The sequence below is a fragment of the Mustela nivalis genome (genome assembly GCF_964662115.1).
Source record: "Mustela nivalis genome assembly, chromosome: 1".
Classification (NCBI taxonomy): Eukaryota; Metazoa; Chordata; class Mammalia; order Carnivora; family Mustelidae; genus Mustela; species Mustela nivalis.
In genome coordinates, this window is record NC_139020.1 from 84,639,935 (window position 1) to 84,700,250 (window position 60,316).

Genomic DNA, 60,316 nt, shown 5'->3' on the forward strand with positions numbered 1-60,316 from the left:
GGTTTATTTTTAAAGTTTAGATTTGACCAATTAATTAAAATCAGAAGTGTGGATTTTATTATTATAAGAAATACAATTCTTATAAGTCTTAGATGAGACTTAATTTCTACCTATATGTTTGCTATACAATGTATCAAATATAAACAGTAGTATAGCAAGAAAATAAGGCATTATAAGTAATTACTTACACAGTAAAAGGAAAAATCAACAAGGTGAAAAGACAACCTATAGAACAGGGTAAAATATTGCAAGCCATACATCTGATAAAGGGTTGATATCCCAAATATATCAAGAACTCATACAAGTCAATAGCAAAAACCCAAATAATCAAAGTAAAAAATGGGTAAAAGATCTGCATAGATATCCTTCCCAAAGAAAATATACAAATGGCCAGTAGGTATATGCAAAGATGCCCAACACCACTCATTATCGGGGAAATGTAAATCAAAACCACAGTGAGATATCACCTCATGCCTGTCATCAAAAAGACAAGAGATAGCAAATGTTGGTTAGGATGTGGAAAAAGGGGAGCCCTTATGAACTATTGGTAGGAATGCAAACTGTACAGCTACTGTGGAGAGCAGCCTGGGGTTTCCTGTAAAAAATTAAAAATAGAACTACCATATGATGCTGTAGTGTGTTGATTTTTTCTTGCTGTGTAGCATTCCATGGTATGATCATCCTACAATTTATTTATCCCTATCACTGTTGATGGATTTTATTTATTTACTTCACAGAGGTCACAAGTAGGCAGAGAGAGAGAGAGAGAGGAGGAAGCAGGCTCCCTGCAGAGCAGAGAGCCCGATGTGGGGCTCGATCCCAGGACCCTGGGATCATGACCTAAGCTGAAGGCAGAGACTTTAACCCACTGAGCCACCCAGGTGCCCTTGATGGATTATTTTTAAATGTTTGTTATTTCACCAGGTTTAAAAGATTTTTGTTGGATGAATGGAAATTGAGTAGGTGATAAGACATAATACTGGAAAAGCTAACTAGGGCCATACTGTGGAAAAATGTAGAAGTCTGGTAAAAAGTTTGCAGTAATTTCTTAGGTGAGAAGGTTTAGGGGTAAAAGGTTAAAAGCATGAAGTATGGTGGGGGCGCCTTGCAAGGCTAAGTCGGTAAAGCATGCCACCCTTGATCTTGGGGTGGTGAGTTCAAGCCCCATATTGGGAGTGGAGTTCACTTTAAAAAAAATAAATAAATAGAAGCATGACCTGTGGAGCCAGACTATTTGGGTTTAATGGCCAGTTCTACCTACTAGCACTCAGTAGCTCTGTAACCTGAAGAACTTACCTCCTATCTCTGCCTTAATTTCTTTATCTAAAACAATCGGTGTTATAGGAGACTATAAATATTAAATGAATTAGAAATCATTTGGACCAGGATCCCGCACATGGTAAATTCTACAGCAGTGACTGGTATGTAGGATGAGGGTCTCCACTGTTGGTTTTTGAACAGGGAAATGGTATTGTTGAATTAAAGTGAGAGGCTGTCAACAAGGCAGGACCAGAGGTCCAGCTGCAGCGACTGTTCTTGTCAGGAGGCTGATGGTCACTGACCCAAGGGGTGTTACCTGTATCAGAAACACTAGCGAGCTACTCAGATACAGAGAAACAGCTTGACAATGGGGGGTGACAAAACTGTAGTTCAAAGATTCCATCCTCTGCCTCAGCAAACAAGCTGTGGACTGGCGGTTTGGAATTATGACCTGTAATTAGAAAACTTTCATCTTTTATAACCGTCAGTTAATGAACAAACTGTAGGTATAGAGGTGGAATTTCAGACCAGCAGAAGAGGAATTTTTTTTTTTTCCATCCCATTGAAATGACACAATGTAAGAGTCTCCCTATGGTCCCTGGTCTCGAGATTTGCAGGAATTTCCACCGGAAGTTTCCTGCCATGAAGTTGTCTGTGTTGTGCTAGGTCATCCTGCTGGAGCCCAACTACAGAACGGTGAATATGTAGGAGTCTGGGAAGAAACAGATGCTACATACACTCCAACGGCATAATTTGAAAAGAGTTTTAAGGAAAGGGCCATTTGACAGAGTTGGGAGATATAACAAATGTAATGCAGAACCGTGACTTGCAAACTTGGGAAGATCTGAGCCCTCCAGACCTGGGGTCGGGGGTAGGGGGGAGCTCACCAGAACCCAGAGAGGGCTGAGGACAGAAGCTGTGGGCTTTGGTACAGGGGACGCCCAACCACTGGGAGAACCAATGGTTTTCCCCTGTGAGAACACATCCTGGACTTTCCTCTTGCCGCACGCTCCCACCTCTAACAGTGTGCCCATTGGCGGAAACTTTCTGGAAGCCAGAAAGCCCAGGAGTACACTGATGCAGTCCATAAAGCTCAGCCTTCCTAAGACACAGAGCAGGTGGGGTCCAGGGAGGCATGGACCTGAAGGGACAAATCATGGATGTCCTGCTGAAACAAAATCATGGCATCCCCCAGGCAGCCCATTTCGCTACTTTCAGAGTCAATGTAATCTTATAAAACAGCATGATTATTATGAATAGTTATAATCGTCATAGTAGAGTCCTGACTTTTATCTGTTGGGCACCCCCTGTGCCGGACACTGTACTCAGCTCTTTGCACGCTTTAGTTCACTCAGTCTTCATAATATTCCCATAGTTAGTGTCACTGCTGCTTTACTGATTAGGAAAACTGAGGGGTTAGAGAATTAATTGACCAGCCTCAGGTACCACAGTGCAAAGGAAACACCTGACTCAAAATGTAGTCCCATGCTTTCTGAGGCCAAAGTCCACGCCCTTGTTAGCCCTTGAGTGAACAACTGATCTCTTTTATTTACACATTCACTTCAAGTGCTTTCTACTCAGTTAGATGAATCTATTTACATATACTTGGCAATAAGACAGAAGTTAAAGAGTCAAAGTTCAATTTACTCCTTCCCATTTCTGTCCCTTAAAATATTTCCCTTCTCAGAAGTTCTCAGAAGTCTGTTAATGATATGGTATTTTTCCTTTTAAATTCTTTTTTTCTACGCATTTACAAATTTACATGTACGTATGCAGTTATTCTATTTTTACATAAATAAGATCATAATTTTCTTGAACTTTAAAAAAAATAACTGATTTTTTTATTGATGTATAATTGACGCACAATGCTCCATTAGTTTCAGGTATACAATAGAGTGGTTTAATATCTCTATACATTATGCTCGGGGTGCCTGGGTGGCTCAGTTGGTTAAGTGTCTGACTCTTGGTTTTGGCTCAGGTCATATCTCAGGGTTGTGAGATCAAGCCCCATGCCGGGCTCCACACTGGGTATGGAGCCTGCTTAAGATTCTTCCTCTGCCCCTCTCCTCTGCTAAAAAAAGAAGAAAAAAATGCTAAGCTCACCAGAGGTGTAGCTGCCCTCTGTCACCATACAACACTATTACAAATACAATTGACTATATATCCTCTGCTGTACATTTCATCCTCGTGATTTATTCATTCCATAACTGGAAGCCTGTACCTCCTATTCACCTTCACCCGTTTTGCCAACTTTTTTTTTTTACCCCGACTTTTTTCTCCTACTTTGACCCCTCCATACCATAGTGACTCAAATATTTTATGTGATAGCTTAAATACATATAGATATATAATTACGTAGAAAACCCCCTTGTGCTTCTAGGTCATATACAACTGTAAAACCCAAACAAATTAAGGACCAACAAAGTAAAGCATTATCAGCATTAATGTAACACAGTTTAATGTAATGGAAATGAAATTATAGATAGTTGTGTTTAACAATAGGATGATGTTTTATTTTTCAGTTGTTGACTTGATCCTTTTGATTTTGAGCATGATGGCCCATTTTTTATGTCATCAACGTCATCATTATTTTTATTTTTCCTTTTGAACAATAAACACTATTTTTGATAGTGGCCAATCTATGTAATAGAGCATACCAAAACATACTGAAAATTTTACAAAGGATCACTGAGCAAAAATATTTTCCATGTATCTCTACAATTATGTGTTTTGACAGTAAACTTTTGCAAACCAGTTGGTACAGAAGGAGATACATACAAAAAATGAGCTTGCTTCCTGAATGGTACTAGCAATCATACCCTTACATCTGAACTATTGTGTCTGATGTGACCGGATTCTCCATCCGTTGTTTAGCTTTTGCATAGAACCCCATGAAGTCATTTGCCCTCCAGTTGAACTTGGTGCCTCATTTCCATTCAAGGTCTGTCTCAATTCTTTCCTCATTAGCTTGGTGCTTTAGAGGATATTACTGCTCGTTCTCATGATGTCATGTCAAAATGCCAATTTATTAAGTAACTTAAGAAACTAAAGCCTTAGTCCATGAAAATGTCTTTCAATTTTGAGTCTGATTGCAAATATCAAGATTTCTTTATAATTGGCTAAAATAAATCATTTAAATATAATAGCAGCCATGTTGTCATTTGGGTATGAAGATAGGGCAACTCAGATCCATCCAGTTATGCCTATTAACACATAAAAGTTAAATGCTGTCCTTTCAGATGATCAGGTGATAGATAATAAGCTGACTATGAACAGCAGTGCAAACATGCAGACACTGGAATTAGTGGCAGTTTGTGGGGATTTAGTGGTCATTCAGATTGACCCAGAATATGCCTGTTATTTTTTCAAGAGTTATCAACCATATGAAAATAAAGAATTGAAATAATCCCGAGTTATTTGTGGGTATACGTTTCTCTTTCTAGTTATGTGTAAGTGAAATCCACAGTTTAAGAACCACTGTGCACCATGTTTTATGTTCCTTCGTGGGGGTATAAAGGCAATCAGGGTTGGGGGCAAGGAAGAAAGAGTTGCTAGAGCCAAGAATTTATAGAGTTTCTGTCTGCTGCTGGCAAGGGAGCTGGTGTTAAGAAAGTTGGTGTTAAGATACTGTGATCTGTGTGAGTTTCTACCTCCCCAATCCCCAACCCAGAAAGATATTTCTCCCTTCTTCAGATAGGCTTAGACTGAATTCTTTCTGTGATGTCTAGACCCTGAAAGATTAATGTCAACTTTCCAAGTTACCAGTGCACCAGTTTTTACTGGGGCTTGAGACCCTGTTTCCTATTCCAAGGTATAATCATTTGCTGTAAAAAGTAGGAGGAAAATCCATAACTGTGGTTGTACGGTAATGGCCTCATGAATGTATTACCCTGCTCTATAACTCACCCAGGTGGTATAAGTGCCAAAAACGTGTTTTGTTTCTAGATCTTTTCTTGTGATTCAATATGGGTATATCCCATTGAATGAAAAGTGTCCCCTTAAAATACTACTTTTTCAGACTAACCAATAGTTAGGAAAAATACAAAGGGTTTATCTTTCCTTTTTCTCTCCTCTCCCCTTCCCTCTTTTATTTCTTTCCTCCTCTCCTCTTCTAGTCCTTCTCTTCTTCCTCCTTCTTTATTTTTCTGAAAGATACCCTTGAGATTATCTCCTTTGATTCGGAAGTATAAAATAGATATTCCCAAGCTGATAGATCTCACTGGGGCAGTGTTACTGCTAGACAAGAATCTCTAAGACCCCCAGAACTATGCTAACCATACTAAGCATCTGCTAAGGAGCATAAATCAATAATATATAAACACACACTGAGCCTTAGAGAATACTTTATACAATTAATAAATACAGAAGGAATGAGGGAAATCTAAAACTGCCATTGGGCAAATCCCTCATAATCACAGTTGCAGGCAAAATCCTCTAATGGATAAATTCCGTGGGTGAAAGCTAGAGTAGAAACAGGTTATTAGCAAAATCTCAAAGTATCTGTTTAAAGGAAAAATAGTAACTTGCAGTGGAGAAACCCAGCAGATGCCACAGTAACCAAGTGGCCAAGGTCAGTGTCACTGGCACTGAGACGTATCAATATTACATACCTCTTCATATGATGCACTGAGGACACATCACTTTTATCGTAATCTTGTCAAAAAAAGCATAAAGCCCCTGTTTAATCATGAGAAAACACCAGATAGATCCAAATTGAGGAACATTTTATAAAACATCTGTTTAGTTCTCATCAAAAAGTCAAGGTCATGAAAGACAAGGATAGACTGAGGATCTGCCATAGGTTGGAAGAAACTAAGGAGCCAACCACATGGGGTCCTGAATCAATTCCAGAACAACAAAAGGTCATTAAAGGGAAAAAGTAAATACATTCAAGTAAGATCTATAGTTCAGTCAATAGCATTGTACCATGATTCATTTCCTGGTTTTGATCACTGTGCTATGGTTGTACAACATATTAACATTAGAAGAAGCTGGGTCAAGGGTATATGGAAATTCTCTGTACTATTTTTGTGACTTTCTGGCAAATCTAAAATTCTATTATGTATTTATTTTTTAAAGATTTATTATCTATTTTAGAGAGAGACAGAGAGAGTGAGAGGAAGAGAGAATGGAGCGAGGGGCAGAGAAAGAGGGAGAGAGAATCTTAAGCAGACTTCACACTGAGAGCTGAGACCAATGTGGCGCTCTTCCTCACAACCCTGAGGTAATGACCCAAGTCAAAACCAAGAGTCAGCCATTCAGCCCACTGCATCATCCAGGTACTTCTAAAATTATTTGGAAATAAAAAGTTAAAAACAAAAAGAAAAAGTACTCAGAACAGAGACTCTCTTTTGAGAAGGGTAGAAAAAATTTCAATCTTTAGGACCATCTTTAGAGTGCCAAGCAAGTTGATGGGATAAAGATCTTTGCCAACATTTGTATCTTGTAGTTTGTGTGATGATGTGTGAGGAATTTACTGATTTTATTTTGTCCTTCCTTTTCCATGTTCTGCCAAAACATCCTGCTTTTCCTTGGTAAGTGTGATTTGAAAATTGTGTTGTATTTGTTATCATTATAAAATTCTGGACACATATTTTTTCCTGCTGGGAACTCATTTCAAACTTTTATAGGGATTTAAAATGAGTTTTGCTTCCCCCCAGTTATCGGTGGTAGTCTGCTTTTAGGGACTACATCTCATTTTTTTAATGAGTCATAGTTGTATCCAAATCTGATAAAATTAATCAGCACATGTCTACCTACCACTTGCTGAAAACTCAGGACAGAGCTATCGTCCTTAGCGAGCTCACATTCTCTTCGGAAAAACAAGTTAACATAGAGAAAGCAGGGCAAACCCCGAAATGAAGCCCTGAATGAGGTTGTGGTGCAGAATTTAAGTGCTGTGGAAGGAGAGGGGGTTAGGGGGTTGGAATGTTCACAATCACTTTCCTGCATGAGAAATCATGTCAATATAAAAAAATTATTTCAATATCAAAACATCAAGTTGTACACATTAAACATATACATTATTTATATGTACAAGGTTCTCTCAGGAGAGCTGTTAATAAAAAGAAATTATTTGATCTCAGTCTTGAATTGCAGGCAGAATCCCATAGATGGGGGAATTGGAAAGGATTTCAGATAGGGAGAGAATAAGCCAGCAAGCCAGCACTCAAGTGACCAGGAGAAGCACAGCCTGCCTGGGGGAGCCAGTGGATGTTGACCTGATGTTTGATCAGTAGCTAGTCAGTAGCAGGGAAGGAGGGAGACTGAATTATGGAGATTCTTGAAAACCAGGTCAAGAATATTAGATTACAAGCCTGTAGCAGATTATAGAGTCTTCACATGTTTGGAAACAGGGAGTCTCTTGTAACGATCTAGATGGGACCCGAGGCCTTGCTAGGTTTGCATGTTGATTGTGGGGATGGAGAATGGACATGACACAGAATATATAGGAAACATTCAAGTTTTGATCAATATAAGGGAAATGGAGAGGAGTCGTAGAGAATGTGAGAATTTTAGGCTCAGGAAAGCAGATGCCAGTACTCCTGACAGCAGGAAATTCAGGAGGCAAACGAATTCAGGGGAAAAAGACATCATTTTGGCATAAAGTTTGAGATATTATAAGAGATCTGAATGAAAATGTTTTAGTAATAGTTTTGTAAACTCATTCATTCATTCATTCATTCATTGAAGAAGCCATCATGTGTTTTGTGCCAGGAATTACGCTAAGTGCCGCATATAGTATCCCAGGGGAGTCTGGTAGAGATAGACATGTATGTTATGATTGTAGAGAGCATGAAAAGGTTCTAGGAGCATCAAGGAAGGGCGAGTTTCTCAAGGTGCTGGGACTATGGGACTACAGGTCAGACAAAATATGGGAGATCCTAAAATGTTGAAGTCATCTGCAAGAAATAATAAGTAGAAGCCAAGACCGGCTAAGTCCAATTTTAATGGAAACGAAAAGGCCGAAGGTCAAGGTGTGAGTCCTGCTGAGACACAGAGAGAATAGGACAAAATCAAGGGTCAGCGACAGGGAGAAAGTACTGGAAAAGTTGTATGAGAATATGCGGTGGTGTCGCAGACACTGAAAAGAGTCTCAAGGAGTTTGCCAGTTGTTTGGATTGGGAAGCAGCTTTGAGGGGATGGTTTCAGTGGAGCCAAAGTAGCAGAGGTGGGAGAGGAGCTACAGAGGAAGTGGAAGTGGTAAGCACCTGTGTGAAAAGTAAGACAAAAGAAACCTGAAAAATAGGAAAGTAACCAGTCAGGGTACCAAGGGAGAGTGAAGTAAAACCTTCTCCATTCATTTACTCCATTAAAAAAAAAAAAAAAAAGTGCTGATTCAGTTGCCAGGTGCCATGATGGCTACTTCATGTATATTTTCCCTTTTGATCCTTACAACTTCTTGAGTGAGAAGCATCTGTTCAGCAAACATTTATTGAGGGCTACTTGGGGCCCCATCTTGTTTCAGGTGATAGGGATCCAGTAGTGGACAAAAATAGACAACCCTTGCCCCCATGGCACTTACTGTCTAAGGGGAGAATTGACATGAAATAAATCATGTCACACATTATGAAAAATTGAAAAGGAACAAGGCATACTGTTATGGCTTGTAATCATTCAAACAAGGCTATACTCCAGGTCACCTTTGTCCTGTGAACACACATTTTGCTAAACAAATTAATAAAGGGAAGGCCACGACATCTTTATGAAAAATGTTCTAATTTGCAGAGAAGTGTGCAAATGAGCACACTGGGTTTGCTGTAACTCTTAAGTCCACTGTGACTGTGGACTGACGTTAGGTGACTTCAAGTGGAAATTTGTTCTGCTGCCCTCCTGAATCTTTTGATCCATATAAGACACCATACCAAAGCCAAGAATTAGACCAAGAGTGTGCTCTGAAAGTAGTGGAGCTGGTGTTTAGCATCCAACCTGGGAAGCTGGCTCACCTTCACCGAATGCTCCCTCCACCCCAGCTCCCAGGGGCAGCCTGGAATTTAGAACCCCAGACAGACATGTCTTACCAGGAGTGGGAATGATGGAGTTTCTAGGCACTATTTCCACTCCAGGCTCTGGAGTTTCCCACTTGGTCTTTTTTTTTTTTTTTTAATAGAGATTTTATTTATTTATTTGACACACACAGAGACAGAGAGGGAAAGAAAGCAAGCACAAACGGCAGAGGGAGAAGCAGGCTGGCTCTCCACTGAACAAGAAGCCCGATTTGGGACGCGATCCCAGGACCCTGGGATCATGACCTGAACTGAAGGCAGACACTTAACCAACCAACTGAGCCCAGACGCCCTCGCACTTGGTCTTGACACCCTATTTCTGTTCTCCTGGTTCCTGCCAATCCAAACAATTGGCGAGGTTATTTATTTATTTATTTTTTTTTGCCCAGATCTTGATCTTCGTTTTTAACTTCTGCCCAATATACTGATATTACCTCTGGTTTTTATTTAGAGATTTATTTATTTATTTGAGAGAGAGAGTAGGAGGAGGAGGAGGAAGAGGGGCAGAGAGAGAGGAAATCCCAGGCAGACTCAATGCTGAGCAGAGAGTCCAATGTGGGGTTTGATCCCAGGATCCTAAGGTGATGACCTGAGCCAAAACTAAAGGTCAGACACTTAACCAACTGTGCCACCCCGGCTTCCCACCTCTGAATGACTTTATTGTTTTTTTAAGATTTTATTTATTTATTTGAAAGAGAGTTAGGGGGGGCACAAGTGTGAAGGGGGAGGGGGTTTATAGAGGGAGAGGAAGAAGCAGACTCCCTGCAGGTCAGCGAGCCCAGTGCAGTACTCAAAACAAAGGAAGACACTTTTTTTTTTTTTTAAAGAAACAGTGAGAGAGGGAACACAGCTGGGGGATTGGGATGGGGAGAAGCAGGTCTCCGGATGAGCAGGAAGCAAGATGCAGGGCTCAATCCCAAGCAGACACTTAACCAACTGAGCCACGCAGGAGCCCTGGCTTTATTGTTTTTTTCTAAGTTGGTTTCTGTCTCTGGAAAAGTCAGGATCCCACCATCTTGATAGATTTCACCATTTTTTCTCCTGCCTCTCATCTGGGAGGCAGGTAACTTTAAGTTTCCAAGATACATGACCGTCTTCAAATCAGATCAACTTTTAAGTCTAGTTTGAGTGTTTCGTTATGGTAATTAATCCAGAGTCAACCCAGGCTTTGAAGAAGTGAGAAGCAACCATGGTCTCCTTGTCATTTCTTCTCTGAGTTTCTCAATGCTTTCAGGTCTTACAAGTAAATTTGTCTTACAAGGCTTGTATCTGCGTGTCCATCAAGTAAAGTCGCTGTCATGGTCAGGTTGAAAGTTATTCATTATTATAATTAATTTGGAAAAATATGGCTGTTAAATGAAAGAGGCATGATTACCGAACCAGAAACTAATAAAAAAATAGGGCTCCAATGAAGTCCCTTTTTATTTTCTTTGATCAGTGGGCTGTCGTCCTGGCCCAACCATCCTTAAAGTAGGGCTCAAGCGTGTCTAAGTGGAACCAGTCTTTATCTGAAACTCACCAAAATCTAGCATCTTCTCCCTTATGTCCTCATGGAGTTACCAGCTCATTACCTTTGATTTATTGGAGAGTCTGAAACTCTTGCCTGAAAGAGGGAACAATTTCCCTCACTTTCTGGTGTCCTGAAATGCTTTCTCCTTTCCTAATCAAGAATTTTATTAAATCTTTCCCTCCCTTTCTAACAATCCAAGAACATCACCTGGAAATGACATTTTAAGCCTTCCATAGGTAAAGCAAGTTACCGCAGTTAGGTCAGGACTGCACTTTATTCTTGCACATATGTTAATGGGTTTTTTTGAGTTTTGGGGAGGGATGGTCAGCTCTGTTTATGAAATAATGTATTTAAAGGGCGGGGGGGGTGGATGACTCAGTCGGTTAAGCATCTGACTTTGGTTCAGGTCATGATCCCAGGGTCCTGGGATGGAGCCCTGTGTCCAGGTCCTTGCTCAATGGGGACAGAGCAGTGTCTCATTTTCTCTCTCCCTCTGCCCTCCCTTCCCCCTGCTCATGCTCTCAATAAATAAATAAAGTCTTAAAGAAAAAAAAGTATGTATTTTGGGGTCCAAGCAATATTACCCACTGGAACGGGAGAATGTTTATATTGGAGGATAAACTGATTTTAAGGTGGCCAATTCCTATTGATTCTTTAATATGTAACTCAGGCATCATCTCAGGTAGAAAGCCTTTGAATTTTCCCACCCCCACCCAAGACACTGGCTGGGCATACCAGGATGGTATGGTCGCCCTCTGTAAAATTCTGTCTAAAAAGTATAGTCTTGGGGATGATTGATACGGATGCTCAGAGGAGATGCCATTCATCCCATGGTGAAGCACATTTCCTCTGATACAGACCGCCTCCGTTCAAATTCCAGCCCTCTCAGGGATCGTGTAACCTGGAGTGGGTCCCTCACACAATCTGTGCCTCAGCTTTCCTGCTCTATAGAATGGGGGTAATAAAAGTATCTCCCTGAATGGATTGCTGTGAGGATGAAGTGAATTACCTCCACAAAGTGCTTTGAGTAGTGCCTGACACATAGAACGCTGCGCGTGTGTTACCCTTTATCATCATGGCCTATGGCTGGCCTAGCCGAAGAGACAGAGTTTGAACTGGAGCTGACAGGTAAGTGTGACTGGGGAAACATAGCTGGATGCCAATATGGATATATGGCTATAAAGATTAGCACTAAGGTGGCGGAAATTGTTCTTTTTATTTCATTTCTACTGGTCCCCATCCATTGTATTGGGTTGGGACAGTAATCCTCGGGGGTTCGGCCAAGTGGAAATTAAGCATCACTTTCCTGCTGACCTCCTGATAGACATTGATGAGTTGATCATGGATTTCTGTCCAGGGAGCTGATTCAGCCTCAGAATGTTTCTCAACACACCCTCCAGGAAGGCCCTGCCAGTGACCAAAGAACCAAAAAAAGCAAAAACATATGTGTCATTCCCAGGTGAGTGCCTCATCTCATAGCAGAGAAACCTGGAGCCCTAGAGAAGCGAAGTGAACCCACACTCGAGGACAGGCAGCTACCAGAGCAAGAACGAAAACCTGGGTTTTTCTGGTCTCTGGTTAGCATTTATCTTTTCATCAACCACCACTGGTACTCATTTTTCTAGTACATGTTATCACTTGGTTAATTTAATTTCTAATTAGAGTGACTTCTGTCACCAACTATGTTGGTATAGCTTTCGATGATTTAAAAATATGTGTGTGCCTGTATTGTCGAAAGTTCATGAATAACAGAAGTGAAACAGGGATCATCTAAGCAGTAATTAGTAAAAGTTTATTGCGCATACATTGAAAAGACGATGCTCAAACTGAGAGCACGTGAACCAAAACATGGAATGAGGCTCAGGGTGCACTATTTTTTTTTTTTAATATTTTATTTATTTATTTGACAGAAAGAGAGAGACAGTGAGAGAGGGAACACAAGCAGGGGGAGTGGCAGAGGGAGAAGCAGGCTTCCCGATGAGCAGGAAGCCCGATGCGGATCTTGATTCCAGGACTCTGGGATCATAACCTGAGCCCAAGGTGGACGCTTAACTGACTGAGCCACCCAGCCATCCCTAAAGGGTGTATTGTTATAAAACAATTTATATAGTAGAAAGGCAGTGACTCTGTATTCTTCGCAGTGATTGGTTTATAATATAATTTTCTTAAATGATGGGGAACTGGTTAGTGATTAACTCATACCAACTTTGGGAAACTGTTCTGCTTATGATTTCCAGAAGCATAAGCAAGAAATGACCTAGTCCAGTTAATCCTGCAACATAAGCTAAATTAAGCTTTGCTTCTATGACGAAACTGGTTTTGTCCGCTCAGGGAATTTTTAAGGCTGGTCTCCGTTTGTTTTAGATTTCTAACAATCTCTTGTACTATGTATCTATCATGTCAAGGACAGGTAGTCGCAAGTAATTAAAACAAAAGGAAGCGAGGTGCAATCCCACATCCGCGGGACGTCTGGGTGCCTTCCAACCTTAGGGTGAAACGGAGAAGCCTTATGTGCACTGCCGCAGGGCTGATGACACTATCTATCTGGCTTAACCGAATTACGGTGACATGATCTTGGACTCAGGTTGCAAATGAAAAAGCTCCAACGAGCTCATCAGCGGCAGATTGAGTGTACTTAGAGCTTTAAGCCTAGAAGCATAAATTGTGATATTTTACTACTCTTAAATGATGCATGCTGAAATGATTGAAGACATCATTAGGTGGAGAGGAATCTGGCAGGGAGTGTGATGTTCTTAACTCTTTAGCACTTTAAGCTCTTAAGGGAGTGTTTAAGTACTTTGACAGAAAACCTGTAGGGAAGTGATATTTGTTACGATTAAGACTGTGTCTAGAGAAGCATGGAAGCTTGACCCTGTCATAGACATGTTTGGGAAAACTAGCAAGAGGGCAAGAGTTCAGTGGAGTGTCCAGCTTTAACCTGGATTTTAGTGACTTAATTAGCACTTAGTGAAGCCCAAGTACAGTGGTTCTTAGTCTAGACTGAATATTAGAATCACCTGGGGAGCTTTTGAAACTACCAGGCTGGGATCCCCTTCAGGGATTTTGGTTTAATATTTTGGGTGGGCCCAGGTCCTGTGGTTTTTAAAGCCCCCACGTGATTCTAATGTATAACCGCAGATGAGAACTAACAGTGTGGTCTTGAGGAGCAAATTCATCGATTAGCCTTTAAAATTCCCCCTTCTTTCTGCAGTGACCATGCCGGGATTGCGGTGAAGGAAAAATGTAGGGGCGGAAGAGCAGTTACAGGTAGGAGAATCTAAGGGAGGGTCAGTAATTTCTCAAAACCTTCACCTAATCGTTCGGAGTTTATAAGCTCTCCTTAGAGGTGAATCACTCAATACAAACTCTAGGAACAGGTGATGTGTGGAAATAGGACTCTATGCTTCCCGACCCGGAATTTTCAAAAGGACTTAATTTATTCATCAATCAGCTCATTGAATGATCTTCTACAAAATTACATGGAGCCAAAACCACAAAAAACAAAACACATACATATACAAAACACACGGACTGTGCTCTCTGGAAGCAACTGGCGCAGGACTCCGGAGGAACCGACGTAGGAGAGACACAGAACATGCCTATCTGGGTAATAGACTTTTCCTTTTTTCCTCTGCTTTGGAGCCAGTTACTCCTTCTGGCTCAGGGAAATACAATTCCGGGCTGGGAGGATGGTAATGCCTTTGCATAACAAGGTGTAAAAGATAAGCTACTAGAGGTTATATGGATACTAGTTAGAGGAGGAAAAGAACCCAACCGCTTCCCTCTTTGTAGATTCTACTTAGAGCCTGTCCTCCTATCCCCAGTCCTTTGTGTTCATCCAGTGGTGAAAACCGAGGTTGCTGAGAATGACAGTGAACCCTTCCTGGGGCTGCAAGGAAGAGTCGGCTGGGGTTGAGCCCCAAAGAGGCACGGGGGTGGGGTGGGGGAGGGGCTGCAGAGTAGGCGTGGCTACTGAAGCAACCTACACGCTGAATCCCCCAGGGAGGCCTCTCCTGTAAACCCACCGCCCCTTCAACCCGCTAGCTTTTCTCAACTGAATCGGAGGCCAAGGACTGACTGATGGCTCTTTGGGATTTTGTGTGTTAGTTTGCTTGTTTGTTTTTATTTATAGACTGTCCTACCTTTCTCCCATAACAATGATGGTTAGTGCGAGGGTTACAGAGGTCATGGAATTTCAGAGAAAGGTCAGGTTCCTATCAGTAACCCGGGAAAGCTTCAGGAAGCTGAGAGGCTGAAAGTCACTAGAATTTCAGAGACTGTAGACTTTTTAATTTGAAGACTCTCTGGAGAGACTCAAGTCCATTCCCTAATTTTCTAAGGAGGTTATCGAACTTTGAAAAATAGTGACATAGTGGGGTTGGGATGGGGTGAGACGGAGTGAAACTTAGAAGCCAGGCCAAAGGGGAAGGAAGACTAGACCCACTGGAGGACGGAGAGAGGATCAGTTGCCTGAATTATTCATAAGATTTTTTTTTTTTAACCTATGGGCAAAGGTGCACTATTTTAACAAAAGAAACTGAAATATTAATATGAACAAGATGTAAAACACTTGGATATGGCTCATGTTAGGAAAAAATATATGAGATTAGGGAAATTCTTTGAGGGATGAAGGTGGAAGAGAGGCATTACACTTTACTTGGAGATGGACTTTACCACTGTGAACTCAGAAAACAAGGGATAAGCCTCCTTCCATTTTCCTTTTTCCCTCCCCTCCTCCGATCTCTGACTCTTCTTCCTCCTTGTCCCTTTCTCCAGTCTCATTGCTGAGTGGGAGTCCAAGCTGGGTGACGTGGGGCTCTCCTTTATTGCTGCCTGCCATCCAGGGAATTTACCCACTAATGTGTGTGTGGGGGTGGGGTGGGGGTGGGTGTGCGCCAGGCAGAGGCTGGGACCTGGGGCACTCTTTCCTCCATTTTGCCGTCTCCCCTCCCCCACAATCAGACATCTGGGTTAAGTGCTCCCTCTGTTAGGAACAAAAAATACAATAATAAAAAGCAGCAATTTGAGTTTTGAATTCCATCTGGAAATGATTAGAAGTGTGAATTTTGTTAATGGAATACGTCATCATTGTTCACAAAAAAGCTACAGAAATAGGCTTTGCCATTATAGTAAAGGCAACTGTAATTTTATTTTGGAACTCCTTCTGCCTCCTGTTTCCTCATAATTTCCAAAAAAAATAACTGAAATTAAAAATTGGTCAGCCGTGCTCTGATAACACTACTATTAAATCTTCTCAATACTATTACTTTCACTGTTGTCAGCAGAGTAATTCAGTAATGAATCAAAGAGAACTCGAGCCCTGAAGTTTGCTTTCAGAGTGTTTTCAAGCTCTAGAATTGGTCTTGGGATAATTTAATCCCTAGGAACAACCATGCTACTGATATTTGGTTAGTCCCGTTTTGATAATGCAAAGTACCTAGAGAATAACATTCTGTTTCATGGTGGAAAATGGAGTCCTTTTTCCAGTCAGAAGTATAAGGACTCTTGATGAGATACAGTGGGAAAAATAGAAAAAATATATGAAGCTGGCTTCCTTCAACCTCTCCTAGGATAATCAGCTCCGGAAATAACTTTACCAAAACGCCAAAACTTTTGGAGTTTAAAAGAAAAAGGTTTTGAGTATTTAATGGAATTACTCCTTTGCTCTGATCTATAAGTAAGATGTGTTGACTTTCTAGATCCACAATATATGTCAAATCAGACCATCTGAGTCTCTGCTTCTCTTGCTGCCCCCTTAGTTCAGCCCTCTCCTGCATGGGGTCTCCCCACTCTGACCCCTGCCTCTCCCTCCCACCCTCACACAACAGCCAGTGTCCCTCTCTTATAGGGTGAGATAACCTCCTTCCCACCTCATCTTCCTGCCTGCCATCCTACAGTGAGAGAAGTTTGGATTTATGTCTCACTGGGTCCCCAGAGTGCGCTACCTTCCCTGATTTTCTGTTGCTTCCTCTCCAGCACGTTGCTGTTCCTTTCATAAGACTTTACCACAACTCATAAATATTTTGTTTGCTTATTTTTTTCTTGTGTCCTTTTGTATACCAGATTGTATGACTCATGAATTTGGGAATGTTCTTGTTTCTGTCTCATTTATCTTTGTTTCCCAGTGGCAAGCTCAATGACTAGAACATAGTAGACTTTTCCTCCAGCTTTTTTTTTTTTTTTTTTTTTTTTTTTTTTTAATAAACACTTTCAAACAGGGGTGCTGGGTGACTCAGTTGGTTAAGCATTTGCCTTCGGCTCAGGTTGTGATCTCCGGTTCCTGGGATCGAGTCCTGCATTGGACTCCCTGCTCAGTGGAGAGCCTGCTTCTCCTTTTCCCTCTGTTCCTCTCCCATGCTCAGCTCTCTTTCTCTCTCTCTCTGGCTCTCTCTCTGGCTCCCTCTCTCTCTATTTTAAATAAACAAACAAAACAAAACAAAAAACAAAAACAAACAACAAACAACTTTCAAACATGCAGTAAAGTTAAGAGAATTTTACCACAGACTTGTGACTACCTGCCACGTAGTTTCTACTAGGATTTTTTCATCAGATATCTGTCCTTCTCTCCATTCCTTTATCAATACATGGTTGGCTTTTAATATGTTTGCTAAATGAATGAATGAATGAATGAGTGCTACTCTTTTGGGTGGTAGACGGAAGCTGTTCATTCTGAGATTGGCCCAATACAAATACTGAGCTTCCTTATTTCTGTGTGGATACAGGGTATGGGCAACTATGTGATGTGCTCTAGAATGTGTACCTGCTAAGCTCTGTATTATGCACTGGGCTAGACACTGGGGACTGAGAAATAAGAACAAATTTCCTGCCTTCCAGGGGCACATGCTCTGCTAGAGAGAGAATCTAAATATGGTAATAATGGAAGAGGAAAGAAATAGAAGATGAGAACTAGTGATTTCTTTCTTTCTTTCTTTCTTTTTGTACACGCAACTTATTAGCAAAGACTGACCAGTGTTATCTTGGTGTTAAAACTGCCTGATTTCTCAGTATTTTGTATTCTTTTGTTGCACAAATAGGTAAAAGCAGTTGTTGACTTGACCAATATCAGGGCAGGAATATTTTAGGATTCCAAATTTGGTGAGTGACAAAGGCAAGCCCATTTTATTTTATTAAAGATTTTATTTATTTGATGGAGAGAGAGAGAGAGAGAGAGCACTTGCAGGGAGAGTGGTGGGCAAAGGGAGAGGGAGAAGCAGGCTTCTAGCTGAGCAGGGAGCCTGATGTGGGGCTCGATCCTAGGACCCTGGGATCATGACCTGAGTGGAAGGCCCATGCTTAACTGACTGAGCCACCCAGGTGCCCTGCAAGCCCATTTTAACCATGAAACTTTTGACTTTTTTTTTTTTTTTTTTAAGTTCCATGATCACCATTGAAATATACAAATGACAGAAGAAAAGAAAAAGCATATAAAAAGTGTTTGTTATCTAGGCTAACGATGGTCACCATAAAGAGCATCTCTGCCTAATAGCAAATTGACAGAACAGGCATAACAGGTGGGCATTTCTTCCCTTCTGCGTGCAAATAGGTTTTTTCCTCCCATACTATGTTTGATTACATTTGTTGAACCCTCAGAGAAAATGCTTACCTTCAAAGTGACATCCTAGGACAGTGCTGTGCAATATCCTTTATGAAGGTTTACTGTGTCTCTTCACATTTATTTTAACTCTTATTTTTAGAAGGAGGATTTTAAGAAGGTCAAGGCAGTATCTTTGTAATTGGATTCCAAGAGTACTTAGCAGGGGTCCATGTATATAAGGGTGTTGAATCATTGTGAACTGGGAATGTGTCCAAGTTCATGCTTAACTGCAAATCTTCTGTTAAATATTTAAAAGTGAAAGCAATCTTTCAAAATAGGCATATAGGCCTGGACAGCATAGAAATGGGTGAACACAGTACCTGGATAAGCAGCAAATGTGGAAACTGGGACCTGGGCGTCTGTGCCTCTGACCTCAGCTGTCTCCTCGAGCCCTTGCCTCTTTTAATCGATGTGGTTCTGCTTTCTAACTGGCCGGGACCCCATCCCATCATCTTTGATTTGCTCACGTTGTCCTCCCACGAGCTTGCATGTGGCACATATTTCTGGGACCTGAGTGGCCCCACCCTGGATTTGCTTCCTTGCTTTGCCTCTAGGAGCCAAAAGACCTTGAACAAGAAATGCCTCTTTCTAAGTTCCACATACCTGTAACTGGGAGACCTTAATATTTACTTCAACATGGAAAATGGGTTCATTATGGAGAAGACCCTTGATAAAAGTTTGGCTTATCCTGCTGTTTTAAGATCAGTTGTCCCAATGGACTAGTAAGAAAAGATAAATCTGGGGACAAATGTGGATGAAAGCACCTAGATAGTGCAATATGAGGAAAAAGCAAATCTGGAGGTGAATATTTTATTTACAAAATTAAATCTAATTTTATTTTGCAAAAATCAACAAGTTCAGGTTCAGATCTGGTTTATCTTTAAAACATGTGTTTTTGGTTTTGCTTCATTTTGTTTTTAACAAACATGCACATTAATCAGGCATGCCAAAAATCTTTCTCTCTAGCCTTCCTTGGAAATGTTTTTTCCATAACACAAACATGGGTGTAAATATTGTCCAAAAACTATTTACATTTTTACCCTCAGAATTACGAACTTTAATATTTATTGAAAGGAAAGACAAACTGTAAGGTCTGGTCTTTGGCATTCACATTTGATTCAGCAGTACAATTAAAAACTTGTATTTGTTTTTAAGATAAACACTTTGAAGGAAATTTAATAAATCTTGTTTTTGCTGTGCAAAGGAGCCACTATATCAAAGCATTTAACTGGAGCTGTCGAGTTCCTGCTGGTAGAATATTACTTCCAGCCTATTTATTAGCTTTTCTTCCTGTAGCCCAATATGTACTCCCCCCACCACCTCCACTGAGTGAAATCACAGAAAGAAAGCAGTTTCTTTTCTCTTCCCCCCTCCCTTCCCAGCATCATGCAAGGCAAGGTTCAGCCTCACAAGTCACAATATCTGAATTTACTTTGATTATATTTTGTTCCTTACACTTAATATTTTTTGTATTATAATACTTACTGGGTTATCTAAAATCAACATTGTTGATTTTAAACTCTTATAAAGCCAGACTTTTAGAGGCATTTGAAATCATTCATGAACCATGTCTGAAAAGAAATAATTGCCTCCAGCCTATTCTTTTGCACTTTAAGTAAAAGAATTTTCGGTATCAGCAACTTATTAGAAAATAAGACTTTACGGGGCCCATATAATTTATTCATGTCTTTTTATATGTTGTAAACAAGGATAGGATACTTTTGACAGGAGCTTATGAACAAATTTTTTTAAAAAATATACCCTTTAGTACAGAATAAGTATCAAGGGAGCATTTTAGATGATTCTGGTAGGTTTCTTATGAGCCTACTTTTCAGAAAAATTTTCTATGAAATTTCCTGATTAAAAAAAAAATCTAAAGTTGTAGATTTCAGTTGAGAGAATATGATTGGCATGTGAGGTAAGATGTTTGTGTTATATGGTTGATGCACAATGTAGAGTGTATGAAAGAACCTAAAAGACATCTATCCCACATTTCAGGCAAGATATAAGAGTGCATAGAGAAGAGAGCTTTTCAGAGCAGACAGTAAAAGAAGACATAGTATTCACATAAATCGGTAAGTTGTAAGCAAAATGTACATAGGCGATGCCAAGTCACAGAATGCAAACAAGATCAATTAGAAATTGTACTGTGATAGCCACACATTTTGGAAAAAAATTCCCAAGCCAGACGAATGTGGATTGGGATGAAAACATAAGCAGTGTACACCACCATAGCAACAATGGTTAGTAAGATGGTATTGAACATGGATTGCTCCCAGGGCTCCAGGACAGCACAGCAGCTAATGATTTGGTATTGATAGTAGAGCCAGGAGAAGTAGTCTTTCACACGCTTGAAATCCATGGTTGGCTCCTTCAAGCTGCGGAAAGTCTGTCCTGTTAACAGATCAGAAGAAAAATAAAATGAGGAACCAAACACAAACTCTCCTTAGAGTTTCATGATCTCAGCAGGTTAAAACCTTTCAAAGAATGTCAATGACCACTGGATGGATTGTCTATATGAATATTATATAGAAATAATTCACAGTATATTAATCATAGGAACTCATAATATTGCCGCTATGAATAATAATTACTATAGGGTTAATGGGAGCAATATTATTAATAATAGTAATATTTATCTAAAAATGATAATTTGCTGGTGGATAGTCTAGTGAAAATACCTAAAAATCAAGGCTAACCACATTTTCTTTAGCTAAGTATGTAAAGAGTGAGAAGTGTGAATATTCTGTTTCCTACAACATGTATTCTGGAAGAAGATTTAAAGAATGGTGTGCAGAAAAGAGTTAATAACAGCAAGCCTGAGGATGCTATCTTTATAAGGGTCTGCTTGCAAGTTTTTGGCCCTCGGCTGGCATCCGGGAACTTGGCTTTTGGAATGTTCTCTCTACTCCCTAATGGATAAGGATGATTCACTATGCCTAAACTGTGCAAACACCATAATTTTGGGGAATACATGATTTATTTTGGAAGACTGAAATTTTGGTGATCATTAGGCAGAGGGTATCCACAGAACCAGCCTGAGTAAGAATCTTGAGGCTGAGTCTCTAATAAGCTTCTCTGGGTTGAAATATTGCATATGTATCACTGTACTTTTTGCTAGTGGAGAAAGCAGCACACTTGGTCTGTCCACTCATGGGAGGCAGAGAGCATCGGAGGCCTGCAAATGGATTTTTTCCAATTCTACCTATATCTTTCTTCTTTGCCGATCCTGTTGTACAGCCTTTCACTGTAACAGTCCTTATTAGTACTGCTGTAATCGTAAATATATATTGAGCTCTGTGAGTCTTTCTAGTGAGTCACTGGGTATGTGGGAGGTCTTGGGGACCTCTGAAACAAATGGGAAGCCCAAAGTTGGGTGATCATTTGGGTTTTGGGTAGAGAATTTATGAAAACTTATAAAAATGTTTGTTGGTCCCCAGATAGAATTACACTTACAATCACATGCATGTAAAACTTCCTAGAAAGAAGGGCATCTGTTATTTCTTAAAAAGATTCTTCGGAAGATTCCGTAAACTTTCACAGACAATATGGGAATATAAGCTGATCTTTGTGCCCCTTCTACTTACTCCTAAGAATATTGTGGTACCACATCATCTAAGTCTACTTTGACTATGTTTACTATTCAAATCACAGTTAAAGTTTTTGAAGATCATTTCTATCTTCTGACCTAAAAATATCTCTCTTTTCTTTGATTCTCTTTGAGTAAAGATAAGATGTTTTACTCCATTAGACTATGTACTCCTCAGGATATGGGGAAAACTTTCATCATCCTAAACCCTGGCCACAAAGATGGTCATAAGTAAATATGTACTGAATGAATGAGTAAATGAATGATGAGTAACCAACTTAAAAAAAAAATTATAGCTCACTGACAGTTCCAACCTAAGTAGGATATGGTTAGCTATTGTTGACTTTCGACAGCTTGGTTTTGATAAGTAACTCTTTCTGATAAGGGTAATTTCCACAAAAACTTAAAATGGAAAGTCTTTGTGTTACCAGGTTATGATTATCTATAATAATGGCCAGGATAATCCAAATAAGTAGACAATACAAACTGAAGTCGTTGTTCTTTCTTATGAAAAGTCAGTCTCCCAACTGTCCTAGAAGCCAGAGTGGGAACAACATAATTGGATTGAAATGCCTTGTCCTGGTAGGTGGACCTTGATTAAGAAGTCACTTCAACATTCTTTTTAAGTCCTAGATCTGGTTGCAGAGAAAGAGCAAGGCCAATAGAGTTAGGTCTCAGAGGGAATGAATGACAGAAGTGGTCATTTCAGTGAGCAATATTATCTAAGCAACCAACATTTTCCACTGATAGACCAAAATGGAGACAATTAGGAGGTATCACTATTTGAGATTTTAGACTGTCCTACTAGACAACTGTATATTTCAAACTAACCTTAATCATTAAATATCTCACTCATGGCTACCCATATTTGCTTCTTCTTCATTATCTAGATAGGGTTCAGGGTGGCACTGGGTAACCATTCCAGAGTGTGAGAAAACATTCATCAGGTATCATGTCCAGGCTGTAGGAAAAGATGGGAGACTGATGGCTCAGACAGGCCCAGACCCTCCCCTTGGGAAGCTGGGCCCAGTTGAGGAGACAGGTAGCAATCAAGTGGTATACACAAATATGTAATTATCAACTACATTATGCCTTTAAGGAAAAGAGCATTGTATGAGAGGCTGTGGGAAACCTGATCCAGTCTCAGCAAGTCCTGGAGGAAGAGATGCTTGAGATAAGATCTGAGGGATGACTGTAAGTCATACAGATAAAATGGGTAGTGTGGGGGTGGGGAGAATGGCCAAGAGAGGGATCAACTGATGTTTGTGCAAAAGTTAGAGGTGGGAAGAGGTTTGACAGATGTTTGTGGGGCTCAGGGAATGGAGCCATAGATATATGGGGATGGAGAGTGGGAGTAGGAGAAAACTTAAGAGACGGGAATGGCCAGAGTTAGGCCAAGCACTGCAGGGCCTATTTGGATGAGCCAAGTACTTTAGCTTTATCCTATGAGTGATGGGGGCTGTGGTGGATTTAGGAGAATAAGGCATTAAGTTCATGTGGACACGTGGCTGTCTCTGCTTTCTAAAGCCAAGTTGAAATGATTTTGAAGACCAGACGTTTCAAAAAATCTATACTTCTGCTGTCCCAAGGGCGTTACTCATTCAGAATCAACCTTCTACCAAAAATATGCTTAAAATATTCTGAATACTGTTTTCACTTTTATAAATGAGATAAACTACTTATTTAGAAATATCATTGACTTTTTCTCTCTACATTTTAGCTTTTAAAAATATACATAATTAATTGCCTGGTCATAGCTTTCTCTTCTCTTTTTAATTTTTTTTTCAAGTAGTCTCTACACCCAATGTTGGGTGTAGCTTTCTCTTCTAAAATTAAATTTCTTGCTTGAGCAGCCCTGATGGCCACCTTGACTGCAATCCTATGAGAGACCTTGAGCCAGAGGCACACAGCTAAGTTGTACCCAGATTCCTAAGCCACAGAAACCCTGAGAGTCAATGTTCATTGTTTTCGACTATAAAAACCCATCAATCAAACAGGCAAACATTAGATCTGAAACACACCAACACGCATTACACCAGAGGTGGATACCTGTTAAGACTTCGGTTGTACACTACTAATAATTTAAAGAATTGAGATTTTAAAAGCTTTTCTTTCCTTGCCAGTTTTCCGAGGCCCCTGTGTCACTTCCCACTCTCTCAGGAGCCAGTTCAGACATGCAAAAGTGCTTGTACCATTGGATATTTCTTCTTGATATGTTAAAGGTTAGTTGACCATAGAGTTGAAGATCCATATCTGGGCTCTCTAGTCTGTTCCATTGATCTATGTGTCTGTTTTTGTGCCAGTGGAAAAGAGACAGTCTCTTTAATAAATGGTTGCTGGGGAAATTGGACAGCTATATACAGAAGAATGAAACCTGACCATTCTCTTACACCACACACAAAGATAAACTATAAATAGATTAAAGACCTCAATGTGAGGCAGGAATCCATCAAAATTCTAGAGGAGAACATAGGCAATAACCTCTTCAACATCAGCCATAGCAACTTCTTTCAAGACACATCTCCAAAGGCAAGGGAAACAAAAGCAAAAATGGACTTTTAGGACTTCATCAAGATAAAAAGCTTCTGTCCAGCAAAGGAAATAGTCAACAAAACAAAGAGACAACCCATGGAATGGGAAAACATATTTGCAAATGACACTACAGATAAAGGGCTGATATCCAAGATCTATAAAGAAATTCTCAAACTCAACACCCCAAAAAGCAAATAATCAAATAAAAAAAAGGGCAGAAGATATGTATAGATACTTCTCCAAAGTCTTAAGACATACAAATGGCTAACAGACACATGAAAAAATGTTTATCATTATTAGCCATCAGGGAAATTCAAATCAAAACCACATTGAGATATCACCTTATACCAGTGAGAATGGCAAAAATTGACAAGGTAAGAAACAACAAATGTTGAAGAGGTTCTAAAGAAGGGGGAACCCTCTTACACTGTTGGTGGGAATGCAAATTGGTGCAGCCACTTTGGAGAATACTATGGAAGTTCCTCAAAAAATTAGAAATAGAGCTACCCTATGACCCAGCAATTGCACTACTGAGTATTTACCCCAAAGATACAGATGTAGTGAGAAGGGCCACATGCACCCCAATGTTCGTAGCAACAATGTCCATGATAGCCAAACTGTGGAAAGAGATGAGATGCCCTTCAACAGACGAATGGATAAAGATGTGGTCCATATACACAATGGAATATTACTCAGCTGTCAGAAAGGATGAATACCCAACTTTTGCATCCGCATGGACAGGACTGGAGGAGACTATGCTAAGTGAAATAAATCAAGCAGAGAAAGTCAATTATCATATGGTTTCACTTATTTGTGGAACATAAGGAATAGCATGGAGGACATTAGGAGAAGGAAGGGAAAAATGAAGTGGGGGGAATCGGAGGCAGAAAAGCATGAGAGACTATGGACTCTGGGAATCAAACTGAGGGTTTTAGAGGGGAAGGGGGTGGGAGGATGGGTGAGCCCAGTGATGGGTATTAAGGAGGGCACAGATTACATGGAGCGTTGGGTGTTATATGCAAACAGTGAATCATGGAACGTTACGTCAAAAACTAATGATGTACTGTATGGTGATTAACATAACATAATAATAATAAAAACAATAATAATAAAATGTTTGTACCACTACATCTCACTTCAGCCTCCTGAAGCCTAAAACTCAATAAAAGCCATTGATTTCTCCCCTCACTTTGGTTCTTTTTTCCCTTATTGATGAAAAGCAATTTTAAAGATGGTTTATTTGTTTCCTGGGTGGAAAGGTAAATACATAAATTAGTCATGGGGAGGAAAATACAGCATAAGAAATACAGTCAATGATTAACTGTAGTAACTTTGTATGGTGACTACACTTATAGTGCTGAGCACTGGTGAGTGTGTTGTATCACTGTGTTGTACACCTGAAACTAATATAACATTGTATGTCAGCCACACTTTAGCAGAAAAAAATTACTAATGCAGTCAGAAAAAAAAAGGAAATAGAATTATAGTAGGTTCTAGAATCTGTGTGCATTTTTTACAGAATAAAATGGGATAATATTTCATAAAACATTAAAGAAAGGAAAAGGTGAGATGAGAGAGTTGGTTATTATTGTAAACCATCTGTTATAATCTATTGTTAGAATAACACTATATTTAGGCTCTAGATTTGATTAGGTAATATATTTCTACTTCCTTTTGAGCCCATTTTAAAATTTCCTATGGGACTATATCCAAGATTTAGAAAAGAGAAAGTCTTCAAGATGAGTAATGTGGGTAGAAGAATTCACTCATTAACAAATACATTTTGAATACTACTGTGTGTTTTTTTTCTGAACAGCAGTGGCTTCAGAAGGAATCCATCCCCAAAATAGCACTGCAGCCAGGAGATGTTTTTCTAGGCAGCACAGTACACCATGTAACAAACACATAGATTTGGGGTGTTTGATGATGCGGGGTGGATGAGGGGTCAGGAATGAGGGGAAAGGACATGGAAAGATGCTAAGAAGGAAACTAGGAGACTAGGTTGAATTTGGGGAAACAAGATGGCAGAAATGCCATGAAATCAATTACCCATAGGTAACTTAGAACTGGATGAGAGCAAACATCTTAACGTCTTAATTTCTCACAATGAAATTTGGAATTCATTTGCTCACTTCCTTGAAGACCTAATGCCCTATCCCGGCAAAGCTAAACAAAGGACTTAAAATGGTAATTTTACTCAAGCACATAACAGATCTCCTTGTTTTCAATTGTGTGCTTTGAAAGATGATTTCTATACATGGAAATGAGGGCAACTGTAGTTTGTTGCCTCTTAAAAAAAAAAAAAAAAAACTTCTCTCTAAACCTGACGATTTTTAAGACCTTCCTAGACCTTTAAGGAGGCTGTGCTTTTAGGGGCAGCATTGCTTAAGCAGATAGTGATGTGTCTTCGGGAGCCTGCATGGGTACGACTGACAGCTGAGGCTGAGTGATGGGTACGGCTTGAGTGAACTGGGAGGGCTGGGAGGCCCCATGGAACACAAAGCAAGTGAAATTCCAAGAAAGAAGCAGGGGGTGAAGCAAAGGGCAGCAGTGTTACGTGGAGGAATGGATGGTGAAGTCTAAGGAAAGGCTTTCCCTGGGCCATTGCTTTAAAAACCTGAGGACCATATGATAACTGACTCCCTCTGCTTGACTTATGTCACTCCGCATAATCTCTTCCAGTCAATTATCATATGGTTTCACTTACTTGTGGAGCATAAGGAATAACATGGAGGACACTGGGAGACGGAGAGAAGGGAGTTGGGGGAAATCGGAGGGGGAGATAAACCATAAGAGACTGTGGACTCTGAGAAACAAAGGGAGGGTTTTGAGGGGGTTTTGAGGGAATGGGTGAGCCTGGTGGTGGGTATTAAGGAGGGCAGGTATTGCATGGAGCACTGAGTGTGGTGCATAAACAATGAATTTTAGAACACTGAAAAAAAAAAAACAAAAACCTGAGGACCAGTGTGGGAAAACATTCTAAGGTGCCTAATGGATCTGATTTATCAGAGTTTCTCTAATAACAACAACAACAAAACAACTTATATATTCAAAGGATCCTTTATAGTTTAGAAAGTGCTTTTGTTGCATTTGCATAATGCAGAGTATGGGTTTGGGAATAAAGATAGACGTTGGTTCAAGTCCTGACTCTTCCACACACTGCCTGTGTGACTCGGGCCCAGTTACTTAATTGTGCTGGGTCTCAATTTCCTCACCTGTAAAATGGAGACAATAATCCCTACTGTTTAGAATTGTTGGAAGGATTAACAGAAATGCAAGCAAAGCATCAATTCAATGGGCTTGCGTATGGAGGAATCACATAGATCGGAAGATCGAGTCTAAGTGGAGAAAGCCTTCCCTTATTCCCTCCCTCTGTCCCTTTTGTTTGCTGAAAATAATTATTGACATGCTGGCAATTGCACTAGGAACTGGAGATTCCATGGTAACCATCGTCATTGCCCTTGAGGATTATAATTCAGCTGAGTATATTCCACTGGCATACATTAGAGATAATATTTACCACAAATATTGAGTAGCTAAAGTAAAATTTAGAATGTTAATTCCTGACTGGATGGACTGTAGAGATCCCCTAAACCAAATCACTCATTTTAAAGAAAAGGAGCAAGTCTATGGGGCTGACATCAAATTGATATTAAATTGGTTAACACTGAAGTTGGTTTGTCAAACTGAATTGAAGTGACTGGACCCGGTGGGGAAAAGGAGCAAGTCTATGGGGCTGACATCAAATTGATATTAAATTGGTTAACACTGAAGTTGGTTTGTCAAACTGAATTGAAGTGACTGGACCCGGTGGGGGACACCCTGTGTCTTGGCAATTGACACTGGATGAATGAAAGGAAAATTCCAGTGCAGGTTTTCTGTGGTCTTAAAGGACTCCAAGCTGAGCAAGGACAATGCAATCAGCTGTGTAGGATATCTGGAAGATCTCAGCCCTACCCTCTGTTTCTCCAGATTCGACTCTTCCCTTACTCAAGGCTCTTCCCTGAATTCCCACAGATCAGATGCTCCTCTGACCAAATGAGGATATGGATGCCTGTTTATTGCAAATGGTACTGGGAACTGGCAAAAATTAAAGTTCTTGTTTGTGATACACATCTTAGCATGACTTTTACCCACGCCACAATGCACAAAATAATAAATTGGTTTGTTGTGATTATTGGAGAAGCTCTGATAATCGGCTTTGCCAATGGCTTTAGCCAACTTGGCAAAGCGGAGTGTTACTAAGTGGAGGGGAGGAAGAGGGAGAAGGATTATTAGAGTCCAGGGCACACAGGAAGGGACTAAATCCTGAAGGGAATCTAGTGGTGGAGAGGGACACTGGGGCCCTGGAAAATAATAAGGGCTTGGAAGTCCCCTAAGAAGTTATCTTACAATTGATAGGAGACTTAGTGACTATTTTTTACTTCAGAATATCATTGCCCTTTTATCAACAGATGATGACTACTTTTCCTCCCCTCACTAGATTTCTGTACAGTGAGGAAGGAGATAAAATTTCACCTCTTCTCTCAGAATGAACGGAGAGGACCTGGGACTTATGACCCACATTACTCAGGGCAGGGCTTTGTTCCGGCCTGTATGGACAAGAAAAAATACACAGAGCAACAAGAAAACCCCACGTGTTCCCATAAACCCATGTATATGAGTCATGGAACAAGAGTGTTGTAAAAGGAATGTGGAGGGAAGGAAAGAAAGGAGACTGGGCTTGCTCAGGAAGTTCTGTGTTGTTTTCTGTCCATGATGCCAGGAGGTTAGCAGCTGCACTGAGGGGGAAGCAATAGGTGGTGGGGCAGGCTGGAACTGACCTTGCGGAAATTGCAGGGGCCTGATCTTGCAACCCTCCTCCACCTAAAGAAGGTACTCCAAATTACCGGATTTTCTCAGTGTGAGATTTCCCTTTCTAAACATTGGCTAAAAATCAATCTTCCCTCTTGGGGGCAAAGAAAAAACAAAACAAAACAAAACAAAACAAACAAAAAAACAAACCCCAAAAAACAAACCCCTAACACATTTTTGGGTTAAATTTACTTCTAAAATGCCAGAATCTGGGGCTGAGGAAAAAAGTCAGAAGGCTCTGTAATTGATTTGGTTAATTCCTTTCTGACTTATTTTGGAACTTTGTATCAATCACTCAGCGTGTGTGTGTGTGTGTGTGTGTGTGTGTGTGTGTGTGCGCTTCATATTTGGAAACTGAAAATCTGAGATGTGAAAAAAGTGTCCCGGCTGCTGCAGAGGGAGATGCTGTATCTAAAAAGAGACTGTGTCTGTACTCAGAAGTAGATTTCTTTGGAAAGAACTCAATATGATTTACTCAGATTCAAGCCTTCCTTTAATTAAGTAATTCATTTTTATTTTTATTTTTCTTAAAGATTTTATTTATTTGTCAGAGAGAGAGAAAGAGAGAGAGTGCGGGCACAAGCAGGAGAAGCAGGAAGCAGAGGGAGAAGCAGGCTCCTTGCTGAGCAGGGAGCCCAATGCGGGACTCAATCCCAGGACCCTGGGATCATGACCTGAGCCTAAGGCAGCCGCTTAGCTAACTGAGCCACCCAGGGGTCTCTAGGTAATTCCTTTTTAAAAGGAGCAGAGTGATTTCCTCCCAAAGGGTACTGTTTGAAAAGAAGGGGGGGCGGATAAAAAAGTAAATTTAGAGCAGAGAAGACTGGTTAGCACTACCCCAGCCAGTGGATCAAGGCCAAGATCGATAGTGATAAATGTTGTTGATGGTATGTATCCATGATATCATGGCATGAAAATGGCACTTTACCTCTGTAGTCTTCCCCCAAATAACCCACAACCTCAGTGTAAACATGAGAAAAAAAGTCAGACAAAATTCCAATAGAGTACATCCTGCAAAACATCTGGTCAGTACTCCTTAAAAATCTCAAGGTCATCAGAAGCAAGCAAAGTGCGAGAAACTGTCACAGCTCAAAGGAGCCTATGGAAATGTGACAACTAGATGTAATGTGTTATCCTGGATGGAATCCTGGAATAGAAAAAAAGGATATTAAGTAAAAGCTAAGGAAATATGAATAAAGTATTGGCTTTACTTAATAGCGTATCAACATTGACTCATTAATTGTAACACATGTCATACTAATGTAAGATCTTTTTTTTAAAAAAAGATATTATTTATTTATTTGACAGGCAAAGATCACAAATAGGCAGAAAGGCAGGCAGAGAGAGAGTGGCAAGCAGGCTCCCTGCTGAGCAGAGAGCAGGACTCGATCCCAGGACCCTGGGACCACGACCTGAGCCGAAGGCAGAGGCTTTAACCCACTGAGCCACCCAGGTGCCCCTAATGTAAGATCTTAATAGGAGAAACTGGGTGCAGGGCATGTGGAAACTCTGTACTATCTTCTCAATATTTCTCTAAGTCTAAAGCTGTTCTAAACAATATGGTCTATTAATATTTTGAAGGCAAAATAATAATTAGGAAAGTCTTGAAAGGTCCAGAGTTCTCCCTATTCAAACTTCAATGAACTAAACTTTGTTCTTCTGGGAACATCTTGTCAATAACTCTGAACATAGTTAAATAATACCCTTTCATAAAGGAGTGACTCTCAAACATTTTTGAACAGAATATAGAGGGAAAGTACATTTTGCATCATGATTCTGAGTACCCACATGCACACAGCTCTATGACAGAAACAAATCTCTCAAAGGATTACTCTACAGTGCATGCTACTTTCTTTTCTATTCTGCTCTATTTGATATGATTTAATTCTACTGCATTCTATGTTATTCTCTTCAGTCATTACAAAATATCCCAATTGCGAGCTACACCAGATATAACCTACAGTTGGAAACACCCAGCTTTAAGGCTTAACTCAAGTGCCAGCTATTTCAAGATGCCTCGGTACTGACCAATATGGCAGCCACTAGTCACATGGGGCAATTTAAATATTTAGTGCTCAGTAGCCACATGTAGCTCATGGCTACCATATTGGACAGCATGGATAGAGAACATTTCCATCACGGCAGCAAATTTTATTGGGCAGCACTATGGATTCTCTTCATATCTTGCTTGGACTAATGAAATAGCCTATGAACCTATCTTTTCACCTTACAATCTTCCATCCTGATTTTGGAATTAACTTTCGAAAATCACAGATTAATTTCTTTGCTTGAAACCCTTCAATGGCTCTCCATTTACTATGATATGAAATATTTCTTGAAAGTCCTTCACAATTTCATTTTTCGACCTCTCCAGCAGCAAATCTGAACTCTCCTGCTATATTCCATTCACTGTTAAGATTCCATGCTTTTGTTCATCTTTTTTTTTTCTAGAAATGATCTTGTGCCCTTTCTCTTCTAGATAAAGTCCTGTTACTTTCAGGACCTAGCTCCTGTAGTTTCTCTTCTATGGAATATTCTCAGGAAATTACCCTTCCTGAGGAAAATATATTGCTTTTGTTTATGTGTTTTAATTGGAGCACTGTCTCAGCACTTACACCATATTATAACTAGCCATGTACAGCCTGTTTCTTTACTAGACTATGAGGACTACATGCCCCGGTCATCTCTTTATCTCCAGTGCCTGGAATGGGGGATCCTTGCATGCTGGCTGGTGAGCTGGTTGGCTGGCTGACTGAATTGTAAGTGGGGTGAGGGCAGGGAATGCACTTGTACTTATTTAATATTTCCATAGCACAGTGTGGGCTACATAAAAGGTACTTATGAATTCTCATTGTCTGTCTTCAGGCAAAGAGTTTTAGGCAGATTGTTTTTTTGCAAATTCAGTACAATCTGTCTTTTTGTAGGAAGGAAAGAAGCTGGTACTAAATTTTTTTTCAATGTAACAAATGCTTTTTTTTCCTTCTCATACTGTTAAAAGTTCATGGACTTTGTGGAGAATAAAAAAGTACTTGTGAAGTGGTTTTAAAGCTCATTAAAATGGCTTTTACAAGTACTTACTCTAGGTGAGTAGTAATTTAAGATTGGTAGGTAGAAAATTGTTCTAATAGAGAAAAATCCCAGGATGGGAACATCTGGAGGTCTGAATTGTGTTGTAGCTTTATTCTTTTCTAGTCATTCATTCATTCATTCATTCATTCATTTTGCTTCATGTTCCTGAACAAGTTCCAAAATCTTCTGGGCCCCAGTCTCTCTGTAAAATTAAGATAATCATAATTGCCTCTATGTGTCTCAGTGATGCAGCAGGGAATGTAGGGGTAAGTTGTGAGTTCTTTAGAAGTCATAGTCACGGTCCTAGAAGTGTTTGTTGTTGTTTCTTGTGAATTGGTACACCTTTAAACTACTTGCAAGATTTTTCCTAAGTTATGGAGTCAAGGAGTCTTTGTGAAATAACGGTTACCTATAATGGAGTGGTGTGTATATTTTATAAGGAAAAAAACCTCAAACCTTATTACGTTCGCTAATTGAATTGTCTAGTAATGTTTTTGAAAAAATAAAACAACACATGTATAAAGCGATTACCACAAACCACTACTTGAGAGGCATTCCAATCTCTAAGCATGTTTTCAAATACGTCTTGGGCAGGGCGACCGCATACAACTGTGTGAGCTGTGCCTGCACAATCTTATGTAATAGTTCTTATCTTGGGGATCTAATTGCAAACCGCTGCTTTATGTGAACACAGTTTGATTCACAAAGATACAAAGTTCCTACAGTTAACGGCAAAACCTCATATTGTATCTATGTAAGAATAAGGCATAATAGCAGTTTATTGGTTTCCCACTTTCCACATATCTTGCTCTGTTTTCTGCGGATGACTCCAATGTTTTCTGCGCCTAGCAGAAAGTTCCATTCTTGCTTAAGATTTTCCTGTGAATTTCTTTTCCATCTTAGAATACTCTCCAGCCATCCTTTGCCAACCAATGCCTCATGCTGATACCAGGGTTAATATTAGAAGTCAGACCAGAAGTGATGGATTTGAATAATTCTGGGCTCCTCGGAGAGGAGGAAAGAAACAGTTGTAAGCCAAAGCCTGTTACCGTTTTGGGCAATTAAACTACTCTAAATTGTCTAATCATTTACTTAGAAGTGAGTTACTGAAATAATGTACTAAAAGGAAAAAGTCTCACCAACAATTTTAGCTACATTGTTGTTGGTGCAGTGTTGGTTTGACTTATATGCAAGAGCAGAGTTTTTTTTTGAGGCTATGAACCGAACTTATTGCCTCCAATTGTCATTGACACTAACAAAAGCAGAACAAGAGAAAACATGTATTTCTAGCCCAATTATCAGCTGAGACCGCTGGGCAACGTGGCATGTGTTAAATAACTGTAATTTCGAAGTAATCCTTGTTGTTTGGCATCTTCCGATAGGTTCCAGAGGGATTTAGGGATTAAAGACTTCTGCTTGGGAAAGAAAATTTGGAATTTGACTTCAACAGAAAATTTTAAAATAGTTTAAGAAATATGAAGTTCACATTAGATCAGTCTCTATGTTGTGTAGCTCTCAAAAAGAAGATAAATATTTTGAAACTAAACAAGAGCAGTAAGTACATTAGTGTTGAGTAGATGTCATAAATTGGAAGAGAAATTTGTAACCAGCAGGTTGATATATCTTGTGTTGTTCCTCGTGTCCTTTCATTTGCTCATACAGAAAAAGAACAAGGACCCCTGTTTATTTCTGCCAAAACTGGAGCGGAGAGTAGGGCTTCTGAGCCAAGCTCTTAAATAGAATGTCATTTCTTAAGGTAAACCTCATTATTACTCTTTTATTAAAGAAGGAGAAACCCTGTTATCCTGTAGTGAAGGAAAGAGGAAAGAGTATTGCTTCTGGGTGGTTTTTTCCTTCTGAAGATACTATTCCCAAGATCTGCCAGTTGTTTTTAGAGGTAAAATGTAAACAGAGTTGCAGCACTAACAGTGGCCTTAAAGTCTTTATAAATAATTTTTTAAAAATAATTAAATGTACACACATGTTAAAGCAGCATTATTCACAATAGCCATAAGGTGGAAGCAACTAAAATCTCCAGTGGTAGATGAATAAATGGCTGAATAATAATGTAGTAGATACATATAATGGAATATTATTCATCCCTGAAAAGGAAAGAAGTTCTAACACAGGCTACAGCATGGATGACTCCAGGATATTATGCCAAGTGAAATAAGCCAGTCACAGAAAGACAAATGCTGTATGACTTCACTTACAGGAGTAGTCAAGCTCATAGAAACAAAGTAGAATGGAGGTCTTACCAGGAGCTAGTGGAAGGAGGAAGGTGGGAGTTGTTCAGTGGGTATGAAATTTCAGTTTTGCAAGATGAAAACATTCCCCAAACTGGTTGCACAGCAATGTGAGTATACTTAACACTACTGAGCTCTATATTTAAACATGGTTAATATTTAGCATGTTTAAAAATGGTTAAGATGGCAAATTTTTATGTTACATGCAGTATGTCTTACTGCAATTAAAAATTTTAAATGTCAATGAATAACTCTAAACATTATGGAGGACTGAAATTTAAAAATACAGTTTAACAGTATGAACAGGGGCGCCTGGGTGGCTTAATGGGTTAAGCCTCTGCCTTCGGCTCAGGTCATGATTCCAGGGTCCCGGGATCGAGTCCTGCATCGGGCTCTCTGCTCAGCACGGAATCTGCTTTTCCCTCTCCCTCGCCCCTCCCCCATTCATGCTTGTTCTCTTGTTCTCTCTCTCTCAAATAATAAAATCTTTAAAAAAATAAAATAGTCTGAACAATATATATATATATATTTTCATTTTCACACACACATACATATATATAATATATATATAAATATAAATAGATATATATATATGTATATATATTTTACATTGAGATTCTCAATTTGTAGTGGAGCATGACTAGCTGACCAAAATCATATAGATGTACCATCCAAAGCTGAGTAAACAAATAACCCCAAATGTCTTCAAATAATAATTCTGAAGTCCCAGTGGGTTTCCCTTCTTTTTGATTTTCTTAGGATACAAGAGGAAAACTGGGAATTGGCAAACTACAAAGAACCTTCTGAGAAGAGGGATGACATGTTTATCTGTGTTGTTCCCATCAGTGAAATTCAGTATATAGAATACAGTACTTGTGGAAATTGTAAATTCTATGATATGCTTATTCGTTTTTGACAGTGATATGAAATATGGGGTTTATAAGACACCAGTGCCTAGAGCACTTGAAAAGGAGTAAGAGTGGAAAAGTGGTTAAACTATTTGGCTGAAACTTTTCTACTGTCATTACAAAGCCCTTTCTAGGTAATTGTATTCTGTGCATGACGTAACAGTTTGCCTTAGTCTTTTCTTCCCCAGCTTTTGGCCATCAAACGCACAATTTGATAAAGGAATTACGTGTTTACTATTTGTTTCTAAAGACTTTGTTTTCTTAGGAGCTAGAAGTCTGACCATGAAAATTTAAGCCTTTATCTCATCCTATCGTCATTATATTTGATGTGTCTTCAGAAACAGAAAACTTATTTTTAAGAAAGAATTCGAGGCTGAAGAAGGTGAGTTACTGTAATAATACTGATTTGTCACCATCATACCTGCTGAGTACTTGCTCCCAGAGTTCTGTCAATGGAAATCTGTTTGATAGGCAGCTGGTCAACAAAGACACTTCCAGTAGTATGTTCTAATAGTAGTTTTCTTTGCAATTTTAATTTTTTGATAGCATTGAATATTTGCTCATAAAACTTTTTTGGTTTTGTTTATTTTCCATCCTTCCTCCTCTTTCTCATTCTTCTGGTTTATTGTTCACTTCTTATTACACTGTTTGGAGTGCTTCTGGTGATGAGTTCACTGTTTTTCTTATTTTGGTGACCAGAAACACTGAATTCCCATAGGCATGATTTTTGTGACATTGGTCATATTGTCTGTTGCTTTTTCACTGTCCTCAACTGAGCTGCTTCTGTGTCTCAGTTATTACTGCTTTTAAGCAAATGAGTGGAAATCTAGGCTGACTCCAAGAGTCATGGAAATAGACTTAACTTTGTTTAGGTGTTTTCTCTGCCAAGGCCCAGAGCAGGGGGCACCTCCCTAGTGGGTTAGTTGGCATTCTAGGTCAGCTAGTTTCTGGTGTAAGGAATAAAGGGGGAAGAGGAGGAGGGAAGAAAGGAAAGACAGGTGTTTATAGAGTCATGTCAAAACATGTTGTTGCTTTTAGGCAATTAAATTCTCTAAATCTTATGATCTTGTACTTAAAATTGAGTTACTTAAATGATATACTAAAAGAAAAAGTCTCACTGGCCTAGTTTAGCCAAATGGATTTCTCATTCTCCTAGCAAGAACAGTGTAGACATATTATTGTTGACTTTATTTTCTTTCACCTGTTCCCAAGTACATGGCTACCTTGCCTCATTCTAGTGAAAAGTGGACAAGTGCTGAGCTCCAGGCTTGTTCTTTTAAATGGGTAACAACTGTTTGTTTCCTAACACTTTGTTGATTTTCAAGTAAATGTGGGAAGGCTAATGGCAATTGGGTATATTAAAAAATTTTTTTTTTAGCTGGCAGATTTTATAACCAATTTAACTATAGGCCTAAATTAGGTGAGATAAAATGTCCTTTTCCCTCTCTGAGTAAATGTGAGCTGGCTGGTGAAGAATACCAGAGGGAATCTCCCAAGACATAAGTGTATTTGAATTAAGAAAAGTGTGGGCATTCCTTAAGAAATCAAAAATAGAGCTACCCTATGATCCTGCAACTGCACTACTGGGTATTTACCCCAAAGATACAGATGTAGTGAAAAGAAGGACCATCTGTACCCCAACATTCATAGGCAGCAATGACCACAGTTGCCAAACTGTGGAAAGACTAAGATGCCCTTCAACAGATGAATGGATAAAGAGGATATGGTCCATATATACAATGGAGTATTATGCCTCCATCAGAAAGGATGAATACCCAGCTTATCAACATGGACAGGACCGGAAGAGATTATGCTGAGTGAAATAAGTCAAGCAGAGTCAATTATCATATGGTTTCACTTACTTGTGGAGAATTAGGAATAACACGGAGGACATTGGGAGATGGAGAGGAGAAGTGAGTTGGGGGAAATTGGAAGGGGAGACAAACCATGAGAGACTGTGGACTCTGAGAAACCAACTGAGGGTTTTGGAGGAGAGAGGGGTGGGGGGTTGGGTGAGCCTGGTGGTGGCTATTAAGGAGGCCACATGTTGCATGGAGCACTGGGTGTGGTGCAAAAAAAATGAATTTTGGAACACTAAAAAAATAAATAAATAAAACTTTAAAAATATACATATACCATATTAGGTTGAATGGGGAATCCCAAAGAGATATGCCCACATCTTGGAACTTGTGAATATGACCTTATTTAAGGGAAAAGGGTCCTTGTAGCTATAATTAAGTTATGAATCCCAGCATGGGGGGTGCAGAGGAAGAACTTCCATAAACCCTTTGGAAGGAGTGTGGCCCAGCTAACACGGTGATTTCAGACTTCCAGCCTCCAGAGCTACCTAGAGAATATATTTCTCTTGTTTTAAGTCACCAATGTTGTAGTACTGTGCTACACCAGGTCTAGGTAACAAATTCAGATTTCTTTAAAAACACTGGAATTCTATAATATGAAATGCTTTCCAGGGAACAGAAATAACATTTATTAAGTACACTGTGACATGCACTGGGTAGATGCTTAACTTAAGGGACTTCTATTTTAAGGATGAAGAAACTGAGGGCAAAAGTCTCACAGTGAACACATGTGGAGCTGGGTGAGAATCTCACCGAGAGACAGTGTGTGTGGTGAGTAGTGATGAGCTCTGGCCCTGAATCATATCTGGGTTTGACCCTGGCTAAGTTACTCAACCACTCTGACTCAGTTTCCTCAAGTAGGAATTAGAAATCATAACAGAACTTCATTCCTAAGATTTCTGGGAAGATTAAAAAATACAAGGTATTTACAATAAGGAGTAGGAAGAGCTAAGTGAATATTAACTATTGTGATTACTACATGCTGTTCTATACACTACATTACTACACACTGCACACTCTATTAATATTACTAATCATTTCCCTAGTTATGGATACCAAATATAGATGAAAGGAAAATAAACTCATCTTGAAGACGAGGCATCTGAATTTTATCAGTTATTCAATTCGAGGCCACTTTTAGAGATATTCTTTTTTTTTTTTTAAGATTTTATTTATTTATTTGACAGCCAGAGATTACAAGTAGGCAAAGAGAGAGAGGAAGAGAAGCAGACTTCCCACTCAGCGGAGACCCTGATGTGGGGCTCGATCCCAGGACCCTGGCATCATGACCTGAGCCGAAGGCAGGGGCTTTAACTCACTGAGCCACCCAGGCACCCCCTAGAAATATTCTTCTTCAGTATGTTTATTCAGTTTTGGTGTGGCTGTCATTAAGGAGGCAAAAAAATATTTCACTTCATTTTAAAGATGAGAAACTAAAGTTCATTAACTTTTGCACCTTGTTTATTGCCAAAGCCAAAGCAGAATCAACAATGAGTTTCAGTCCCAGGACCTTCTCACTCCAAGCAGCCTTCCTATCATGTCATGCTTGAGAGTGCTGCACAAATGCTAAGTGTCCAATAAGTGTTTCTGACTTAGTAAAACAGACCTCATTATCAATAACTTTAAAGTAATATTGGAGCTTCCCAATCTATTTAAAAATGACATTTTTGCCAGCCATTTCAGAACTACAAATCTTTTAACACATTGTGGCAAAGGGAAGGTTTAAGAAACAATCAGTTCAGAAAATAAATCTATTTCTTTTTGTCCCCACCCCTACTCTGTTTCCCATTTCCCCATAGATCTCATCAAAGTGGTCAGGCAATTAGTGGTAATCTAAGTTGTTTTCATTTTATTTCCTGTTCTTACTTTCTTTTCTTTTTTAATTTTTATTCTATTTTATTTTTTTTTAAAGATTTTATTTATTTATTTGACAAACAAAGATCACAAGTAGGCAGAGAGGCAGGCAGAGAGACAGAGAGGAGGAAGCAGGCTCCCCGCTGAGCAGAGAGCCCGACGCGGGGCTTGATCCCAGGACCCTGGGATCATGACCTGAGCCGAAGGCAGAGGCTTTAACCCACTGAGCCACCCAGGTGCCCCTTTTTCTTACTTTCTTACGAATAAAAGAAACAGAAAGAAAATAAATGTCCTATTACAAGCACAAGTCATCCTTACTTTCACTACTTATATTTTTGAAAGAAAAATGTTTTCATTTTCTTGTATTACTCAATTTGTCCTGTTTAATTAAGTACTTATTAAAACTTACTACTCTCTTATATCAAAGGTCTTCCAGGATAAGATGCCACTTCATTTAAATAAAAGATGAAGGACTCTGAAACAGAAGCAGCCTTTAACCAGAAATCCCATAAATAAGAAAGGAGCTGGCATTATGCAGTCTTGGCCCTGGCACTTGTTCTGGGCTTGGCCAGAGGTTCTTAACCTAGAGGCCAAGCACTTGGTGGTGGGGTGCATCTAGAAACCCCTTGAGATGTTTGCAAATTTTGCATAAACATTTTTCTTCACACACTTGAAAGGAACTTGTGATTTCTGAAGCTAAGAGCCGCTGTTTCAAGACCTCATTACTAAAGCTAATTGCCACATTTTATTCCTTTGTATCATCTTAAATGCCATTCTGATATCAAGGGTATAATATTTGTTGGTTGCTTAAGTGAGAACCAGAAGCTCCATGTTGTTAAAAATGTCGTCTTGTCATCAAAAGGGTCAGATTTCTAAAAGTGAGACTCCATGATATAATCAGAAGAATTTACCAGCCTAGGAGGGTTCAGATCCTGGTTCTTGCCTTTGTGCCTCTGTGGAATAATCCTGTGTGGGTTACTTCTCTTCTCTGGGTTGCTGTTTCTTCATCTGTGAAATAAAGATTTGGATTAATCCAAAGTTGCCTTCAAACTTTAAAATAGTTCTGTTCTGTGTAAAGGTTATGAAACCTCTTGAATGGCTATCTCCCACAAAAATCTAAAATGTATTATAAAAGCAAAGTATGACAAGCTAGCCATATTTTAAGAGCTGCTTTCAGAGCAGGTTACAGTTTGAAAACATGCCACTGGTTAGTGACTTTGGAATGTGCTTGGGAGACTACGAGACGCCACGTTACCATCTACAGGGGGTTGAGGGGATGCCCCAAGTGGGACAGACACAGAGACTAAGAATCTTGTACCTCATTTCTATCAGAACAGCCAGCTTTTAATCTGCTTTATATGGTGGGTTTTAAGTGAGATTTTTTTTTTTTTGGAAAGTGCTTTTAATTTTTATTAGTCTCTTTTGATATCTATGGTGGGGAGAAAAAGGAAAAAGAGATTAGGTTAATCCACTGTATTTAAAAATCTGGTTTTGAAAATGCTCTGGAAATGGTTAGAAGCCTTAAGGCTTTTTCCTATTTTGTCATTTATTAGCTGTGTTCCATTAGGCAAGTCAAACATCTTTCTGAATTTTTGTCCTCACATACAATGATAATAGTTTCTGATTTACAGGGTAGTTGTAAAAATCAAGTGAGATGTTTGTGAAAGTGCTCCGTAACTGGTAATGCATCATAAAGTCAGGGAGTGGGTCTCTAGTGGTGAGGCCCACAGGTCTGCATTTTGTCCTGACCTTGGTAGGATTTTTGTCCATCTGAATTAAATCATAGAAATTATGCATGATCAGATTTGCAGAAAAGCTCAAATTATGAGGTGAAGTTATAAAAGACTTAGCAGATTACAGAGTTCCAAGTATGGTAAAACTTTTGTGGGAAGTATAAAACCTCATTCTTCAATTCAAAAAGCTAACGGTCCAAGGATCTGATGGGGGGAAATGTGGTTGATGATCAGTTCAAGTAAAAAAGACTAAACAATTTAATTTGACTTCAAGTTCATTATGAGCCATTAGTGTTGTAAAATGTTGGGCAATAAATAAGTGATCTAATTGTTTCAGTCCATTTGGGCTATTATAAAAGAATACCACAAACTCAGTAACTTGTAAGCAATAGTAATTTATTTCTTGCAGTTCTGGAGACTAAGAAGTCATTCCGGTGAAGACCCTCTTCCTGGTTCATAGCTGGCACCTTCTACTGTGTCCTTGCCTGGTGGAAGGAGCAAGAGATAGCTCTGTAGCCCTTTTATAGGAATACTAATCCCATTCATGAGGGTCTCTATCCTCATCATCTAAGCACCTCCTGATGACCTCCCACTTCCTTCTATGATCACTTCGGAGGTTCAGGTTCAACATGGATTTGGGGAGAATAGATTCAAACCACAGTGCCAGTATCCTTATATATTTATAGGAGTACAGTGCCACAGATGACAAAAAGGGGCTACAGCCCTTGGCTTTGATTAGGATCCTTCTTCCAGCTGTAAAAAGCAGTTACTCCAGCCAGTTGAGCACACCTGAAGGAAGCTAAATAGAGAAAAGTCTGGAAGGTTTTTAAGGGCAATGTTGAGAGAAGATTTGAGGAGAAAAACGTGTCTTGGAGGTCTTAAAAGATCTGAAAGGTTTTAAATGGTGTTACAGGCAGTCCTAGAGGTGAAGTTTTGGAATTTATTGTTTTCAGAGGTGAATCTCAGGGAAAACTTATTATAAGAGCTATCTAAAGGGAAAGTGATTGCCTAGTTGAAGTAGTGATATTTCCATTAGGGAAACTGTTGAAGCAGAGACTGGACCACATCTTCTGAGGATTATTATCAACCATCAGGAAGATTTTAAGAAGAAATTACTAAGATTTCATCAAATGTGAGATCCTATTTGTATAATAGAATTCAATATCCCACTGGAGAATGATTCACTTCATTAAATATTTTTGGTCTGTGATAAAAGTGTGGATTTTGAAAATGGCAAGCCGGAGTTTGCTACTGTGTGATATCCAGGATATCATTTAACCTCTGGGAACATCGGTTAGGTTGTCAGTAACACAGAGATGATTATTTTCTGTGTTGCTGTGAAGATGATATAGCATAACATTGGTAAAGGATGCTTAATGGTGCCTGGTCTTAGTAAGGGCTCAGAGAGAGTAACTTTTATTACAGTTAATAATTGTTCCTCTTATTTTCTACATGCATTTTATTTCCTCTGTGAGATTCCTTCCAGGTGACTCCATTGAACCTTTCAGAGACATATGATGTAAGTGGGTAAAATGGTGACTTCTGTGAGTCTAGGAGGAAGAATTCACTCTGAAGGTCATAGGGGTCCCATATCATCTCTCCTGTGTTTGCGGCCAATGTTTGTTTTCTCCTAAATGGAGGAAACCTGTGGAACAACTCCTTTGTCCTAAATTATAACCTGATTTTCCTGCCCATCAAAACCAGAACTAGGCCAACCTGATTGATTTTTTTTTTCTTTGTTGAAAAATTGAGGCAATAAAACACCTTATTAAAAATTTAAGGACCAAGATCTCCCTTGTGGAGTAGAGAACATATCTTCAGCCTTGAGGAATGAAAAGAGTTGGTAACTGAAGAATTGGGGTCACTTATGTCTTCTTTTAGACCTAGTTTTTCCATCAGTAGAGTGATTCTAAGCTACTTTTATTTAAAACTGACTTTCCAGTTGATGAGTTAGTAAGAGAGCAGCAGTTTACTATTCTTAGGAGAAGACGAAAGCCTTGAGACTCCACCATGGTTGGGAGAGAGACCATGTGCATTCTGTTCCCCAGAACAGAGGGAAGCAGTGAGGATGCTGGGATTCCATATGTTGGTCACAGGCTGGCGTTTGGTCTCATTCAGAAGGTAATAAGGAGTTGCCTGTGAAGAGGCACTATGATAATTCTGACCAAAGGTCTCACACAAAAAGAGGAGTATTCAATTTTCAAAAAAAAATGAAGAGGATGCTCTAACACTTTCAGGGTTAGATAAGACTCCACTTCAAATAACTTTTTTTTCACTTTTCTTTCTTCTGCATCAGTGAACATCTATTGATGCGTAAGGGGCCTGACATTTTATGAGGTATGAGTGTGTTCCAGAATGGGGTTGGGCTGGTACTTGGGCTGTCTAAACAGGAGGTCTGGATGTGAGAGCTGTAGAGGTTATTATCACTCCAAAAATTTTGCTTTGGACATACCATCTTGAGCTTGTTTTCCTCCTTTCTTTTTCTAGTCTGTTTAATTTTCTTGTTCAATATCCTACTTATATTAATTCCCAAATTCTCTTTTTAATCTTTTCAGAGAGCTTGAATTCAAAATGGTAGCTTTGGCTTGGAATTCCTTATTGACATCCTTTGATCTTACAATGCAGCTGAAAGGGCAGGAATGCAATATTTGAATAGCAAACTGTCCCCCAGGAAACTGCCATTCTATATGGGTAATAATAGCAGAGAGTAATTATTGAACAACTTATGTCCCAGAACTTTGCTAACTGCTTTATATTATAGCTTACCTTATGTAGTTCACTTAATAACACTATGGTGGAGGCACTATTTCTGTAACCATTTCACAAATGAGGAAACTGAGACATTGGGAATTTATTTTACTTATTTTTTTTTTTAAGATTATTTGAGAGAGAGAGAGAGAACTCAAGCGGGGGTGGGGGAGGACAGAAAGAGAGGAAGAGAAGCAGACTTCCTGCTGAGTGTGGAGCCCAAGGCAGGGCTTGATCCCAGGACCCTGAGATTATGACCTGAAACAAAATCACTGGACACTCAACTGACTGAGCCACCCAGGTGCCCCTGACATTGGGAAATTTCAAAGCTGACCCAAAGTCTCACAACTAGTGTAGAGTACACAACTCTTAACAACTCTGGGGGACTGCCTATCTATGCAAAGAGCTTTGGTCTTAACTTGGCAAATCATTAATGTACCCACCCATCCATCCAATCAAATATTCATCATACAGGTGGGGGGGGGTGTCTGCTTGAGATTCTCTCCCTCCCTTTCCCTATGATCCCACCCCAGGCTCTTTGCTCTCGCTCTCTCTGAAATAAATAAATAAGTCCTTAATTCAAAAAAGAAAATGTTCTAGAGATGTAAATGATGACTAAGACTGACAGGTCAATCTCTTCTAGCACTTTCCAGAGAGGAGAAAGGACAGTTAGGCTAGCATCCCCACACAGTATGGTAAGTACTATGACAGGAAAGCATTGAAAGGAGGTGCTAACCCAGTCTGGAAGGAGGTGTCAGGACAGGCAGGTCAAAAAGTTCTTATCCTCATCACTCTGTGCTTCAGCTATTTTGTTGCAAAAGGCATATAATGTAACTTCTACAAAGAAAGGTCTTTGGATTTTTTTTTTTTTTAAGATTTTTATTTTTTTGTCAGAGAGAGAGAGAGCACAAGTAGGCAGAATGGCAGGCAGAGGCAGAGAGAGAAGCAGGTTCCCTGCTGAGCAAGGAGCCGGATGTGGGACTTGCTCCCAGGAGCCTGGGATCATGACCTGAGCTGAAAGCAGACACTTAACTGACTGAGCCACTCAGGCATCCCAAAGAAAGATCTTTGAAACAAGGTCTTCCTCTCTGTTATTCCCCCAGCACCCAGGGGACTTCTCAATTAACATCTGTAGAATAAATAAATTAGAATTCTAATATACCAAAATAACCCCCATTATAACAGGGAGTCTTTTGACTTATTTCTAACTGGACTCTGACCATGCTTAAATGCTTCTCCTCTAAGCCTGAAATAAATGCTCTTTTTTTGACTTTAAAACATCAAGTCCCTGCTCCCTTTTAAGCCATTTTCTAAAAGCTCTATTCCAGGCGAGCTGCCACACCCATTGTCTTTTCCTAGAACGTTGTGTCCTCAGGTGTCTTTTAAAACGAGAGCCTTGAGTAGAGATTCTGGGACAGTCCAGGAAAGTGGAGACTCTGGTTGCTTCCCCCCTCCCCACGTTTTTCAAATGATCTGTGGGAGTCCATGCTCTGTTCTCTAGTTCTGAAAGCTCTGTTCTCCCTTCACCTTTCCAAAATGACCTGGAAATTTTTCTTCCCCTCATCCTCCCTGCAACCCCAACCCTTCAAAAAGATGTTAACTTCGGGAAAGCAGTTCTTAATTATTTACCACACTGTCCTCTGGCAGACGACAAGAATCCAGGGCAAAGAAAGAGAGAAAGGAAAAGAAAACCGAAACCCCAGGCTAATGATTTCCCTCAACAAGAATTTTTGTTATCATAAGGTGGTGTTTTATTTGGATTATAGTTCTCTGGAGCAGGTATTAAGCTATGTCTTCCTTGTGCCTGTGTTAAGACTAGTATTTTCCTTAATGAAGGAGCAGCAAAGCCAAGGTAGCAAAATAATGCTAATGGGAAGGGGAAACCAAGACTCCCAAGGGGAAGAGTTCACCTGGAGCTGGTAATCTTCATGGTCCAACTCAGAGACATGTAGCCAGGTTTCTACGTCTTCTTTACATTATCTAATTATGCAATTTTACTCCCTTGCATGATGCCACAGTTTAAAACTACCTCATTCCTTTCTCTGCTTAATTCTTTCTCCAGAGCCCTTATCTCTTATCATACACTGTAAATCACTTATTATTATAATTACTTTTTAATCATTTTTTTAAATGGCTGATGTCCCCTCTAGAATTGAAGCTCCTGGAAGGAGCTTATTTTATCACTCATTCGGGGCCTAGAGTTGTTCTGGCACAAGATAGGTGCATAAGAAATATCTGTTGGATAAATGAATTATTAATCCCGATCAAAGCAATATTAATTAGTAATAACTGTGATCAAGTTTTTTTTACATGTATTTAATCTATAGACAACTGGTTGGATCTTTGACATTTTTTTGTGTAAATCTTCTAATTGGATGAAATGTGACAATAGGACCTATACAAAAGCTCTGATGGTCAAAAGCCACATAGAACCCATTTTCATCAGCATGGCATACTCTTCTAAACATATACATGGAATGATAAGGCTGTGCTGATGAGAATAGAAAATCTTGAGTTTTCCTGATGCAGGCAGACTTACTTGAATCCCTAAGGCTAAGGGTATGGTTTGGCTCAGTGTACTCGTTAACTATTTCTAGCAACAAGTTTAGCTGCTGCTTACCAGCCCCATGGAACTCAGAGACTCACTAACTTTATATCCTTATTTTTGGACAAAGCACTATCATCCAGTTCCCTGGTTCTTGGTATAAGATCAGGCAGTTTATGAGAACTCAGAACATAAAGATGACTAGAAGAATATATGAATTATTTGAGAGCTTCTCTTGTATTTGAGATGTCACATCACAGGAAATGCTTTCCAGCAGTGACATGTCAGTTTATTCTGAAACCAGAGTGACTGCTCCAGCTCTTCCTGTCCCCCCAAGACTCCTACTTTGGGGGCCAATCTGGGGGAATGAAACTGGGCTAATCTGAGTGGCAAAGTTTGCTCTTGGTTGGGATTTAAGTAACCTCCTTCTCTCCCTCAGTGTGACGTCTTTCAACAACTGGCCTGAAGAACTGATAAAGGACTAGAGTTATCTAGTAATGGGAGGAACAACCGGCCTCATTGGGCTTAAATTAATATAGCAAGTTGGTTAGTCCAAAAAGGTTGGGCATTTACAAGCCAATTCTCTATAAGACTACACTAGTGACATTTGACTACTTTCCTATTTATATATATATATATATATTTTTTTTTTCTTTTTTTGAGAGAGAGAAAGAGAGTTCATGCCGGGGACAGGAGGGGTGGTATTGAGGGGGGCAGAGGAAGAGAGAGAATGTTAAGCAGACTCCATGCCCAGCACAAGCCCAACTCAGGGCTTGATCTCACGACCCTGAGATCATGACCCTGAAATCATGACCTGAGCTGAAATCAAGAGTTGGGATCTTTCACTGACTGAGCCACATAGGTGCCCCTACATTTGACTTATTTCTAAACAGAGGAAAACTTGGGTGAGTGTGTAAACATGTGCAAATCACAGAGCTGTGTAACACCTGAGCCACTCTTGATTATTTCATATATTTCCGTGTGGTCCTTGGGAAAAAGCTTCATGTAGGGACACCTGGATGGTTCAGTCAGTTAGGCATATGCCTTTGGGTCAGATCATGGTCCCACGGTTCTGGGATTAAGTCCCGTGTCAGGCTCCTTGCTCGGCAGAGGGCCTGCTTCTCCCTCTGCCTGCCGTTTGTCCTGCTTGTGCTCTCTCTCTCTCTCTTTCTCTCTGACAAATCAATAAATAAAATCTTAGAAAGTGAAAAAAAAAAAAAAGCCTCATGTAAGCCATTGGTTTAGTGGTATATGGGAATTCATGAACTCCCAAGTTCTAAATCCATCTGTGTTTTGAGTATCTTGGTCAATTTATTTTGAAAAACCAGCTTTATTGAAATATAATTTAGCCATTTAAAGTACACAGTTCAATGGTCTTTAGTATACACACAGTGATATAAACATCACCAGTCATTTTAGACCATTTTCATCACCCCAATAAGACCCGTGTATCCTTTAGCAATCACTCCCCATTCCTCCCCAACTCCGCTCTTTCTGTCTCTAGAAGTTTGCCTGTTATAGATCTGTTGTATACATGGAATCACATAGTATATGGTCCTCTCCCATTTAGCATAATCTGTTCAAGGTTCATCCATGCTGTAGCAAGTATCAGTACTTCATTCCTTTTAGTTGCTAAATACTATTCCATTTTTCTATTCTGTATCACATTTTATCAGTAAGTGACCATTTATCAGTAAGTGACCATTTGGATTGTTTTCACTTTTTGGCTATTATGAGTAATGCTGCTCTGAACCTTGATGTACCATTCATACATTCATGTACGTGGAAGTACATTCTCATTCTCTTGGATATATAGCTAGAAGTGGGATGGCTGGGTTATGTGCTAACTCTGTGTTAAACTTTTGTTTTTCAAAGATGTATCTATTTATTTGAGAGAGAGAGAGAGGGAGAAAGAGAGAGTTTGTGTGAGCAGATGAAGGGGCAGAGGTAGAAGGAGAGAGTCTCAAGGAGACTCCTTGCTGAGCTTGGAGACTGATGGGCTCCTGAGATCATGATCTGAGCTGAAATCGAGTTGGATGCTTAACTGACTGAGCCATCCAGGTGCCCCTGCCCCAGTAACTCACCATTTTATATTCCTACCACCAATGTGTGATGGTCCCAATTACTCTACCTCCTTTCCAACAAGTGTTAATTATCTGCCTTTTTTTTATTATGGCCATTTTGGTTGGTGTGAAATGGTACCTTATGCTTTTGATCTTCATTTCTTTAATGACTACTAATAGTAAGTACCTTTTCTTTTTTTCTTTATTTTTTTTAAAGATTTTATTTATTTATTTGACAGAGAGAGATCACAAGTAGATGGAGAGAGAGGCAGGCAGAGAGAGAGAAAGAGAGAGGGAAGCAGGCTCCCTGCTGAGCAGAGAGCCCGATATGGGACTGGATCCCAGGACCCTGAGATCGTGACCTGAGCCGAAGGCAGAGGCTTAACCCACTGAGCCACTCAGGCGCCCAGTAAGTACTTTTTCATGTGTTGATTGGCCATTTGTACATCTTCTTTGGAGCAATGTCTCTTTGATTCCCTTGCCCATTTTTGTATGGCTTATTTGTCTTTTAGATGTTGAATTTTTCTTCATATGCCTTAAGAATGGGGGTATTATAAGAGCCTGAGACCTCTTGCCTGCTCATGCCTAAAAGAAAGCTTCTACAACACAAAGTGGGTGATAAGATGCCAGTAGCCTGCTTTTCCCAGGGTTCTACCATAGCCCTAGACTGGGATCTAAGTTCAGAGGGAGCCCTGTGCTCTTGAGGGCAGCCACCTGGGATGGAGCACCATCTGCTAGCTGGAGGGCGACAGGGAAGTGGGTTGTGGTTGGAATGCCTCACACTCTTATTGTTCTTACTGAATTGCAGTAGTTTGTCTTGAATAAGGTTTTCTTCATTTGTTGTATTTCCTCAGAACAATTTCCAGAGACTAACTAGTTTATCTATAATTTTTGCCAGTGGTTGTTTTGCTACAAAAGTGGGTTCATGGAGCTCCTTACACAATCATTCTGGAAGTTGAGTTCCATTTGGATAATTTGTAATGCAAATGTTGCATCTTATATACTTGGTATATAAACTTATATACTTGGTAAAATAGCTTACGCTGACATAGTAAATAGAGACTTACGAAGGACAGTTTTTACAAAAGTAAATTTTGTAAATTTACAAACAGTGGATTAGGAAAACTGATTGTAGTTGAGGCCTGGTTAACTTTTCACTTTATATCCAGTCAAATTCTAGAATGCTCATGCATTTAGTTTGACAAACTATTCTTAATTTGTTATTAAGTGGCTGAATAGAAATATTTGAATATTGAGGGTGACAGTGCATTTCATATGAGAGCTTATTATTGCTCTAGTAATCTATGTACAAAGACATCAAAGCCATTGAAAGTTATCAAAATGATGCCTGTTTTTGAAAGCATAGGAATAATTAAAATATGCATACTAAGTTACTAAAACCTCATTAGTTTTACGTATTGATCTAAAAAGTTCACAGGCAAAAATGACCATATATTTCTTAATTAATTCAAAAGAACGATCACACTACTATGTCTTTTAGAAAAACAACTTTCCCAATTTCCCTGATGAATTTATTTGTAGTTTTAGGGTTAAGATTTACATTTAACAATTCTTCAAATTCTTTATTGAATCAGGGGCGGAACTCATCTATGTTAATTGCCAACCAGTTGAATGTCACTTTAGTTGACACAGACATAGAACTTCTGCTCATATCTAAAACCCTCTGCTTTCCATTCCTCACATCTCCACTCCCATGGCAAAGTTAACTATTCCTTTCTCCTGGGGTTTAGAAGTCTGCTTACTTCTGAATGATCACGTAAGCATCTTTGAGAAAATACACACTGCTTAATAATCGCGAGAAAATGTTAAAATGGGAAGTTCTTCACTTTTTGGGTAGTTGTCTTGTGTGTATTATCGCCTAAAGTAGCTTTAGGGGCAAAAAGTATTATATAAGAACACAACACTAGAATATTTAAGAATGAAACCGAGCACCTCCCAAAGATATTTCCCTGAATAGTTACTGAACTACACAAAGATAAATACGAAAGTAATTCACAAAGTAATTTTCTCTTCTTTGGCTGGGAAAGTTTCGGTAATAAAGTTTGGCTTCTGTTGAGTGAAACCTCTTAGTTTCTAACTACGTTAGAAAGGCAACTCTGTTACTAAGACAAATGGAAAAACCCATTCAATTCTTAAAATTTTAATGCAGTTAAATAATAAACGGATAAATTGCATTAAAGCTAGAATTAATTTCTTCCCGGTAGAGACAGGAATTCTATCCTACTAAAGCTACTTCAGCGTTCAAGCATATATTTTGGAAGATGCTTACCTCCCGGTTGGGTTGGGTGTATCTCCCTGCGGCTTAGGTGAGCGCCCAAGCTTTGGCTCCTCCCCAGCTGCTGCGAGCTTCCCACTGCGCCGGGCGCCTCAGAGCCTCCTGGAGTTAGGTGTTCGGCCCCGCCCTCTGCACTATTGCTAAAACTCCAATTCTGCCAGACCGATTCCGGTGATTAATTATTGACAAAAGGAAAACACTCCCACGCAAACTTGTGTCCAACCGCACTGCTCCCAGCGATTTCTTCCAGAAGAGAATGCCGGCTGCACCACTCCCCTCCCCCCCTTGCTCTACGGTCCCAACTTCCCACACGCTGCCACTCTCTGTCCTGGGCGATCGGGCTCGTCCTCGGAGGAATGCAGCCCAGCGACTTCTACATTTTTAAATTTGGTTTTCTGCAGCTCGTTAGCACTTCTCCACGGACCAGCCTCTCAAGAGGGGGCGCTTTCCGGATGCAGGGGAAGCCAGGGCTCTGAAAGCAACGGAGGAGGCTAAGGCGTCGCTGTCACCTCCGGCTGCTGCAGTAAAACCCCGAGCCGCGGCGGGGATGGGGAGGAGGGGAGAGGGAAGTGTCCTCCCCCTCTCTTGGGCTGGGAGCCCCGACACTACCAGAGGGGCATGTCCTTTGGTAGTGGTGGTGGGGGCGAGCAGATAAACGGGAGGCGCGAGGTGGGCGCTTCGGGGCTTTAGCCGGAGCCAGCGTTAACCCGACCAGGAGAAGCCTGCGCCCCGCATCCATCCATCTGCAGACTCGGGCAAGGGGGCGAAGCTCGGCGGATGCTGAGCAGGACTGCGGTGCGAAACTCGGCAGCAGGCTGCGAAGTGAGCCCAGGGCTCCGGGCCGGGGCGGCAGTCGGCCGAGCAGGCATCCCCCTGCATTTGTTTGTCAAAAATCGAAGAAAGTAAACCCATTGAGCGCCGGCAGCTAATTCTGCTGCCTTTGAACGCGCAGGAACGCCTCTCCCCGCCCCGCTCCCTCCATCCTGCCACCTTCCCTCCGCCCCTTGGCTGGGAGGTTAATCGTTGAAAAACTGGGCTCCCCCCGGGGAAGCAGATGGCAGGATCGTGCCCGGGGAACTTGTGTGTGCTCACTCACAAGTGAAGAGAGTTAATTCGGGCCCGGACTGCGGCAGGAACGCAAACTGGGGAACGCGAGCTGGGAGGCGGCTCGGCGGCGCAGACGCGCGCGGCGCGGGCTCCAGCGGATCCGGGGCCGGCGTGCCCAGCGCTCGCGCTCCGCTCTCAGCGATCTTCCCGAGGAGGCGCGGGACCGCGAAGAGCATCTTCCCTGGAAGCCCGCATCCAGAACCCCAGCGATTCCCTTCCCTCCCGAGGGCAGGGTGTTTAGGTTTAACGCGGCGGCTGCGGGCTGCGAGCGCAGAGGCCCGGCATCTCCGCCACCGAGCCTCGGCCCCAGCCCCGGGGGCGTCGGGGGCCCAGAGCCTCTTCGGATTAACGAGCGTTTGGGCCACAACTGCCAGTCAACCCCCACCGCCGAGGGAGGAGGCACTGCACATGCTCGGCCAGGGCTGGTCGTGCGGAAGCGCGAATTTGAGCTACGGGCAGGTTTCGGCTCATTTGCCCAACACTCTTCCAGCAGGTTCCAAGCCGCGGGTGCCACGAAGAGGAAGACTTCCGTCATTGCGAGGGATGTTCTGCACGCGGGAGGAACTGCGTCCCCAAAGGAAGCTGGCGGTGGTTGGGGGTCAGGGAAGGGACCCGCCAGGAACTGAAGCCGGTACTGGCCAGATTTTACATCCTTATGTTTTCCTTCCCTGGAACTGTATCTAAATACTGGCAACCACTGCTAGTATTTTTTATTTCATTATCACTTTGTGTTGTTTCACATCCTTATCTCGCTGCTTCTCCTGACAAACCTTGTAATTTCGGCAGAGCAAGTAGGACCACACCATTGAGGTGTGGAAATAGATGAGGAAATAGAAAACCTGAAAAGCGACTCGCCCAGGGTCGCCAAGCCCGTTGTGCGGCAGGGCCAGTACCATTGCACTCGTGTTTTAGGTCTCACTCCTCATGATCTAGTTTCCTTACTAGATCTTGACAATGGCCAGGTGATTGTACATTTGTGGAAGTACAGAAACAGGCCTCACTTCTCCCTGCCCAAGTTTTGTGAAACGGGTAGAAGACCTCGCACTTACTTCAGCTGGAGGTGGGGAGAAACTGGTACATTTGGCAGATGCATCCAGACTATTTAAAAAGATCTTGAATGATTTATGTGTAATATAACCACACACAGATAAAAGATACGTGGGTTTTTTCATTCCCAGTGGAAAATAGTTGTTTTTTTCTATCTAAACAAAGAAGAAACTTAACTAGATCATAAAATAAAGATCACATTTTTTTTTAAAGATTTTATTTATTTGTTTGACAGAGAGAGATTACAAGTAGGCAGAGAGGCAGGCAGAGAGAGAGAGGAGGAAGCAGGCTCCCTGCTGAGCAGAGAGCCTGATGTGGGACTCAATCCCAGGACCCTGAGATCATGACCTGAGCCGAAGGCAGCGGCTTAACCCACTGAGCCACCCAGGCACCCCAAAGATCACATTTTTAAAAGATTGTGATCAGATGGGCCACATCATCTATTGAAGCACAATGAGGATAAAATTAATCAAAACAATTAAAAAGAAAATTGCAAAAGAATTATATTAACTAGTAAAGACTAAAGCAGAAATTAATGAAATAGAAAAGTAAAAATCCAGGAGAATTGATCTATAAAACCAACCAAACAAACAAACTTATTCACTGAAAAAAAATCAAGGAACAAAGACACAAGTAACATTGGGAAGGAAAGATGGTATCTAACCACAGAAAAGAGGGATTTTTTTTTTCAAGTTGCAAATGATGTTCTTTCTCCATGAAGAGGATTCTCCCTTTCTGCTAACTACAAATGGTGAGATAAGAAATAGTTAAGACACATCACAGCTTATAGAAAGGGGAATAAGTTTTAAAGAGCCAGGCATAATTGTTTAGAATACAATAGTATGAGAATTCGAAGTAATGATAATGATATCAACTGAACATTTTGAACAGGGCCTTTTGTTGTCATTATCATAAAGCAGCTGTTGAATGCCTAAAGAACACATGCTTGCCAGAGTAGAAATCTTTTAGAAGTAGTAAAAGTTAAAAGTAATAAAAGAGTGTATTTCTTTAGGTAACCTGGAAGGTTTGGGGACAAATACTGGAAGGGAATGGGATCACTTTGTCAAGTACGAGGTTGTGTGGAATGTATCTGGAGTTCAGCATACCAGAAAGGAGAGAAGTTGTGAGAATCCACTTGGAATAGCCAGCTGTCAGTTACCAGATCTGGTATGCGTCTGCTGAGAATCCTCTTACTCCTACGTGAGCAAAATGAACAGTGTGAAATGTGAGTTTTCTCAAGCTTCCAAACTTAACCAGAATGGCACGATAGTAAAAGTTATGGACTTTGGGACAAAATACACCTGGGTTTAAATCCCAGCTTTTCTACCAACAAACTATAGTCTAAGACAAATTCTCTTGTACCTCTATACCTTAATTTTCTCATCTGTGAAGTGGGAATAATACTGACATCATTGGGTTCTTCTGAAGGCTCAAATGAACCACCGTTTACAAAGCACTCATATAGTTCATCTCCCTCCCCCTCTTTTCCCTTCCTTCCTCCGTTCTGCCTTCTCTAAATACCCATCATTCAGGAACTTCTCTTCTGTATTTTGACATTTCTTCTATTTTGTTAGTGGAGCTCTGTGTTCCTCCCCTTTCTTTCAGTGACTCAGCCACCTTCTTCATGACTCTTCAGCATTCAGAAATCCAAGCATCATGACTGAGCACCTTTGGAATACTTTAGAAAGACCCTCCTGAATTGAAAATTAACTCAGCCCCTCTCTTATAAAGTGCATGGCAAAAGCAGGATTGCCCACCTGCCCTTCTGTCTTTCCTTCCCCTCCTCCCTTCTTTCCTTCATTTTTAATACATTTCTGAAGTTCTTATGGGGCTATGCTCTAGTAGCATGAGTGATGTTGCTCCAAGTCACTGATTCCAGTTTCACAGATATGCAGATGCTTAGGCTGAAGTCTCTCATGGGAGGACCTAACCCTTAAACAGTTCTGTCTGAATATTAGGATAAAGATCATACTAATAACCAGAGTCAGTAGTTCTAGAAATTGGAAAAGCAGTAATATTTCATTAAGGAACTAATGTTAACTAATTGTTAACAAACATGAGATGTATTGTAATATGCACAATTCTTGCCTTTGAAAGGATACTTCTTAGCAATAAAGAGCCCCCCAAAGAAGAATACAGAAATCCCCAGAGCCGCTATAAGACTAGTTTAACAAAAGACTCTCAGGAGCATCTACTATTCTAAAGCAGCCTCAAACACTGTCTTTACACACACTATCCAGTGTGTATCTACAGCTATTTGGACAAGACAAAGAAGACAATGGAAAGCCAATAAAACCAAGAGAAAATAATAAAGTCCCAACTAACTCTATTAGCAATCTCTCTCTTTATCAACACTTATTCTCTTATGTATATTTTATTTTCAGGAGGAGAGAATGTAAGAAACCCAGTAAGAGGAGTATTTAATAGCAAAACCAGAAATTTGAGATAAATTTTATTGACTTCTTTCTGGTTTACTTTCATAATGTGCAGATTAATTCTTATTTTTAAAATTAAAAAATTTTTTTTTTCAAAGATTTACTTATTTATTTGAGGCAGAGAGAATAAGCCAGCTTGAGGGGGGTGGTTTGTGGGGGTAGGCGTTGGTGGGGAGCAGAGGGAGAGGGAAAGGGGAGGAGGGACAGAGAGAGAGGGATAAACAGATGCCCTGCTGAGTGTGGAGCTTGACTGGGGACTGGAGCCTGAGGCAGGGCTCCAGGCGGGGCTTAATCCTAGGACCCTGAGATCATGACAGGAGCCAAAGTCAGATGTTTAACTGACTGAGCCATTTAGGCACCCCCTTAAACTTTGTTTTTATTTATTTTTAAAATTTTATTTATTTAATTTTTTAGCCTTAAAATTTTTTTGTTCTTTAAACAACTGCCAAGGCTGGAATCAAAGATAAATAGAAGACACAACAGTTTTGCTGTGGTTTGTGTTATTTAAATACCCAAAGGTATTTTTTTCTTACGAATACAAATTAAACATGAAACAAAACTATTTCAAAAGACATCTAAATTAGTTGCATCCTAGACATTTAAAACCTATCCCACAATTTAAATGGTAAAAACAGTAGACTTATAATTGTTCTGTGATCACATATCAAAAGAAAAAAAATTCTAATACCTTTTACTCAGTTTTTAACCATACCAGCAAGAATCAAAACTGCCAATTTTTCCAATGACAATTTCTACACACCAGAAGGTAGTCATGACTCTCAAAGAAGAAACGATTTGGATTTTTCCTGCCTTCAAAATGTTTATCAAATCTCATGTTTCTCACAGGCTTTTGAAACACATAGAAAATAAGAACTATTCCAATGAATGAAACTTACCAAATGTCAGAAATAAGCAAGACACATTCCTTTGGGGAAACAGCTTAAAAAAAAAAAAAAGAATTCAGTCTGTATATGCAAAAGTAAAGCAAGGAAATTCAGTCTTTTTCTCTTCTTTAAAAATCTAAATCTTTTCCGAAAATATCATTCCCCAAAACTGGAAGTGAAGGACTAAAAGGTCAGGAGAGGGAAGGGCGGGAGAGGGAGCACACATCATTAACACAAAAAGTAAAATTGTATAAACTTAAGCAATTTTTCACAGCCGGGGGTCAAACTCCAGGATAGCACATGCTGGTGTAAGAAATTCACCATTCTGCAGGAGCTAGATTTGTAGTGCTGCTTGAAGATCAGTAAAGAGCAATTCACTGCCTTGCAGCAATTCTCCTTCCCACTCCAGATCCTGGCTTCTGCACCAGGGAGGGCTGCTCATTCCACCACCCAGCCCACCTCGAGGGCCACCGGCGGTTATCTCCACCACCCCCTTCCTGGGCAGCTTGGATCTTCTTCTCTTCCACATTCAGACGGACCTCACCTCTGAACATGAAGGGCCTGTTGCCAAGGCCCTTCTGAACAGGCTCAGAATCATCAAACACAACAAAACCCAAACTGGGTAATTTCCCGCCACAGTTAATGTGTAGCTCCACCATGTTCCCAAAACATTGAAAAAAATCTTTAAGCTCCAATTTGTCTATTTCATCTGGCAGATTGCCAGTGAAAAGTTGGTGACCATCAGGGTGTCTCATAATTCTTTGGGGTTCAACATCACCTTGCTCACCAGCCTCATGGATTGGTATAGATCTCCTCTAGGGAGGAATTTTTATTCATCATTCTCCCACTTTTTGATCCCTCTGACGCCTCTGTGGTGGAATCTGGGATTCAGGCTTAGACTCTGGATGAGGCTGTGAAGCTGGTAGTTTAACAACATGAGATGATACCCCAGTAATTGGAACAGCTCCACTGGGTGAAATGTTCTTCCTGGTTACAGATCCCCAAGAAAATGTCCTCAAGTTTTCCTGTACTATCTGAGGTATTTCTGTAGGTGCTGGGAAGAACTCTTCTGAGCATCCTTGGAAACAATTTTTTCTAGTGCTGGCTCAGATTTTTCCTCTTGGATTTCAGACACAGGTTCTTGCTCTGGTTCTTGTTCTGGTTCAGGTTCAGGATAGGCTCTTGTTCAGCCACAGGTTTCTCTAACTGTTCTTCTAAGTCATTGTTGGCAGTCTGATCATAGAAAGTTCCAGAATCATCAGGTACCACCTCAGATGTCTGCTGCCTTTCTTCAGATTCCTCTACCTCTTCCTCAGATTCCTCCTGAGGCTCATTTACAAAACCATCAATGACCTCATTTTGGTATCTGAAGATATCATTGTGAACATAGAACTTATTTACGACAGAGCCCTCAGGAGCAAGGACAAACATCTGCATTAATCTCCTCAAAATCTGGTTGTTCTTAGAGAGCAACCGCATCACCTGGACCACTACACCATCAGTTAGTTGGCATGAGCTTCAACATGGCGAATCTTAGTGCAGCAACTGGTAAAGTTTGTGACATCACTTTCCTATGGATCGCTTTCTGTCCATAGACTGCATCTACTGGCTTTCCACTTGGATCCGATCCCCCATGGACATAAGAAGAGTTCGTCCCATAAAATCTGTATGGCATGACTAGGGCCTGGTTCAGCAGCGTGTAATACTGTCTCACAAATTCCTGCCTGACCAGCGGGGACTAGGCATCTCCATAACCATGGCTCTGGTCAATTCAACATGCATGGGAGAGAATTTGCTCCACAGCACAGCAGAAGGCAAAATCTCCTCAGGAACTGAGTTCACACCTTAACCCTTATTTTTAAAAAACATTATTAGATTAGCACTACTTATTCTTATGATGACATAAAATACTCTTGGTCCCCAGAGTAGAACTCTTTGTAACACTGAGAATTCTAAAGGTCTATTAAGCTGATGTGTGCTAGTCTTTACTGAGTCATCCACTAGCTTTGCAGCAACTCTGCACCTTTGGCTAAGCCAGCTAACATCTCCAGAACCACATCATGGTATAGGTATTTGCATAAATTACTGGAATATATTAATTAACTAAAAGAACCCATCTCAGTGTCCTTCTGGCTAGTATAAGGAACCTCATTAGTAATTTTTTATTTATCATTGTTTTCTCCAAATAAGTGGTAATTCTGTTTTTCTGTTAAATAGAAAACATCCCCCTCCACCAGTTACGTTGTTATAAAGAGGCACCTGATACTCTCCATTACTATCAGTTGTTGTGTTTCAGTTTACCTCTATCAACATAGAATTTTATTTTCTTTATGAACTAGAACTGTAAGGTTGAAAACAAGGTCTAGCTCGGAAAGTTGTATGGCTTGCGTCTTTGAGCACTATGTCAAACTTCAAAAGAATAATAATAATAACATGGATAAAGATAATAATAATGTTGATATAACTATAATTTATTCAACTATTACTACCAAGGTTTCCATACATTATCTCTTTGTCTTGTCACTAGTAGGCAGGGTGGGAGCTATTATCTCATTTTTATAGATAGGAAACCAAGAATCAGAGAGGTTGTAACTCTTCTAAAGTGACACAACTTTAAGAGCTGGATGTCAAAACCTGTCATTTGCCCAAGACTCTGTTGGCTCACTGTAAACAATCTTCCCATAACTTTTCATACATCACTTTTCTCAAAGAAGGTGGCTGTGTTGTCCTGGTTAAGAGAACGGATATAGGAGCCAGACTTCCCATAACTAAATTCATGACCACTTAACTTGTGAATGAGGACAACTTACTTAAACTTCTCCAAAATCTCAATTTCCTTATCTGCCACAAAGGATTAAATTAAGTTACTTAATTAATACACAAAAAAGCACTCAGAAGTGTGCCGGGCACTGAGGAAATGTCTCATAAGTGTTCTTTACTATTCTTTTGACAGTTCAATGAGATTATAGTGCATATAAAGCAGTTAGCCAAGTATCTGACCCTTAGAAAATGCCTAATACATCTCTTTTGCTTATTAAAATCTTTTATATCATATATAGCTTTAAGCTAGTCTTTTAGGAAAATAATTGGTGACAACTTCCTCTTCCTTCCCCCCAGCCCCCCTTCCCCCCCCCATCTTCTCCCCTTCCTCCCATTTTGTAACAACTATGACTTACTCAACAGTGTTTTCTATGAACCACCTTTTCAGGGAAACCCATTGTTTAGCCTACTATTTCAGACCAACATTAAACATTTATACTTTGATTCTATATCACACATTCAGATACAGAACTCTTCACTTCCTCATCTGTTTAAAAGACTATTACTGAAACAACAGTTGAGAAAAAAATAAGATAAAATAACTCCGGTTTTAAAAGTTGAAATTAGCTTAAACATAACGGCTTCCAATTTTATGAGAAATTGATTGATTCATCAGTTAAGGATAACAATTCATCAGTTAAGGATAACAATGACAGAACTCTCAGTGTGCCTGGGTGGCTCAGTTGGTTAAACATCTCCCTTTGGTTCAGGTCATGATCCCAGGGTCCTGGGATCAAGCCCCACATTGGGTTCCTTGCTCAGTGAGGACCCGCTTCTCCCTCTCCCTCTGCTACTGCCCACGCCCCTGACTTGTGTTCTCTCACTCTCACTCTCTCTCAAATAAATAAATAAAATCTTAAAAAAAATAATGACAGAACTCTCAATGTCTGAAATACAGATTCATCTAAAGAGGCTGTATTAGGGTTCTCCAGAGAAATAGATCCAATTATGGAGAGAGAGTGAGAGCAAAAGAGAAAGGGGAGGTGCAGCAGGAGGGAGGGGGACAATTTGTAAAGAATTAGCTCACTTTAGTAAGGAGGTTGACAAGTCTCAAGATCTGTAGTTGTCAAGCTGGAGACCCAGGAGAGCCAATGATGGAAATTCCAGTCCCAAAGATGGCAGACCCCACACTCAAAAAGAGTTGATTTTGGGGGCACCTGGCTGGCTCAGTTGGTAGAGTGTGGGATTCTTGACCTCAGGATCATGAGTTCAAGCCCCCCTGTTGGGTGTGGAGCCTATTTATTTTAAAATAAAATAAATAAATAAATAAAGAGTTCATTTTTCAATTCAAGTCCAAGGTTAGGGCAACGGTGGGAGTGAGAGAATAGAGAGTAACTGCTAATGAATATAGAATTTC

At 40.2% G+C, this 60,316-nt stretch overlaps 1 protein-coding gene and 1 pseudogene across 3 annotated transcripts; both read right to left on the minus strand.

Moving 5' to 3' along the window:
• Positions 1–17,897: 17,897 nt before the first annotated feature.
• Positions 17,898–53,197, minus strand: SPTSSB (serine palmitoyltransferase small subunit B). 2 transcript variants are annotated; one of them, XM_082692168.1, is made up of 3 exons: positions 50,661–51,755; positions 40,193–40,289; positions 17,898–20,764 (listed from the first exon to the last, which is right to left on the minus strand). In XM_082692168.1, the coding sequence occupies exon 3, from the start codon at positions 20,730–20,732 to the stop codon at positions 20,502–20,504; it is 231 nt and encodes a 76-aa protein (XP_082548294.1). In that variant the 5' UTR covers positions 20,733–20,764; positions 40,193–40,289; positions 50,661–51,755; the 3' UTR covers positions 17,898–20,501. The 2 variants fall into 2 exon arrangements, with proteins under 2 accessions (XP_082548294.1, XP_082548293.1); XM_082692167.1 differs by lacking the exon at positions 17,898–20,764 and adding an exon at positions 51,763–53,197 and having other exon boundaries at positions 40,198–40,289; positions 50,661–51,539.
• A 3,316-nt stretch (positions 53,198–56,513) lies between these two features.
• Positions 56,514–57,909, minus strand: LOC309847738 (ras GTPase-activating protein-binding protein 1 pseudogene; annotated as a pseudogene). The gene has a single exon. The product of its transcript is annotated as a ras GTPase-activating protein-binding protein 1 pseudogene (transcript).
• Positions 57,910–60,316: the final 2,407 nt, after the last annotated feature.

Excerpts from the sequence above, each read along its gene's own strand:
- SPTSSB (XM_082692167.1), bottom strand. The coding sequence starts at position 52,308 with ATGACGGAAGTCTTCCTCTTCGTGGCACCCGCGGCTTGGAACCTGCTG.